The sequence below is a fragment of the Ictalurus furcatus genome, chromosome 21 (assembly GCF_023375685.1).
Source record: "Ictalurus furcatus strain D&B chromosome 21, Billie_1.0, whole genome shotgun sequence".
NCBI lineage: Eukaryota > Metazoa > Chordata > Actinopteri > Siluriformes > Ictaluridae > Ictalurus > Ictalurus furcatus.
The window spans coordinates 17,841,178-17,913,266 of NC_071275.1; the positions used below are offsets into that span (position 1 = coordinate 17,841,178).

General features: G+C 42.7%; 2 protein-coding genes and 1 pseudogene across 3 annotated transcripts in view; 1 reads left to right on the top strand and 2 right to left on the bottom strand.

Moving 5' to 3' along the window:
- LOC128624709 (26S proteasome non-ATPase regulatory subunit 6-like) overlaps positions 1-3,785 on the bottom strand; it is a 5,180-nt pseudogene extending 1,395 nt beyond the window's left edge. Inside the window, exons 1-4 of the transcript XR_008388844.1 lie at positions 3,758-3,785; positions 1,419-1,520; positions 411-615; positions 80-225 (exon numbers count right to left, since the gene is read on the bottom strand). The product of XR_008388844.1 is annotated as a 26S proteasome non-ATPase regulatory subunit 6-like (transcript). The remainder of the gene's footprint in view (positions 1-79; positions 226-410; positions 616-1,418; positions 1,521-3,757) is intronic.
- A 906-nt stretch (positions 3,786-4,691) lies between these two features.
- Positions 4,692-20,106, top strand: LOC128624710 (solute carrier family 2, facilitated glucose transporter member 9-like; the record flags this gene model as incomplete). Its single annotated transcript, XM_053652370.1, has 9 exons — positions 4,692-4,829; positions 6,274-6,434; positions 8,980-9,128; positions 9,327-9,514; positions 15,535-15,645; positions 16,337-16,438; positions 17,927-18,002; positions 18,098-18,225; positions 19,767-20,106. Coding segments are annotated over 9 exons (1,236 nt in total), but the record flags the coding sequence as incomplete, so codon positions are not given.
- Positions 20,107-26,944: 6,838 nt separating this feature from the next.
- Positions 26,945-53,610, bottom strand: prickle2b (prickle homolog 2b). Its single transcript, XM_053652633.1, has 8 exons — positions 53,257-53,610; positions 45,670-45,853; positions 39,742-39,855; positions 39,396-39,533; positions 37,949-38,152; positions 36,844-37,030; positions 34,491-35,327; positions 26,945-34,368 (listed from the first exon to the last, which is right to left on the bottom strand). Exons 2-8 carry the CDS (start codon positions 45,799-45,801, stop codon positions 33,470-33,472), a joined length of 2,511 nt encoding a protein of 836 aa, XP_053508608.1. The 5' UTR covers positions 45,802-45,853; positions 53,257-53,610; the 3' UTR covers positions 26,945-33,469.
- Between the last annotated feature and the right edge of the window lie 18,479 nt (positions 53,611-72,089).

Sequence of the window (72,089 nt, forward strand, 5' to 3'; positions counted from 1 at the left end):
TTCAGGACGAATTAAATCGTTCACGCATAAAGAAACACTTCCATGAGCAACGGCATCAAGAAAATCTGCTGTATTTTACCTCTTGGCTTTCTCGGTGTTGCGCGTGATGAGATCGCTGTCCATGTAAAACAGCCCGATCCTCAGCAGGTAGAAGACGATGTCTAATCGGTGGCCCAGGGCTACGGTTTTGTCATAGGTTTTCCTAAAGGCAGTCAGAGCTCCTTCCTAAATCATGAGGGGGTAAAAAAAAAAAAAAAAAAAAAGATTAACGATTACCACCAGATGTCTGTCTGACCCCGATGTGGTGCAGAACACACCTGTAATCTATAAACATGAACCAAACTTCACCGTGAAGGCCGCAACGTTAAGCCAGAGGACACGCTGGACAACCACTAAACCTCTTCTCTCACCTTGTCTCCAATCCTAATCAGATACTCTGCTTTGGCCATCATGGTGTCCCGGATCTCGCTCTCGCCCTGGTTCTTCTCAGCGTCCTCCAGGACCACGTCCAGACGCTTCAGCTCGTCCTCATTGGCCTTCTTCATTTGCTCAGCAGGTCCGAGTCCACGGGCCACTCCAGCTCTTTACATAAGGTCTCGTAGTAAGGAGCCATGTCTAAAACACACACGGAACTGATCTTACAGCTGATGGACAACTTCAAGAGACACGAAGCACTTAAACAATAAAGAATTCAAAATAAAATAATACTAATACAAAAAGATTTTATTTTTAAAACATTAATCTCAATCTTTATTTTTTTTTTATTTGTATTCTTTGTTTTTTAATGTTTTATTACATACTTTTTTTTAAACCAAAACAGTGACTATGTAAGGAAATCCACACATTATATTTATATATATATATATATATATATATATATATATATATATATATATATATATATATACACACACACACACACACACACATATACACACATATATATAAAATTTCTGCCTGAGGCTTTTTATGGTGAAATATTATTATAAAGTACACAAGCAGCTAATTATGTATTTGTTTACTGACTAACGAGTATCTCTATATTAATATATAATATTAAAGCAATATTTTTAAATTGGCTAAACTGAAAATGAGCTAACATCTATTAAGCGACATTATTTCCCCATCCGCATTCCGTCAAACCCCGCCTCCTGCGCGATGATTGGTTAGTGCGGCACAGGAACTACCCCACAGATTGGACCGTTTCAGCGCCAGCACGATTCAACAGCCTATCGAATCCAGAAGGTGGGTTTTTTTTGTCGCATTACAGGTGGAAACAATAATATCGTTGGCCTTCAATTAGCAAGATTTCACGCTCGCTCACGGAGCCTTAAGGAGCAACCCGTTCAGGGCTTAATTACAGTAAAGGTGCATGTTCACATTAGATTATAGGATGTGGACCTGGTTTATTAACTCACTGTTCGTCCGGATCGCCTCCATGAGCTCGGTCTTCACTTCAGCGTCCTGTCTGTGGTCATCGAGAGTCAGCAAAAACTTCAGCTGCGCGATCCTCAGGTCAACTCAACGAGGCGGAGAAAAGAGGGCGCGCGTGAGGGTGCGCACAGCGGCGAAAAGAGCTACTGACACCTAGCGGCCGGATTTGTGAATTACAGCCAGCAGCAGTGCTGAAGTGAAGTGGCATGAAATGAAGCTTTAACGTCACTCTGTTTTCTCATGTTAGGAATGAAATAGAATTTTTAAATAAAATAAAATACTGCCAGACAAGAGGCGGTAACACAGTGACCTGGCCTGCTTATATAAATATATTATACATGGCCTGCTTATATAAATATATTATACATTGGATGTGTAACACTGTTTTAAACCATTGGACAGACATTCAATTTTTTTACACATTAATTTTGTTGTTCAGTTATTTAAAACTAATTTTCTCTAATCAATGGTAATTCTGTCAAAAAAGAAAGAAAACATATATAAAGAAATACTAATAATAATAATAATAAGAAGAAGAAGGAGAAGTAGAAGAACAACAATAATAATAATATTAAAACTTAAAAACATTTTTTAAAAAGTTTTTACACTTATTATAATTTTATTAAAAATAATAAATGATATTTTGTTTAAACTGCTTTAAATGTTAGTACTACTACAAATAATAAGAAGAAGATGAAGAAGAAGAAGAACAACAACAACAACAACAATTATTTTAAACAGTTTTTAAAGTGAAGGAAAGAAGAAAGGTTAAATAATAATAATAAATAAGATATTTTGTTAGTACTACTACTACTACAAATAATAATAATAGTAATAATAATTAGAGTAATAATAATAACAATAATATATAAAAAAAATTGAAGAAAGAAGTAAAGATTAAATTTTTTTAAAGTGTTTTGTTTAAATTGCTTTAAATGTTACTACTACAAATAATAATAATAATAATAATAATAATAATAATAATAATAAGAAGAAGAAGAAGAAGAAGAAGAAGAAGAAGAAGAAGAAGAACAACAACAACAACAACAACAACAACAACAACAACAACAACAACAACAACAACAACAACAACAACAGCATTAAAGTTTGGATCTAGTTCAGACTTATTGCCTATATATTTTAAATTGTTTACATTTCTTTATATTATGCACGGGATGTGTACCAGTAGTTAACACTAGTGGACAGACATTGACAGTTGTTGTTTATATGGCTGTTAAATTATTAATTAAATTATCTATGGACCTTTATGGACTTTTATCATGAGAAATATATATATATATATATGTGTGTGTGTGTGTGTGTGTGTGTGTGTGTGTGTGTGTGTGCTAAAATGTGTAGATATTTTCATGTTGCAGTGTATCATTACTATTTATAACTAATTATTATTAATGACAGTCTCGTGTCTCAGGTCCCGGGCTTTGCCTGTTATTACAGTTGTAGCTAGTTGAAAAGTCAGTGTTTAAAGATCCAAGTGAAGACTATAAAGCCGAGCAGGGGATTAAAGACTGTGTCTAAATCAGAGAGCGTGTGGAGACTCGCGAGTGTGAGCTCTGTAATTATGGCTGTAGTAAAGTTCTGCTCTCGTATCCATTAGACTGTTCGTTCAGGAGCGTTTGAACATCAGTGCAGTTATTCTTCAGCTGTGATAAGACTGAGGGATTAAAGACAGGAGAGCTCAGGTGATGTTCGTGTGAAGCTGCTTTTACAATGCCCTGATGTCCTTCTAGAAAAATCACTGTAATGCTATTATTATTATTTTTAAATGTAAATCACTGTGTGTGAAAACCACGTAGTAGAAGCATCTGCTGCTGCATATTTAAAAAAATTTTTGATTGAATAAATCTATGCGATATAAGTGAAAATTCAAATATGTGCCATGAAAGCGTCACTCGTGTGTTCCGGGGAAAAGGGATGCAATTTGAAGACCCTCTAAACGTAGACCTTTATGCTTTAAAGAAGCAGCGTTTCATTTTATTTCACGCCCTCTGCTGGCTGCGATGTGAAGTACACATGCACCGAAAACAGAAAAGATTTGACCTGTAAGCGGTCTGTTGAAACTACGGATGCCTTGGGAGACATTTTTGAATAAAAACAGGAGCAGGGGGCGGAGCTTATTTCTGGGCTGTGAAAATACAAATAGAAGGCTGAAATAATAATAATAATAATAATAAAAAACGAGTGAGATCCATTACGGGGTAATATTGCAGATTAGAGTTTTGCTGAGGTGTCTTTGAAATTATGCGATTTTTACGGGTCTCTGAACACTTTATATAAATAAATAAATAAATAATGGAAACTTCACCTTTAAGTGCCTCATTAAGCATCCACATGCTTTTGAAAATGCTGACATGTTTTTCAGATGTCTGAGTCCAAAATCAAATCCCCTCCCAGACATGCTTACATTGTATAACTGAATATTTAACACGCACGGATATCTAACCTCTCAGATTTATTACATTAGCAGGATGCAATCCTCTGTAAAAAATTAAACTTATTACCTCAAATGTGTAACTGAGTATTTGGTCAAAGTGAGTCAGCAGTGTTGTGTCAGTAGAGTGTAGACAAACATGGAGAGCTTCTTGAAGCAACTGGTAGGCAAAATTTTGCTTAATTCTCCAAAAAACAATCTGTTAGTCATCTCATTCTGACTTAATTGTTTAAAATGATTTGAATTTACAGTTTAAACAGTCTGCTGTAATTTAATCATAGACCGTTTTAACAAATCCAGACTTCAGAAAAGGTGAAGCTGTGACAGGAAACTTGAGTTAAATAACTTTCATATATTTTCATATATATCAAATTTTTTCACATTTAGATGTACAGTTTTTAAAAAAACTAAACTATCGTACAATAATAATGGTACGGCCCAATATCACAGCTTCCCATATGGCATATACCAATGTAGTGGTAGTCTTAAATCAAGCAAATTCTAGCAAAACTGCTAGAAATATTTATTAGAAAGGACCTTTTGGGAAGATTAACGCATTACGAATCGACATCATCTTTAAACATTGTGTTAATAGAACAGTTTGGCCAAATAAAAAAAAAGTTAAGTAAATCATTTTAAGCTAGGGAAAATTTCACATAAACATTTCCTTTAACAAGGTAACGATGAGATTTCTTTAAATATAAACTCTTAATTATTTATCATGATTACTAGGATCGTTATCGAGGGAAAAAAAAAGTAGGATATTGGAGAGGAATGAAGGAACAAATTTGAGCCGATCCTGTAACGCATTGAAAAAGATGTGGATTTGGAAAGGTTTGACTCGTTTCAGGTCCAGGGCAAGGTGTTGCTCTTCATCATCATTCTTGGTCTGGGAGGAAGTTTTCAGGTCGGATGCCACCTCACACTGATCAGCTCTCCATCTCCTGTAAGATTTGTTTATATCATCTGTGTCATTTATGGAGGGCTCTCTCTCCTCTCTGAGGAAGAGTAACATGCTTACAAAGATAAGGACGTAGAAACTTGTTAAAGATAAAGAACAGTAATAATAATAATAATAATAATAATAATAATAATAGCACTTTTTAGCTTGTAGATTCTCTGAGTTATGGATAACAGTTTTGACACACGGTACTCAAACATATAATATGTTATGATATTATACTGTAGCAGTAATCCTCTAATCAGCTCCTTGTGCTTGATATACTGTACGTAGTCATGTGACTCTGGAGCAGTGCTGTCTTTTACAATATTCGTTTCAACCTGTTCAGTCATCTAACACATGATAATATGAACAGCACTGTTCTAATCATAAGCAACTATTTTTCCTAATATACAAAGTGCAGAAGTTTTTATCCTCCACAGTTTTTCAGTGAAAAAAAAAGAAAATTGTATCTCTAGTTTAAACTACAATTAAAACTTTTACACTGAGAGGATACAAAAACATGTTGTTTTCTTCATTGTGATTCAAGGGTGTACAAACTTTCACACTCCATTGTACTTATTTTTATCTATCTATCTGTCTATCTATCTATCTATCTGTCTGTCTATTTATCTGTCTGTCTATCTGACTGTCTATCTGTCTATCTATCTATCTATCTATCTATCTATCTATCTGACTGTCTATCTGTCTGCCTGTCTATCTATCTGTCTATTTGTCTATATATCTATCTGTCTATCTGTCTGTCTGTCTGTGTATCTATCTGTCTGTCTATCTATCTATCTATCTGACTGTCTATCTGTCTATCTATCTGTCTGTCTGTCTATCTGACTGTCTATCTGTCTGTATATCTATCTGTCTGTCTATCTATCTGACTGTCTATCTGTTTATCTATCTGTCTGTTTGTCTATCTATCTGTCTATCTATCTATCTGTCATGTATCTATCTATCTATCTATCTGTCTGTCTATCTATCTGTCTGTCTGTCTATCTATCTATCTCTCTGTCATGTATCTGTCTGTCTGTTTATCTATCTATCTGCCAGTCTGTCTGACTATCTATAGTTTTTTTTTGTCTTAATGAATTTTTAAGAGGGAAAAAGAGAAGTTCTACAACATTTACACAATGTAACTGTAAAATGATAAAAAAGCATGATGCATTGTTCATTAATGAATTAAAAGTTTTCATTGCAGTGGTATAATAAGAATAAAACAGTTATTGGGAAATAATCAAATTCGGGGCCGGTGCCAGTCAATCCATTTTGGCTGGGATGCACCACTGATTATTTTACTACAACAGCAAGCCCTCAACTGAATTATTCCCTATAAATCCAGGTCAACAGCTCAATGTCCAAAAATATACCATTCCAACATCTTCAGCAGTGTATTTAAAATTGCAGTGAGCTCTTTTTATCTTACCGTCTCCATCCACAGTTCATTAGGAGGTTTATAAACAGTAGCTGGACTCTGCGGTACGGTGAAGCTCCAGGAGAAGACACGCTCACGCTCATCTGGGGTGCAGTCGTGACCTCTTACGCTATTGGTGGCCTGATCGGCGCCGTTAGTGTCGGGTTTGTCATCAGTCATGTTGGGAGGTGTGTTTTCATTTATTGTATCCTGTTTACTACTCAGGACTTAATGTCTCACAGAGTGTAACATTAGGCAATATTCTAACCAGAACACTAGCACAGAGTTTGTACACGGAGAGATCGTGCACGGAGAGTTTGTACATTAGAGAGGTCATACACTGGAGAGTATGTACACTGGAGAGTTAGTACACTGGGAGTTCGTACACTGGGAGTTCGTACACTGAGAGTTCGTACACCGAGAGTTCGTATACTAGAGAGATCTGGTTAGATTCTTGCCTAATGTCCTTAACTTCCACACACTCTGGATTGTGAATCCTTCTCACAGAAAGAAAGCAATGATCTGGAACAACGCGCTCAACATCGTCGCTTTAGCCATCATGATGATCAGCAAAGTTGTAAATTCGTTTGAGATGATCATGCTGTCTCGCTTCATATTCGGTTTAACCTCAGGTAACCCCCCACCCCCACCCCCACCCCCCTGTCTCTCTCTCTCTCTCTCTCTCTCTCTCTCTCTATCTCTCTCATAATTCAGTTGCAAATACGACAGTATACACTTCTGCAGTCGTGTGTACCATGTACAGAGCAGTCCAGAATTAATGGCACCCTTTATGAAATTGGTAAAAAATAATGTATTAGAAGAACAACACATTCAATAAGTGATATTTTGAGCTGAAACATGCGGCGGTTTTGCATAGTTTTATTAAATTGTTTTGTGTATAACACAATTTTTTTTTCTACAAAACACTGCTGTTAATCACTTTTAACTGTGAAACAATTCATATTTTTGAGAGTCCTACCATGGAGAGAATAACCGCATCACTCCGTTTTGTCTTCTCATTTATCCTGTTCATTCTTTTACATTTTAGATTACTTTTAATTTTTACTGAGTCATTCTGCTACTCTTTGAATTATTGTTGATTGATTGATATAGCACTTTGATCTATTATTATTATTATTATTATTATTATTATTATTATTATTATTAGTGGTTATCCTGTTCAGGTTATACCACAGAGTTTCAAATCCAAAGAGAGATGGCCATTAATAAATGTATTCCTCTTTTGATTTTTTTTTAAACCTCCTGAACTCTTATTCCTCTCTCTCTCTCTCTCTCTCTGTAAATAAATAAATAAATATATATATATATATATATATATATATATATATATATAAATATATATATACACACACACACACACACACACACACACACACACACATACATACATACATATATATATATATATATATATATATATATATATATATATATATATATATATATATATATATATATATATATTTAATTTTAAGGATTATGTGGGAACATTCATGTCATCTACCTCGGAGAGAGCACGCCCAAGAAAATACGAGGGACAGTGACAGTAACAGTGGGTACTTTCCTTGGCATTGGAAAGCTGACGGGGCAGACGGCAGGTCTGAGGTGAGGAAATGAGACCCTACTGAAGCGTGCAGCTCTAATCCTGCAGTTTAATTACAAATCGAATAGAACTGAGGTGACACAATTAATAATCTGCTTTAGCCTAATCTGTGTCTTAGCCTGGTCTAGTGATGTATACGAAAGAGAAAATAAGACACAGTGGTACTTATAATTAGGTGTTTAAATTGTAGGGGAGCTCAAGCGAGATGATCTCCTGCACCTTCATTTTAATAGAATGGCAGGAGAAAATGAGCTCAAAATATTTGACCCAGTAGGATGGGACTAGATTTAGCTAGAACTTCTTGTAATCACATTTCCATGACATCAGTGCTGAGACCTCTGTGTAATAACCAATTAATTGAACAGAACATGTAACTCCAGTTATTAATGGCTACTCTTATATCCATCGGAAACTCAACGGGGCAAATCGCAGGTCTGTGGGGGGGTGGTTGGGGGTAGGGGGTTAACTAATTTTGGAAAATGAGAACTTACTGAAGCGTACGATTCATTTGCAAACCAAGTCTATTAAACCCGGCATGACATTAATGAAGGTCTACAGTTAAACTGAAATGTAAAAGCTATGTAGAAGAACACGTATGGACCTCTTGGATTTTATGCTGTTACGTTCTATAAAAAACGTATGAGTGGACGTACCTTTTATGGTTCCTCTCAAAAATGTTTGATGAAATATCTTGTCAAATATCTTAGATCATGTCAACTATCTGTCTAGCGTCCGAATTGAAGCGTACAAACATTTTTGTATCTGAATTGAAAAGAAGAAATCCTGTCAGGTTAGCCTTAGACCTGAAGATTATACATGTTTTTGAATATTACTCAATGAATATAACTTAAAATCCTCTCAGACAAATGGCCAAGTTAGCCTATGTTAGCTATACGCTTAGTATTCACATTAAAACTCCTCTCAGAAATACTGTAATTTGATAATTGTGTGATTGTTTTAGCAATAGAAAGAAACATTTTTGACTTTGACTCTCAATCCTTTCAGAAAACCTTTCAGGTTAGCTTATGCTAGGTAGCTGCCTATATTAGCTGTTTTGTATATAATTGTCTCACTGCAATGTTTATTAGTCACTCTGTCTGTTGAAACAGTGAGATCCTGGGTCGAGAGGAGTTCTGGGACATCCTGCTCTGTGTTCCAGCGTTTTTCTCTTTCATTCACATAGTAACGCTGCCCTTCTTTCCTGATGCGCCAAGATATTTACTGATCGAGAAAGGGGAACTTGAGGAGTGTAAAAAAGGTGAGAATTTAGTTGCCTTGAATTTGGTAGCCTTAATAAAATGAAGAAGTTAAGTTAAGGTTAAGTAACATTTAGTATAGTTATATTTAATGTTAAGTCAGCTCCTGTTATCATTTTGTTTTCTTCTCACTCATGAAGTAAATAAGACGAAAACGTAGCTTGAAATCTGGATCAGAGTAAACCCATGTGTTGTTGCAGCGCTGCAGAGCCTGTGGGGTCCGGGTGACTATAAACCGGAGATCGAGGAGATGCAGGTGGAGATGGACGCTCTGAAAGGACAACGCAATAAGAGTCTGCTCGAGCTGTTGAGAGACTCGCATGTTCGCTGGCAGTGTCTCTCTCTGGTCACCATCTATACAGCCATCCAGTTTTGCGGTATCTCAGCAGTAAATATCCTAAAACATTACTTATCATTTTATGATACTTTATAGAGATATGTATCTGCTGCAGAACATCAGAAAGCTGGGATTCATGACTAGTTATTTAGGACAATAGTAATAAGTGAAAGAGGACAGTTTATAGTTTTCCACAAACTAATGATTGCTTTGTGTCCACTGTTTGTATCTCATCCTATTTTTATTTATTTATTTATTTGAGGGGAAATATCTGCCTCAAGACCTGGTTAAACAAAAATGGCGGATGTGCAAATCAACCTATGAGTCTGGAATGAGTGAATGTTGCATCAGTCTGTTGAACAATCCATTATTAACTGACGTCTCTGGAAGCTCCGCCCCCTTCCCATCATCTTATGTTAGTAATCTGTGGCAAAAGTCAAAGAATGGGAGTTTATCCTCACATCACCTACACACAATGACACTTGCTAATAAATAAAAATAGCTTGGCTTTTAAGTGTTGAAAGTCCATGTGATTTGAGCTTTGAACCATGATAGTCACATACACACACACATTCACCTACCTACTACGTCACCGTAACAGACTGTGAGACAGTGCAGGTCAAATCTTAAACAACAACTGGATAAAGGCAGTCAGTCGGTGACTGATAATTTAGAGACAGAAAGAAGCAGCTCATAAACAAGTCCTGCTCTGTGGCTCCATGGCAAAGTTCTTGACTTGTAATGCTGTGGTCCCTGGTTCAAGGCTCACTCTTGGGCTGCTATTGACAAGAAATGTGCTGATCAAAAGCCCTGTATTCATTCATACTGTAGGGATTTTAGCCAGCGGTGGGCGGAGCACAGACACACAGGAGGCTGTTTCAAGGTTATGGGAGATTTACTGAAGACAATCGGTGAGCAGGGGTGTGGGTTGAAAGGCAATCGGGTGGTGAGGGTCAGCCATGGTGAGGGGTGGTGAGGGGGCGGGGCGGAGCCATCACTCGCATTGGAGTCAACTGAAACCCGAAAAAACACACAAAAGTGGTTAGCAAACAGGCACGTGTCGGCAAAACTGCATAAAACACGCCAGAGATTTGTGCACATGCTCAGATATACTTCTCTCTTTCTGCGAGTGGAATATCGCCCTTTTATACTCTCCCCTTGCTTGCTTGATGGTGGAATTCTTCCATATGGTGCACCATTCACGAGCCGTGGGTGTGTCGGCGGCCCCGCCCCGCCGCCACGTGCTCTCTGGATGTCCAAAACATTTGGTTGCGCTGAAGCGGAACTGTCTCTTTTGCGCCACTGCGGCAGTCGCACGAGGAGCAATCTTTGTTTCCTGTGCGCCGGCTACCGGCCTGGCGCCACAGTACCCCCCCAGCTCAGAGCCTACTGCCGCCGCGTGTCAGGCCCACAGGGCGTCCCGTCTTGAGAGGCCATCTGCATTTCCGTGTTGGGTCCCTGCCCGGTGCTGGACCTGGAATGAGAAATCTTGTAGGGGGAGGAACCACCGAGTCACCCGGGCATTAGTGTCCTTGGCCTTGGCCATCCACTGGAGCGGGGCGTGGTCTGTCACCAGGACGAAGTTCCGCCCAGCCAGGTAGTACCGTAGTTCCTCGATGGCCCACTTTATTGCTAGGGCCTCCCTCTCTATGGCCACATACTTCCTCTCCGCTGGGGACAACTTTCGGCTAATGTAGAGGACCGGGTGCTTCTCCCCGTCGAAGGTCTGTGAGAGGACCACACCCAGCCTGGTTTCTGACGCATCTGTGTGCACGGTGAACGGGAGGGCGAAGTCCGGGTTATGTAGAACGGGGGCGCTGGTGAGGGCTTCCTTCAGGTCCTGGAATGCTCGCTTTGCGTCTGTAGACCATTTCACCCGGTCCGGCTGGCCCTTCTTTGTGAGATCTGAGAGGGGGGAGGAGTAAGGCCCGGCCAATACGGTACCCGAGGTACTGTGCCTCGGTCAGCCCCAGGTGGCACTTTTTGGGGTTGGCTGTCAGCCCGGCCTTCCAGAGCTCCTTCAGGACTTCCCTCAGGTGGAACAGGTGGTCCGACCAGGTGGAGGAGTGAATGACCACATCGTCCAGGTAGGCACAATGGGGTCACAGGACAATGTCCATCAGCCTCTGGAACGTCACGGGAGCTCCAAGTAGCCCAAAGGGGAGGACCCGGTATTGCCAGTGGCCGTTCGCCGTGCTGAAGGCCGTCTTCTGTCTCGCCTCTGGGGCCAGTGCCACCTGCCAGTACCCCACGAGCCCTCCCCAATCGCTCCACTAGGTCGTCCACCCGGGGGAGAGGATAACTGTCAAACTCCGAGACCTGGTTTAGCTTCCGAAAGTCATTGCAGAGGCGCATACTTCCATCGGGCTTTGGTACGACTACGATAGGGCTGGACCAGGGGCTGTTGGACTCCTCTATGATGTTGTCCCGCAGCATCCGGCTGACCTCCTCCTCGTTAGCCCTACGGCGGGCCTCCAGGACCCGATAGGGCCGCTGCCGCACCACCACTCCAGGCTGAGTCTTGATTTCATGCTGCACCAGCTGCGTCATGCCTGGGGAGGTAGAAAAAACATCAGTAAATTGCCCCACTAACTTCTGGGCGGGGGTGAGTTCTTCGCCCAGTTGGACTAAGGTGCCCTGGTCGTGATCTGTGTGTAGGGCCGCAAACACAGACAGTACCGGTTCTGGCTCTGTCCACCTTTTCAGCAGGTTTATGTGGTACGTTTGTGTGTCTGCTCACTTACCGGGCTGCTGCAGGCGATAATTCACGGGACCTCTCCTCTCGAGGACCGTATATGGGCCCTGCCACCGAGTTAGGAATTTGCAGGAGCTGCTGGGCACTAGCAGGAGTACCCGATCACCAGGTTGGAACTCGCGCGGTTGCGTTGGGCGGTTGTACACTCGTTTCTGTTCCTCCTGGGCGGCTCTCATATGTTCCTGGACGATCGGGGCCACTCGGTCGATCTTCTCCTGCATCTCCTGTACATACTCAATGACCAAGCGGAACGGGGAAGGCTGTTCTTCCCAGGCTTCCCGTGCCACGTCCAGCAGTCCACACGGCTGCCGTCCGAAGAGGAGCTCAAAGGGTGTGAAGATCGTGGATGCCTGGGGGCACTCTCGGACGGCGAAGAGGACGTATGGCAGGAGAAGGTCCCAGTTCCTCCCTTCCTCATCTACCACCCACCGCAACATCTGCTTTAAGGTCCGGTTGAACCGTTCGACCAGCCCATCCGTTTGTGGGTGGTAGACAGATGCCTTTAGGTGTTTCACCTGCAACAGCCGACACAGATCAGACATAAGCTTTGACACAAATGGGGTACCTTGGTCAGTTAGGATGTCTTTTGGGATCCCCACACGGCTGAACAGGAGCACCAGTTCTTTGGCGATGTTCCGGGAGGTGGCTTTACGCAGTGGTACCGCCTCGGGGTACCTGGTGGCATAGTCCACGATTACCAATATGTACTCGTGCCCTCGGGCGGATCTGGGGAGTGGCCCGACGAGGCCCATGCCGATCCTCTCAAACGGGATGCCTATGATGGGAAGCGGGATGAGTGGTGCCGGCAGGGGCTTCCTTGGGGCCGTGCGTTGGCACTGGGGGCATTGTTGGCAGAAGCGCCAGACCTCTGCGTCCATGCCTGGCCAGACAAAACGGTCCTTCAGCTTCTCCAGGGTGTTTCTCACCCCCAGGTGGCCCCCGAGCGGATGGGCATGGGCCAGGTGCATCAGGGCCCGCGTTCTGGCTTTGGGCACGACCAAGAGGTCCACGGTCTCCCCTCGGCGGTTGGTCTGGTGGTACAGTAAGCCTCCTTTGACCAGAAAGTAAGAGGAGGGGAGTCTCTGGTTCGGGTTCTGGTCGATCCCTTCAATCTGGTGCACCTGGGCCCAGCAATACTTCAGGCGGCTGTCCTCTTTCTGCTCTCGGCCAAAGTTCCCCTGCTGGTTTACCTGCTGGAACACAGACGAGAGAGGGTTAGAAGGTGTGTGCAGCTTACCTTCTGTCCCGGCGTCCACCTCGCCTCAGACCAGGTAGGCCTGCTGCACTCGTGCCTCCTTTGCTCGCTGCGGCGGTTTTGGCCGATCCAGCGTGGGGAGGACGCGTCCTGCCGGCCAGGTTTTCTGGGTCTTCTTCGGTGTCCCATGGTCTGACTCGGTCGGACTAGGCTCGTCCTGGGGTGCCCCATAGTCTGGGTGGCCTTGCTGGTGCTGTCCCTCTTTGCCGAGTGCCAGGGTGGTCAGGATGTGTTCCAGGGCAGTCAATAGTTCCCTGGATATCCCGGGGGCTCGCATCCCCACAGCCTGGCGTTCTGTGGGTGGAAAGGTCCTCAGGAACCGGTCCACGGCCACCTTCTCTACAACCTCGGTGGCAGAGTGCATGTCAGGCTGGAGCCACCTCTTGGTGAGGCGCAGGAGGGTATCCATCTCTCCACGTGGCTTGGCTTCCGGCCTGTAGCGCCACCGGTGGAACTCCGCCGCTGCCTGGAGCGGGTTTCGCCCACACCATGCCAGGATCTCTCTCTTTACCTCTCCATAGTCGGCTGCTTCCTCCAGAGAGAGGGAGTAATAGGCCGTGCGCGCCTCCCCGGAAAGCAGCGGGCCGAGAATGCGTGGCCACTCATCGCGGTCCCACTCTTCGCGGCGGGCGACGCCCTCAAAGGTCTCGAGGTAGGCCTCGATGTCGTCTTTGGGGTTTAGAGGGGGAAGCAGGCGTCGGACCTCACGGCCAGGATCAGGGAGGTGCGTAGCAGCTACGGGAGTTGCTCTCCTCAGGGCTACTAGCTCTTGTGTCACAGCTTGTAGGCTGTGGGCAAGCTGTTGTGCCACCATTTGCTGCTGAATACTGGCCTCCAGAAGGTGCTGCAGCATGGGATCCATGTTTATGAACAATCCCCAAGGAGGAGAGGGAAAATGGGGAAAAGAGAGGGAGAGAAAAAAAAAAGCTTTTTTTTTTTTTTAGATGGGTGGGTCTGTGCTCATGCCCACATCCTCCACCAGTGTAGGGATTTTAGCCAGCGGTGGGCGGAGCACAGACACACAGGAGGCTGTTTCAAGGTTATGGGAGATTTATTGAAGACAATCGGTGAGCGGGAGTGCGCGTGTGGGTGCGTGTGTGGCTGTGTGTGTGTGGGTTGAAGGGCGATCGGGCAGTGAGGGTCTCAGCCGTCGGTGGTTACAGCCAAGGGGGCGGGGCAGAGCCGTCACTCGCATCGGAGTCAACTGAAACCCGAAAAAACACACAACAGCGGTTAGCAAACAGGCACGCGTCGGCAAAACTGCATAAAACACGCCAGAGATTTGCGCACATGCTCGGTGATACTTCTCTCTTTCTGCGAGTGGAATATCGCCCTTTTATACTCTCCCCTCGCTTTCTGGATGGTGAAATTCTTCCGTACGGTGCACCATTCACGAGCCGTGGGTGTGTCGGCGGCCCCGCCCCGCCACCACGTGCTCTCTGGATGTCCAAAACATTTGGTGGCGCTGAAGCAGAACTGTCTCTTCTGGGCCACTGCGGCAGTCGCGCGAGGAGCGATCTTTGTTTCCTGTGCGCCGGCTACCGGCCTGGCGCCACAATACATACATTTTAGCAACTTAACAAATAGATGGTAATGTGTATAGTATAGACAACTCAGACTTCTTCCCCTCAGTATGACTCTCACTTTGGAAAATATCCAAGGTACTCTGGATTTAAGGAGCAACACCAGGAAATACTGAAAAGTATAGCAATACCTTTATGACACAATGGTGGTGCAGTGGGTAGTGCAGTGAGGTTCTGTGGTTCAAGCCTTAGTTCAGGTTACAGTGTGATCTGCCTTGTGTTCAGTGCTCTTTGGGTAGGCTCTTGATCCAGGATGGTGTGCTTAACGAAGTAGAGTGATATCACCATGAATAAGATGAAAATACAAATAAAATGTAAAATCATGTGATGAGTGTAAAAAAACAACAACTGGGCAGTTCTTGATATTGTGTCCAAAAAAATCTGTCTAAGAGATTCTTAGAGTCGCTACAATCAACAGCATGTCTGTTTCCACATCGTATATTTGTGCATTCATATTGCACGCCTACTGTTTCCACAGATCAGCGTTTATGCTTTCAGCATCTTCGAGGAGGCTGGAATTCCTGTGGATAAGATCCGGTACGTCACGCTGGGCATCGGGGCCTCTGAAATCCTCACCAGTGTCATGTGTGTAAGTTGTAGATTACATCAGAGCTTGTATAGCCATACAACCGAACGTCACGGTCTTCCATAGAACATGATGTCTACTATGAATTTTCAACAGTAAATGATGCATAACACGACATATTACATTATTACTGCAAACATTACACCATGTGGTTCGGTAAGAATGCTAGGATGTTGCCTGGTATGTTTCATGTTTTTAAAAAGTACACTTCACCTCAAACCTTGTTTTTGACATCTATTTCTATTTTCAGTAATAATAATGCTAGAGGTGGCGGTTCCATACAAACAAAACAAAACAAAAACAAAACATCATTAGACAACATAAAACAGAACAAAAGCACCTACACTTTTACCACTCAGAACAAAAGCCAAATGAATATGCAAATTAGAACCAAATCCTACTGGTGTACTAGTACAGTACGTTTGCATATTAGAACATGATTGGCTCCTAGATTTTATGATGCAATAACACTTGCCTGTAATATTTCCACGTAATTATTAAAGCACCGTTTATAAAGTTTAAGGTGTGTTTAAAAAAAACTAAACATTACGGTGCATTTCAAGTGACATGGACTTAGAAACATCATTAAATATCATTGTCATTGCATCATCAATAAACGTAAACATAACGTTAACTCCCTGCACATGATGTTGTATCGACGTGTAATACGAAGTGTTAATGTTGTCTCACACAGAGCCTGGTGATTGACCGTGTTGGAAGGCGAGTGTTGCTTTGGGCAGGTTTTGGGATCATGGCAGCCATTATGGTATTGCTCACCGTCACAGTTCAGCTAAAGGTGACTCTCTTTTATTTCACACCAACCACACCTGGACGTCCTGTGAAAGCCTGTTTCCGGAATGGAGAAAAGCATTTTTTTAAAGGTAATTGCGAGTTTACATCTCGTAATTCTGACGTTGTTTTTTTTCCCCCTCACAATTTAGAAGCCCACTTGACACAATAACTTCAGAATATAAGCGTGCGCTAACGTCTGGTTGTCTTGACTAGCCGATGAGTGTTGGTCTTACTGTATATAGCCTATTTTGATGAGAAAGATTGATGTTTGTCGGTGCATTAATTGTAACTCACTAAATGTTAAGTGAATGTCTAAATTGCGAGAAAAAAGTCAGAATTGCGAGATTTAAATTCGCAATTGCACGAAAAACCTCAGAGTTATGAGATGTTAACTCGTAATTGCTGGGGGAAAAAAATAGGATTGTGAGATGTTAACTCAACATTGCAACCAAAAAAGTCAGAATTGAGAAGTATAAACTCATAATTGTGAGGAAAATAGTTAGAATTGTGAGATTTAAACTCATAATTGCGCGAAAAACATCATAATTATGAGATGTAAACTTATAATTGCTGGAAAAAAAGGAGGATTGTGAGATGTTAAGTCAAACTCGTCTGGAAAAAAAAGTCCAAATTGTGAGCTATAAAGTCGCAATTACCTTTTAATTTTTTTCTCTCCGTGGTGGAAACAAGCTTCCATAACGTCCTGTATAGTGTGGGGTTTTTTTGATAAGAGTCCAGTTGCTAAGTCATGTTAATTCATACCTAAAAACTGTTTACTGACATTTCAACTCTTACTTTTGTTAATTAATGAAGCTCAATTGTTTTTACTGTATGAAGTAATGTTCACACACTTTTATTGTGAAGTACAACAGATTTTTTTAAAAATTTCCCCTTAAATCTTAATTATATGTATACATGTTTATATTTAATATGTACCTATAGTTCTGGTAGATATGTTTCCTGAGATTAATTTTGAATATGTAACTTAAAATACTCATCAGTCCGTACAGGATTTTGCAGCTTTTTTTTTTTTTTTTGTGATCGTCTCGGCCAAAAAATGCTTGAATTTGCTGTGGCTTTGTTTCTAAATTTGCGATGCAAATTGTGGAGTTTTTTGTGATTTTTTTTTTTGGCAGAAAATTAATTGAATTGGTGAATGTTTGTTGGTAAACGAGACCTTTTAGCTGTACTCATGTGAATCGAAGAGGGCTTTGGCTGAATGCTCGTTGTGATGACGTCACATGGCACGTCTTGGCCCAAATCTGCGGAAAATCTGCGGTAATTTTGGAAAATTGTAAGCTCCTCCAAATATTGAGGAGTTTGCTTGACTTTGTGTTAATCCTGCAAAAGACCTGCAGGGCCTGATTTATGATAACTGATGGAAAATAAGTCGAACCAAGTCTTTACTTTGTATCTGGAAATCTGTCCTGATGAAATCATGATCATTAATGGAGTGTTGTTCATTTTTATTACACCCCTCTCCTGTTATTAGGATTATGATTTTTGGATTCCATACAGCACAGTCGGCCTTGTGTTTCTGTTCGTCATCTTTTATGGAGGAGGACCAGGTAAAACCTTCAAACTTGTATACAGTGTATATATAAAAAAGCTGAGAATGAAGCTGTTCGAATGTACGATTAACTGATTTGTTCTTGATTGACAGCTGCCGTGAACACGCCACTCAGTTATGAGATGTTTGTCCAGTCAGATCGGTCTGCTGCGTTCACGTTAATGGCAGTTCTTGTATGGGGAGGCTTCATAGTCTTCAGCTTCGTTTTTCCATTTCTTCAGGTAAGTTTCTTAGGTCAGGGGTTCCCAAACTTTTCCAGGGCAAGGCCCCCCAAATGGCATTAACATTTGACCGAGGCCCCCCTTTTGCAAGATGTCTTTAAAACACATTAAAAATACAGACTTCTGAATATATCCCCCTTTTTTTTTTATTAATAATTATATCTTACATCTTTACATTACATTAGGAATTGTGTGTGTGTGTGTGTGTGTGTGTGGTTGTCTGAGATTGAGAAAGAGAAAACATACTAGCAGGAGGGATGGGCACACCAAATTGTTGTGCCCCCTGGTGGCCCCCACTTTGAAAACCACTGTCTTAGGTCACTGCAATGGTAAAGCATGGGCACTTTAGAATGATATAACTGATGATTATTGTGCATGTGGAAGGTCTTATAAATATATAAACTTCCAAGCAGACACTATTTAATATGTCAACATTAGCAATTTTTTATTTATTAAAGAACGACACATACATGTGATCCATTTGTAGTTACATTTAATGTCGTGGAACGTCCATGAAACAAGTTCCTGTTACCACTTACAGTACGTTATAGCAGCTGTGAACGCTCGTTCCTTCCGCAGCCTCTCTCTTGAAGCCATCCATCCATCTTCTATACCGCTTTATCCTTTTCAGGGTCACGGGGAACCTGGAGCCTATCCCAGGGAGCATCACGCACAAGGCGGGGAACATCCTGGACAGGGTGCCAGTCCATCGCAGGGCACACAATCCCGTACACATTCATACACCACGGACACTTTGGACATGCCAATCAGCCTACCATGCATGTCTTTGGACTGGGGGAGGAAACCGGAGTACCCGGAGGAAACCCCCGCAGCACGGGGAGAACATGCAAACTCCGCACACACAGGGCCACGGTGGGAATCAAACCCCCGACCCTGGAGGTGTGAGGTGAACGTGCTAACCACTAAGCCCCTCTCTCTTGAAGCGAATAAGACAATGAAAAGCAGCTTGTCATGTTCTTGAGAAACTACAAAGCGTAAAACGCTCTGTCCTGAACGTTTTCCCATAAACTTATAAGCCTGTTACAAACCGCTGAACCTCCTGGAGACTCCTGGAGCTGGAGACAAATAAAAATCGTCTTACAGGAAACTTCACCATGTCAACGATACAATACGGTTTTAAATGTGCAGCGTCCTCCATGCAAGTCCCCGTGTAAGTTGTTACTATAGAAACAATAACGCAGTACAAGCGGCACGTTAATATAACGCTTGCAGCTGGAATTACTGTCAGCGACGCTGGTGCAGAAAATGAAATCAATACCTTCTAACCAATAAGAAGTGTAAATATTCCGTCGGGCTGCGGTATAAAAAGAATATTAAGGATGAAGTACAATGCAACAATCCAAGTCTCATTGTGTAACGCATTATTATTCTCAAATTTAAAAAGGGGGTAATTATAGCTATTTAAAATGTCCACAGCTCCACTCTACCGTTATACGTATGAAAAGAATAACTGTGCCTGGTATTTCTGTTCTGATTGTTCAACTGTACAAAAGCTCACGTAGCTCTCTTATGTTCCTCAGGGTGCTTTGATGTCCTTCAGCTTTTTGATCTTCGCCTGTGTTGGCCTGGCTGCATCCCTCTATATATTCTTCCTTTTGCCAGAAACAAAGGGCAAAACTCCACTGGAAATCGTGGACGATTTCAGAAAAATCAGAGTGTGTGGATCTCCGACTGAAGACAAATATATGGAGACAAAGTTGTGAAAGGAAACTATTTTTTTTTCTTTCTCTCTCTCTCTCTGTCTGTAGTTTCAGAGAGAAAGAGATAGAGAGACAGAGGGACAGACAGACAAAGAGAAGAATGTGATGGGATGTGAAATTGTTCACTAATTCCATGCTGTGTATATATATATATAGACACACAGCATATTATATATCTATATATATATATATATATATATCTCACATACATACATACATATATATGTGTGTCTTTTGTGTAACTGTTAAATTATTTTTAATTGTTGTATGTTTGTGTTCAAATTTGAATTAAAAAACAATCTCAGTATCGTAAAATGACGTAGTACGGCGGTGGCTCCGTAACCGTTTTGTCATTTCCTTCTTCCTATATAAGATTTGACTCTTTTGTAGGAAGATCTTAAGATGGAACTGTTTTACAATCAAACCCTTCATCACACTCATGAGGTAAATTGCACGTGCAGAGAAATTGCAGCTCACGTAGCTCTCTAGTAAAATTAATTTACTAAAAGAACACCAATAAGCCAGTCATTTAAAGTTTAAAAGTCTATTCATTCTGGACAAGTAGTCCAATAAATTTAAAGTTGGGTGCTTGAGTGTATTTAAATTTTTCTGGAGGTTTTTTTTTTTTTTTTTGAGTGATGTATTGGCATTTCAAAACCACCATTAAAATTTTTTAATTTTTTTTTTTATATACTTGGTTTAACTATGACACCCATCTGTGTGTCATAGCACACAACAAATTTTGGATATAAACCTCAATATCTCGGCTCAAGATGGTCCTAGCTCCTTGAAACAAAAACTGATCTCTGGAGCACATTACAGGGTACATGTACATACACACTATATATTATGGGTCTATTGAAACACTGAACATATTGTTCAACATATAGTACTACTGACACATTGAAAAATGTCCACTGCAATGGAGATGGATATATATATATATATATATATATATATATATATATATATATATATATATATATATAGATAGATATAGATAGACAGACATATATGTACACACACACACACTTTTCCTATTCTCATGTGTCTTATTTATCAAAGTATTAAATGTAAGGGAAAAAACAAAAACAAAAATTATTTTTGTAGTAATAGTCTGAAGAGGTTAAAATACACTGCAAAAAATGCCTTTCTTGAAACACCAAGACACACTTAAATCTAGTTAAAGTATACTCAAATCAAGCCAAAAATAATAAAAAATCACATCTGCCAATGGGGTAAGCAAAACTGACATGGTAAGAATTCTTGAAAAAAGCATAAATATCTAGTCACTAAAAAATGCTATTGGATCTTAAAACTAGACAAACATGCCAAAATTTAAGCAAGCTGTGCTTATTTCAAGCAATGAAAACTCAGTTATTAAAGATAGATGCTGAAAATGAGTATTTTGGTCTCTTGATTGAGCTGACTAAGAATTGTATCCCTTTATCTAAGATTAATAATTAGAGAAAAGAAATCTTACAATAAGATCATTTCTTCAAACAGCATAATACAAATAAGTGACTTTGTCTTAAATTAAGGCAGCAGAAGCATTGTTATTTTTAGCATTTTTACTGAATCAGGGAAAAGAAAGAAAAAAAAACCCTCTGCAATAGTGTCAGGGATTGTAGAAGGCAGCAGATAAGGCAAGCATAGATTTTTACTTTAATAAAGTGCATATAATAAAACAACCAAAACTGTGAAAACAAGAACCATAAACGTAACAATGGATACGAGACAAAAACATGCAGACTATGAGAGCGGCTGTAGGACACAAGCTTGACAATGAGGTGCTGAAAATCCGGGTGCTTATTAGGGGTAACACAGAACAGGTGTGAGTGATCAGTGGGACATGTGACATGCTAGGGCTGATGGGTAATGTAGTTCAGTATGGATTTCAGCATAACCATGACACACAGCTGCTTCCTTGAAAAACTCAAGTGTGCGAGTGGTGTTAATGTTAAAATAAGGAATACCATCTTGTTCCTCTGCTTGTATATTATGCAAACCATTGTTGTAGCTTGTCACTGGTTAAATCTTGCTCAATATTAGCTGGACTATCGTATTAAGACAAAGTTAGATATATTTTCTTAAAATTAGATTACGTTTCTAATGTAAAACATGCTCATGCTTAAATTTATATATTATATATATAAAATATATTTTCTTGAAATTCCTTTTTTGCAGCGTAGTCCGCACCCACCAACATTGATATTTCATCTAATCAATTTCCACACACATGGGCATATAAAGAACAGGTGTAAGGATAGATAGTGTATCTATGATGTACAGAACCACTGTTGTAGTGGGAACTATACAGATATAACAGCAACTATCTACTTAGGCAGGCTAGCTATGTCGTCATGTTTTGTGCGTTTGAGAGTTCATTCATTTTATACATTTCTTATGATATACCATCAGAATGGCAAGTAAATGGTCTCAATATGGAGGAAAATACTGCAAAGACTGAAAGAGGGAATGGGGGAGGGGAAGGCGTATTCCAGATACTGTTAATCAGAAATGCGTGAGCACCACGGTGACCTGGTTTCAGACACAAAGACCCTTTTATAGTGCCTGAACTTTTCAGGTTAGTTTCTGAGGTTGTTTTTTGTTTTTAGATGTAATTAGGCTAGAAATTGCACAGAGACCTGGCATCCCTGGGGATATTAAAGTGAGCACTCGTTATGAACTCTACCTCATTGTCCAAACTGATCTTCATCTGCATTTCAATCCAACCCCCCGTGAATTTTTAGCACAGTGGGTTTAGGAGTCCACTGGGACTTCCAGTCAGGCTTCATTCTGAGGGATTCCTGCTTATCAACGCCTGCCAGGCAGCACTTTTTTTTACTCTGACCTCGTTTAGTGTTTAACTATACACAGTACATGATTGACATCATCGCGCTACTAACGGGATGTTTTGTCAGCGCTCGGCTGCCAGTCCTTATCCGTGTAAAACTGGGATTTAATCGAGTGTGTATACTCACTTCGCATTCATGTGCTAATGTCAACTGCACTCCAAAGCCACGAATTCCGATGGAGAAAATGTCGTCTTTATGATTGACGAACTATCAGGCATGTGCATGAGGTTTCAAGAGACCTCATAATGTGGTGGGACAGTTTTAACGACGTTAACATAAATAGCTAGCAGCAATCACAAAAGTGTTATATTTCACAAGTACAATCTAGGAATGAGAATTTTCTCCAAAGTTATTCCTTTGCTTGGTGATATACATTTACTGCTAGCATAGCTGGCTAGCTAATAATCGCTAATGTCATGGGATGTAATGAGTTCAAGTTAATGCGAGATAAACTTGAACTATGGGGTCTTGTAGTCTGCCATGTCAAGTTTTTCTTTCTCCTGTCCATAAAGGGACTGGCAAACATTAGTAGCTAGTAGCATGGTGGTTTGTGAGTCGTGGTGCCTGGGCAGTTGATTCTCTTCTTTCTTGAAATCCAAAAAAAAGAACAACTTTACAATAAAATCTTGTGGTTCACTGGTGGTAGGAGGCATGTCTCCAGGGTCAAAATCCAATAAGGACTCCAAGAAGGAATCAAGTGTTTGCTGGGCTAGCTGAACGCAGAAGGTCAGCGGCTTTCATTCTCTAAACAGAAATGCCAAGAGGAGTTAACTTGGATCTTAGGAAAATTGTTGTTTGTTTTTTTGAAAACCATCTATCCTTCCCCTGGAAACGAATCCATTGTATACAAGGTTGAAGGTTGGATGGCATGGATGCCCTACTATGGTATTAAATAAGCACCAACAAACAGAGAGCATCTTCATATAACTATACGATATGGGTTATTTGGGGGGGTACAGTGGTTTAATGGTTAGCATGTTTGCCTAGCACCACTGGGGCTGTGAGCTTGAATCCCACGTGTGCCTCAGAGGTTTCCACCAGGTACTCTGGTTTCCTCCACCAGTCCAAAGACGTGCTGTAGACTGATTGGCATTTCAAAATTGTCTGTAGTGTGTGAATGTGTGTGCGATGGGTTGGCATCTCATCCAGGGTATCCCCTGCCTTGTTCCCCCGAGTTCCCTAGGATAGGCTCCAGACTCCCTGTGAAGGATAAGTGGTATGGAAAATGGATGGATGGATAGAGTTATTATTTCATTCTTAAACAGGCTGACCAATTTCCAGTCTGCAATCGCAGTCCGATCGTTACAGGAAAGGCTGCTTGAAATCGCACAGTCTAAATCTGTCTAGTCTTCAAAGCTTTGCTCAGTTTTTTTTTTTATTGTTTGGCATACTCACTATATTCTTCATTTTCCTTCAGTTTTCCAAAACCTTGAGAACTTCCCAAACTGTTTCAGCAAACTGTTTTTGCAGGTGAGATCTTTGCGTCCGAGGAACAGTTTCACGAGAGTGGTTACTGAATTGCAGTACAGCTGGCTGGTCAGATGGAGGAGGTGTTTATCTTCAGAATTTGGTCTGTGGTATTACTGTTCTGGCATGAAAGTAGAGAGAGAGAGAGATAGCGAGATAGCGAGATAGAGAGAGAGAGAGAGAGAGACAGACAGAGAAGGGGGAAGGGGGAGAGGCAGAGAGAGAAGGGTGGAGGGGGGAGAGACAGAGAGAGAGACACAGACAGAAAGAGAGGGGAGAAGGGTAAGAGACAGAGAGAAAGACAGACAGAGAGAAAGAGACAGACAGAGAGAGAAGGGGGGAGGGGGGAGAGACAGAGAGAGAGAGACAGACAGAAAGAGAGACAGACAGAGAGAGAGAGGGGGGAAGGGAGAGAGACAGAGAGAAAGAGAGAGAGAAAGAGATAGAGAGACAGACAGAAATAGAGAGAAGCACATACATCCAGAAAGAAAAAGATGCAAAACCAACAAAAACAAAATGAAAAAAAGAAAAGAAAAAAGAACTCTTGCGTAACTCTTACGATTGTGTGAAAAGGCCCAAACCAAAATCAATCAAAAGCTTAAATCCAAGAATGCTACACAGTTTTGCACATATTTACGCTTGAATTAGCATCTAATACAGCACCGACTTTCAAACTTCCTTACGTACCAGGAGAGGATTCGAAAACCTTGAACCATAAAGACAATCACTTGTCGATGAGAGCCACAAAAGCCTTTTAGCTAAGTGCTTTATCAGACAGGCAAACTTTGCCCTTGTCTGCTGGAGTGGCAGGGACAATTAGATCGGTGTCGAACGGAGCTAATGAACAAATGTGGCACTAACACGTACAGAGAATGACGAGCACTCTGACAGCACGGAAGAGCAGCGTTCGTGTCATCTATCGCACGCCAGTGTCTGTCAGCGAGACAAAGCCGATAGCAGCTGTACAATGACAGTGCAATCTGTTAAGGTCTGAGGGGTCAGGCAAGGTTGCTGACGTATAATTAGGTCCATCGGCATGATTATGAATGTGCATTTGGGCTCTTCGTGACGGAAGGCAACCATTATTCATCTGGAGGATCGTGAGCGTGGGGGTAGATGGCCTTTGTTTCTCCATCATCAGGGTGACGACACAACGTTCCTGTCTTTTTCAACAAGTACAGCACACGCAATTCTTCCTCGCCTTCTGGCATCATAGAGCTCACAAACGGACCGAGAATAATGAGAAAATCATTTGTATTAACATTAGCAGCCAAATGGGCCAACATGGGATGCGCTTGCTCATTCTGATGCATTATTTATAATGCGTGATAATTAGCTATATAGGCAAGTGCACTTTCTGATATATTTACCCGTGATAAATGTGTACAAACTCTAACAAACTAGGGGAATGTGGTTGGATTTTATTCAGTTTCATACAAATTAAATAAATTTAAGAAAAGGTACAAATGACACTGATTTGAATAAAGAGTACATCTACGGTGGTAATAATTCACTTATGTAAAAGTAGTGATCTAGAAAATTACTCAAGAAAGAGGAAATAAGTCTTCTGGTCCTGGAGTATTTGAATAATTACTTTACAAATTACATTACATCTGCATTTGACACGGCTAAATCTGAAAAATGTTCCATTTCCTGTTTGTTTTTGTGTAAATTAACCACGTGAGCTATACTGGCTTGAACACCACCTCCACTATCAACAGTATATAAAGAAAGGTAATGTTATCTGCCTAGCTGTTGGGGTTTCAACAGCTTGCTAGATTCATTAGCTATCTATGCTAGGTTCTTTAGCTAGCTAATTCATACATGTTTTTAGCTACATAGCTATCTAGGAAAGATGCCCCTTGCACATTATCCTGAGAGTTACCTGTAGGTATCTTAGATATATTAAAGATATATCTTAAGAATAAACAGAGCGTTCATAGGCTACTGCAAAACATCAAAAAATCTGGCTAGCTAGTCTAGGTCACTCAGCTAGCTAATGGCATACCTGTACATGTTTCTATAGGTTGCATGTTGAGCTGTGAAATGTCCATGTCCAGGGGTTTAGGATATTGGGTTATGATTTGCAGACCATCATGCTATTTCCCATAGTGGTTTGCACCTTTAGCTCGCACCTCCAGGGTTCTGAGCATGCACGTTCTCCCGGAGCTTCGAGGGTTTCCTCCGGGTACTCCGGTTTCCTCAGACATGTGCTTTATGTTGACTGGCATTTCCAAATTGTCTCCAGGGTGTCGCCTGCCTTGTGCCTCGACTTCCCGGGGATAGGCTCCACTGGTATGGAAAATGAAAGGATGGATGGATGACCACGCCATTTCCTTAAAAGCATTTAAAACTGAAGATACCTGATTAATCTGGCTAGTTCTGCTCCTCTGTCTTCGCTGTCTCAGACACTGCTGCTGCTGACTTTTGGTAGAAAATTGCTTTTGGTTTGGTCTGGAAGTGAAATTATGTGATATTTGCACTTTATTTACTGTCAGATATTTACTGGCTTTGAATTAGCTTACAGTCTTTCTAGGTTAAATGCGTTCCTTCTTTTACTCTTGAACAGTGAGCAAAAGTTGCTTTTTTTAAAAAAAATCAAATCAAAAGCACTAGGATCTCATTGTATTTATCATAAAGTTATACAGTACGTATATACTTTCCACCCCTGGTCTCCACTGAGTGATCATGTATTGGAAGTGTGGTGTGACCTTATTAGCATCGTGTCCAAAAATGGTGGAAATCAATTATATTCACGTTATTAAACGTACATGCTCTAGCCTACAACCTCCTGTTTGTTCTTCTGAGGGAGAAAAAGATTCTCTGTGGAACACTCACAGGTTGAGATTTGTCGCCTGGGCCCACCCGTTTGACCAGGAGCCCTTAGCGAGTGCTCGGTATGTTCGCCCTTTAGCTTCACGTCAGACAACGAGCGAAGCACGCTGACGATCCAGCAGATACCGAGCATGTTTGTGCATGTAGCGTTATGATACGCGAGGGACACAGGAGCTCAGTAACACCATTAGCATGCTTGAAAGTGACTGAGACATGAGCTCTCAGGATTAGCAGTGCCGTAATCCAGAAGTTCCATGAATCTAAAACATCTCTGTGACTTTCTGAACTGTGGATTAAGAGCCAGGGACGGGCTCCATTCAACCGTGGATGTTTCTCAATTCAAACCCACATTCAGATGTGAGTGGGTGTTGCGAAGTAATTCGTCACCAGATCACACTGCAGAGAACACCTCAGGGTGGCTGACGGCAGAGAACAGAACGGAGGAAAACAATAGAAAGGAAGTGAGAAAAGTAACGACACATGACGCTGTTATAGGAAAATAAATCAACAACAGGGTGGTGAAGTCAAGCAGATTATTTTCCTATAACAGCGCATTAAAAAGTCTTTTATTCCGTTTACGCCAGAGTCATGCATTTTTGTTTATGAAAGAATGACACCATGTTTTTAAAAAATTTTATATCCTTTTACAGTTATATTTAACATTGTGGAACATCTGTGAAACAAATTTTCCGTTATCACTTATGGATTTGGAGGTATAAACTGACGCCTTCTTTAAGTTAAGACCCAAAAACAGAGCCAACAAGTTGTGCAGAGGTGTTTCCAGTGGCAGAAGACACAACCGTATGTAGCTATGCTGATACTGGAGACTCCTTCCATAAATAAATAAATACATTCCCCAACAGAAAGCTTCACCATCCATCCATCCATCCATCCATCCATCCATTTTCTGTACCCTTATCCTACACAGGGTCACGGGGACTCGGGGACACCCTAGATGGGGTGCCAGCCCATATCAGGGTACAATCATTCACACACTGGACAATGTGGAAATGCCAAACGGCCTACAGCGTATGTCCCCAAAGCATGGAGAGAGCATTCAAAGTCCACACACAACGGGCAGAGGTGGAACCCCCAACCCTGGAGGTGTGAGGCAAACGTGTTAACCACTAAGCCACCGTGACAAACATTCTATAGATGTTCCACCATACAAGTTGGTGTAGGTGAGCCGTTAGTATAAAAACATATGATAACATTACAACAAGCTATGATTTGAATTACAGCTTGAGGACCGTCAGTGCTTCTGTAATAGATAATTAATCCACAATCAGACTCAACAGCACCGTGGTATGATTCTGTTAAAACCGTAGCTCATTATGTGGAACCAACATGTGTTAATTTGCACATACAGCCCTCGAGAAAGACGTTATGGGTCTTGACATAACTAGGATACACCGCCTAATTGGAGATGTAGGGAATGGGAACGCTGATAGCTTAAAGGGCATTACTGCCAGCCTTGATCATGTGATATGAGAAACACACAAGGCTTCTCGTCGCTTCTGTGTTTCCCCCCAACGAGACCAAGCACGGTTTTAACATCGCTACAACACATCGTTAACAGTTTCAACCCACCATTTATGCTGGTGGAATCTGAACCAAGCTGGCACTCAGATCCCGACCACTAGAGAACGAAACCCAGAACTGATCTGGGGTCAGCTTTCTTTCTGCCAGCGCTAATTGAACACACATGATGAGGAGCTAGACTGGAAATCTTCGTCCGCTGCAGCCATACGATTCCCGTTCACGGGTTACCGTTGCGGCGCCGTTAGCATTCCTGCATCCTACAGTTGTGAATAATTTTTAAAAAATCAGGCTATTTTAAGGCTGGGAGTGCTAAGCGGTAATTTGGCTCAGTTTGGCTTTAAACGGCGATAATTACGGATTTCAGCAACCTTCGAAATAGACTTCACATCCTCCTTAGAGGGAATAAATAGCAGATACGGGAGCTATTCAGGAAGCTGACTCAACACAAGCCAAGACTAAAAGGCAGAAAGTTTTCAAGCAGAAAAAACAAATCCGTGCAAATACGGGATGTTAAAATGTCACGTTCGTTCATTTTTATTTAAAAAAAAAAAAACACAAAAAAAAAATTAGAGTTGTTTTTAGCTTTAAAAGAATAAATATTACAAAAGCTATACATCTCAAAAGCTCTCCTTTCCTTGTTTTTCATCATTTCAGATTCATTTTGGGGCTGGAGTTAATAAACGGATCTTGATTGACCCGGACGTACCCTCGTATACTTCCAATATGGATCTCTATGTGCTTTTTAATGGAGGTCTGTTTTGTTCATGGAGGCTGAAAACATCTGCAGGATTTTCCAGGTGCTGCAACTGCGGAATATTTTAATAATCCAAAATTAAATTGCTTTCAGATGTTGATCCCATTATCATCAAATCTTTAATGAAATCAGAATAAGGTTCCAGAGGACATGTCTTAACCAGAGAACAGCCGGTAGAACAGTCTATTATCCAGAATGCAATCATAAAAGCGGGGACAAGTTAATGCTCTGCAACAACGTAAAAAAATACTACTACTAATAAAAATTAAGCCGATCCAATCAAAAGCTCTACAGTCTTGAAATCCCTTTCGAATAACGATCCCGAGGTCCCATAACAAGATCAAGAACACGCGTCAATATCCGATTAGGGATTTTCAAGTTCTTAAGTAAATGACCAACATTTAGACGTCATCACGGTCACGGAGGGCGTTTTAGAAGGTAATACGTACATGAAGATTTCAGTTTGTTCTCTGGCTTTACGGGGCGTTTCTTCACTGACCAACTGCAATGCAGCTCTAAAACCACAAGAACTGCACGTATTAACTGCTCATAAATTGTACAAAATCTAGCGTGGCAGTTTAACATGCCACGAAGTATATCCATAAATTCATATTTACTGAAAACCTGCAGCAACGCACATAGTGTGGCAACACGATGCTTTCAAAGCGAACGAGCACTTCGCACGTCTTTTACGAGTTCGAAACAGCTTTCTTAAGGGTATTTCTAACATCAGATGTGGTACAAGTTCAGTAAAAACTCATGGTTTTCATTAGTGAATTGGACATGGTGCGTTTTCAAGGGAGATTTGTCGAGGCCAAAACATCTCTCATATTGTTACATTCCTCTACCCTTAACCCCCACGCTTAAACAGTGAACGTTGACTGTAATGTATTCCGGATTTACCCGAATAAATAGTCAACCAACAGTAGGACCAACAAGGACTCTTGCCGAAACGGCTGCATTTTTCCAAATAAAATGGGACACGGAAAACAGACACGAGATCCTGTGAAGCAGACATATCAAGGGGGAAAATGATGAGATTCGACTGCCTGTGCAGCTGTAGTCTAAAGAGACACATCTTCTAAAGCATACTTCCTTTCGTTAATCAAATTGCTTCAGATCCAAGCTAAGCATTCCCAGGACAAATAAGAAAATAAGAGCGCGCTGGAGTGTATGCAGCTCTGATGAGGTTCACATGCTGAACGAGCCCTGCTCAATATGGCCCCATCAGTGCACAAGCAAAGCCCGAGAGCTCCGTTTGCCCTGAAAACAAAAGAGCTCCTGTTTTGTTTTAAGCTCCGGAAAAAAATGTTATATTATATAATATATATATATATATCACGTCTGGCTGATTTCAGATGAACTTAGAGAACAGACCATTTTGCTGAATTTCTATGCATATAGGTGTTGTCTGATTGGCTACAAAGAGATCATTCTTCTTACATTTCCATCAATAAATCCTCAACACTGCTGCTTCTGAATATAAGAGAACCATCTCGTCTGAACTGGTGGGTGGGAACCCGAGAGAGAACGAGAGACCAGACCGACACGTCCCACCCAGTCATTCTCACAGCGCCGTTAATGTCGTTCGCATGTTTATGCAGCTGTTTCTACAATAACGTTGCCAAATTGCTTCAATTTCGATCACCACAATATACATGCTCATCTCGAGGACATGCATTCCGTGAAGATTAGCGCAAAGACTTCTAAAGCCTCGCGCCTGTCAAAGTCATTAGTGCTTCACCACCTTTAATCAAGTCAGCGGTGTAGCTAGTCAGGTCAAATTCAACATCTTTTCAAACGCTGCTACAGGATTCGATTCCCAACAGCGCATTACATTAAAGCCGATTTATACTGGGTGATAACGGTGGTCTTATAAGTTTACTACATGCCACGCTGTTCGACATGGTGTCAATGACGTTTTGGAGAAATTCTATGGCAGACTGCGTGATCTCAGTTAGGTTTAGATTCAGTTGGCTACTGGTGACATTTTAGACACTCATCATAACAGCTTTCTGACAAAATTCTGATATTTTGGACCAAAATTTCTGCTCGGACGAGCTCAAAAGATGCTAATGCTGAGTACGTCCTATTAAGCGACCACTCATTTTAACCTAGTTTTGTCCGCAACGGCATTACCATGAGAAAAATCAATCACAAGGTGGCTTTTCTAGAACTTCACCCAGCTGTTTGATGAACATGTTTTCTGTTGCCCTTAAAGTGTTAATAGGTATTTTATGAACTTTATAGAGAGACCTGATCTCTGTTCAACACTCGCCATTAGCCAAATATTGGCTCGGTAATAACAGTGTGTGATTTCTGTTCCTCACATGTGGCACCAAGATCTCAGTGCTGTACTGCCGTCCTATTAAAGAATAGTCTTATTATTAATACTAACATGATCATAAACAGTCCTGTTTATAATATTCTATCCATCCATCCATTTTCCATACCGCTTATCCTACACAGGTTCGCGGAGGGGAGCCTGGAGAAAATCTCAGGGAACTCGGGGCGAAGGTAGGGGACACCCTGGATGGGGTGCCAACCTATCGCAGGGCACAATCACACACCATTCATACATTATGGACCATTTGGAAATGCCAGTCAGCCTACAATGTATGTCTTTTGGACTGGGGGAGGAAACCGGAGCACCCGAGGATGAGACCACACCCCCTTATTAAGAATATTGAATAAGAATAATAATATTAAATAATAATTTAAATTTATCCGATTGGCAGAAGGTGCCGTTTATATCTTTAGTTATAATTATAGTTTATATACACTACACAAGGTCTTGTATGGTGGCTTTGAATGGTATCTAGTCTAATAAAAATAGCAGTGGTGAAGTTTTCTGTAAGGAGACGTTTTGTAACAGTATGTTTTTGGACACAGAAAAGCGTTCAGGACTGAGGACTTGAGAAGCGGCATTTTGCAGGGGTTTTTTTTTCGTCTTATCTTTAAACAGAGAAGAGTATAGAGGCTGGTGAGAGAATGACTGTGTATAGTTGTCAGGACATAAGTCAACAGGAACCGTTGTCTTGTTTTGCGGACGTAACGATAAGTTGATTCAAAGAAAAGTACGACATGCCATTGCTGGCAGATTGCTTTGGTTTAAGAGGGAAAAACACTCCACTGTTGATTCATTTCCTATAATAGCACGTTATCGCATGGTATTGAGTTCTATTCTTTACTTGATACACATTTTTTGACTTTACCATACATTTCAAATTCAATTTTAATTGCATTAGGATTCAATTTTTCAGACAATATTTATTTAACAAGATTAACAACACAGCTCCTACCGGCGCCAGCAGTCTAAGCCTACGTTGAATCTCAGTATGCCAAAGCAAGGGTGAAAACAAATCACTGAATTTTCATAAGCATAGCTGTGTGGAAAGGAAACGTGTGAGAAACAGTGGGCAGACGATGCCACGTCGGCGTGTTCTAATGCATTTATTCATCGAGCAGATGGCGAGCGCGTCGTTCGAAGACCACGCCGTGCTCTGACGATCTGGAACCAACACCTGTCAGTCAAACTACCTGCTGAAATGCAAGTTTTTTAAAAAAAATTTCCAATACAGGACAAAAACCAGCAAAGTAACTTGCATGCGTTCCTATGGAATCTCTACATTATACTTAATACATAAATGATTCTATTGTTACAAAATATAAAAATATGCGGTACATCATTTACATTATATTTCACTTTACAGCCTTAACTTAAGTGTATTTTATTAATTCATTTACTAATATACACATCGAATAAACTCATTTAGAAACACACAGCAAGAAGAAGTGGCGCAAAACTGTGCTGGCTATAAACGGAAAATGAAAACTACGCGCAATTGCACATTGGCTGCAGCAAGACCGGGGTTGGTTGGGGTGGGGGGTGCTGGGACCTTTCTAAGAAATGATTATTTAGGAATATCAAAGGGAAATAAGTATGCAAAAGCGTGTCTGAAGCTGACATTACTGCATATTGCTCACTGACACCCACACAATACTGAAAAGCGAATCAAGTGAACTGTTAAAACTTATAGTGGAGGTGAGTGCATTATGGGTGTATGTTAGGAGATGATACAGTTTTTGCTCTTCCTGCGCTTGCGAGTGTGTAACTGTCCTCGGGTTCCCAAGTGACCAGATCCTACGAGTCCGGTAGAACTGTACTTGTGCAGTAACTCCTCACTGGTCATATACCTTAGGTTAACCGGCTTGGGGATTGGTTCTCCCAAGAAATAGCCTTCGTCCTCGGATTCGGAAGACGAAGAACAGGTAGAGCACCAGTCGTCGTCATAATTGTACGGATCCCAGGCGTAACGACCCATGTGGCGCTGTGGCGCTGGGTTCTGAAGCGTAAGGTCTGAGGTTGTGCGAGGGCATGGCCTGAAGGGCTGCTGTCTTAATCTGGAATCTCTAATCCCACCATTATTTGGATCCCTTGGACCACGTGGAGGAGGAAACCGATCATAATCCTCACATACACGTAACTGTGATCGCTCCGGCATCGGCGGACGATGTTGGGCCACTAAATTGAGTGCGTTTTCGGAACGAGAACGACGGGAACGGCGCGAGCGGTGATGATGCCTTCGTCGTGGCTCTTCCGGCTCAAGAACACGCCGGTGAGTCCGTTCGCTCATGGGTGCCAGACGGGCATTGTGAGCACTGCTCACTAAACTCGCCCTGTCCTCGTCCTGATAGGTGAAGCCGGGGGGTAGAATGGTGATTCCGGGAGACTGCTGGGAATACGGAAGTGGATAATTCACCTGCACGGGTGGCTCCATCTCCAGGTACGGCTGCCTAGTGGTGAGGCTATGGAGAGACTCTGAGCTGTGGAACTGCACTGAAGAATTCAGAGTGCCCATGTTGCTCTTCTCCGAGACGTTCATGCCAGAGTCTTTACTCAAGTCAGGCATGGAGAAGCGGGACAAGTGCTCCTGCCTCTTACCGCCACCATCTGCCGAGGTACCTACATTTGACACAAGAAGAGGTAAAAACGATACTCGTTACAAAAAAGTACAAATATAATGTCTGATTCAGAAAACCCCTGTCTCAATAACAACAGTAAATCGAAATCGACTCAAGAGCTACCTGTAGCATTTGACAGTGCTAGTGATTCCATGGAACCGCGAGGTGTTTGTTCCAGCGGTGTGAGCTGCTCACTAAAGCTAAGTGCACTGATGGGGTTCCTACTGCGGCCCAGTTGAGCCGCAACCTCCCTCTCTCGTTCCCTCTCTCTCTCCCTCTGAAAGGCATGGATGCTGATCGAGCGCTTGTCCATGAAGCCATTAGACGGCAACTCGTTAAAGCTAGCCTGCGCTTTCAGCTCAGACGGGTAATGGTCCTCGGGATCTGGCTGGAGCCAGTTCTCATTAAATGAATGTCCTTTGACTGCAGATACAGGAGGTCTCTTGGACTGTACAGACTCTCTGGGCCTGCTGTCTTGCTGGGCATAGGACGTTCTGACGTTGCACTGACTCAGCAGTTGCAGAGGAGTTGGGGAAGATTCATTCTGACCTTCATAGCCATATCGATCGATTTGCTTTTTCCAGGATGGAGGTTCTCTGTTCAGACTTGGGGCCTGACTCGCCAGACTCAGCAAGTCCATCTGCAGAGAAAGAGGGTCCACATCAGCCGAATAGCACCCGCTAGAACCGTTTCCACCACTGTTGCTATTGCTACTGCTCTTGCTCGATTTGGAGCTGCTGTGCCTGGCCTCACGGGTTCGGCCACTTTGGAAGGCAGAGTCTGAAGAGTCCGAGCCATTGGCGTCCTCGTTCGCGCTACACGCCCTCGAGCAGAAGATCTGACCCTGTTTGGGCAGAAATGGACGACCCAGTAGGGACTTCTTGCAGCGTGCACAGCAGAAGCAGTCTTCAGTAGCGTGCCAGTGCTGCCCGTCGTACGTCATCTGGCCCTGGTCAATACCTGCGATGGAAACAGTTGAAAGATTACACACAGCTTCAAAACAGGGGCAAATATGATGACTGCTCTTGCGCAACATTAGGGCCATGCCAGAATACTTGAGGAATTGGTACAGCTATTTGCAAGAAAAGTTACAATCCATACAAATTGCTATAAACCAAAATGTTTACGCAATGTCCCAATGTTTAGGTGATATTTCACCCTAAAATAACTCTGTAACTAGAGCTTCGGGCATAAATATAAACGGTAATTTCCTTGACCAGACTCACTCAGATTTAATCAAATCATTGCCCGTGCCTCAAGTCAATGAAACGGCCACCTATATATAGGAGCTCGAGTTTCTGATTAAGAAATTGTTTTAGGGTCAAATATCACTTTAGGCGCATGTTAACAGAGCTATTATAAATATTGACGACTAAGATAAACGTAGGAAAAAACCTCCAAATATCACTAAGTCCAGTTTAATTCCCTTGAAGTGTAGAATTGTTTAGAGTAAACTGATTATGCGGCACGCCTTGCACTACACAAATATATTACATTTTAATTGCAGCTCCACTTACACACGCAAACTGGCCCCAGTCTAATGGGCAACATCTGTTTGCAAACCATTTAAAAAAAAAAAAAAAATATATAAAAAAAAATTAGTTTCACTCCCATATTTTCTGCGGCCTATACAGAAAATGATTACAGACTGAATTTGTACTGAGTGACATGCCAAAACGCAGCTGGAACCGACTCCGGGCTTGAAACCAATGAGCCGACGAGCCGAGTTAGTATGGGATGGAGTGCTGCCTTGTGACACAACGAGCGCTAACTAAGTAATGGAAACACTGGGCAATATATGAATAATGTCAATAACGTGGTACGTCTTTAGGAACGCTCTGGTCTAACTTGGACCGCTGGAATATTTTCTTATAAGAAACTAGCATTTAAATGAACAATCAACATTCCGTCACGCTGAACAATTATTCAACGACAGTTATCGACTAAATTTGGGGTTGAAGACAGAATTCTGTCATGAATACCTCCCACCAAAAAGAAAAGTGGAATGGATTTTGTTCCTCCGGTCTGGATCTAGCCAGGAACAGGAAGTACTTCCTCCAGTTTTGATACTAATGTCCTTGACCCACCAATACCGCAGGGTGATCTGCCAAAACATGGCCCCAGGACACTTCCCCTCCCTGCCAGCAGAGGCTGCGATCAGCAGAATACTACTCTGCCAAGCATTTCAGTGTTACTTTCTGGTTTAGGATTATTTAAGTAACTCAAGTTAATTGCGAAGTTTCGCCATTCCACCGTTTGTAAGTAAGTCATGGGTATTTGTTTCACGTTAACTGCCTTATTTTCATTCGTCATTAAAACGCTTTGCGTTTCATTTCTTTTGAGGGAAGAACTCGAACCGCCATCCACGCGTTATCTGAACCAGACCAGGTGTTTCGCAATTCTCTTCCGAAGAAGATTCAAGGAAGCAGACTTGCCTGGTTCAGTAGACCATAAAAGTGCTAAAATGTCCTCCTACCGATATGTTCTCCGCAGGAGTCGCAGTACTCGGCGTAGAGGGACTCGAAACAGCCGCAGCAGTACGGCCGACCCTCTTTCATGATGTAGCGCTGGCCACCCAAAACCGTCTCGCACTCGAAACAGCAGAAGTGCTTCATGTGCCAGTGCCTGCCTTCTGCTTCTGTGCACTCATCCGCGAAGATGATCTGAGGGAAAGAGGTGAAACGTGTGATGGGAAGTGATGCATGGATCCATTCATCATTGAATAGAAGCTAAAAGCCAGACTGCACCCATCCATTACATTTAATTTTAGGACAGACAGCAAGACTCGGTGGAATCGGTCCCACAGCCTTCGCCCTGGGCTATTACACTGCACCAAACACTCTCATATATTCATATATATATATAAAAAAATACTTTTACAGAGCCAAAAAAATTTTTTAAGTACAATTTTCAAATGCTGGATCATGTTTCAGGTTCCTCCACATTCAAAACGAACATGATCATAAGACAGGACAGGAGGCCAGACACTTGAATTATTCATGAACGTTATTAGTTTAATGCCTCCATTAATCCTCTGCTGTTAATCAGCGGTGTTTAAAAATGCATGTACTCGCGTGCTTGCCATCTTTCATCATACGTGCACGGCTCTGAAAACATGCCGAAAGCCTGCGATTTCGGATTCGAAACAAGACCACGTGTTACTCTTGCAAATATAGACATCTCCTAATCCGCCAAGACAGAAAAACAGCAAACACACAGCTTTCCGATCCTTAGTCAACTCATCAAGCCCCTCAGAGCAAGGATAAAAAGGAAAGTGTAAGAAAGTAGGTTAGAAGGAGCGGGATTTGAGGACACACACACACACACACACACACACACACACACACACACGTTCAATAATGTACAGCGTGTAGAATATATTAGTAAGGAATAAATTGTGATGGTGTGCTGTTATAGGAAAATAATCAAAAACAGGGTGGTGAAATTAAGCAGTGTTACTGTTACTATGTTACCTGATCAAGAATTCATCACCGTGGTAACAGCAAACTATTGTACATTGATGAGGGTGGGAGAAGTAAAACTACATTAATCCCGGGCATGATGTGACAGACTCGTCGTACCTCGTCGCATGCTGAACATCGCGGTTTCAGTCTCTCGGCGTGGTGTCGGCCGCAGTAGATTTTGCCTTCCTGGTAGAAGTAAATCAGGTCCACCAGGAGCTCGTCACATGTGCTGCACACGAAGCACCGAGGGTGCCAGCACACACCGTGACCCGCCCGAGAAGAAAAAACAGCGATGTCGCCTCCGTTAATCTGACCACCGCACTGAGGGACAGACAGAACGTAAAAATTATAAAAAGACCTCGGTTTTCTCCATCAAGCTCACACACTACGGACAATCTGGAACCGCCCATCGGCCTACGACGCATGTCTTAGGACTAGGGGAGGAAACCGGAGTACCCTCAGGAAACCCCCGAAGCACGGGGAGAACGTACAAATTCCACGCACACAGGACGGAGACAGGATTCGAGCCCCCAAACCCTACAGACGCGGGGCAAATGTGCTAACCTCTAAGCCTCCGTGCTCCTTCCACCCCCCCAAATAAAATAATTTTTTGCTAATCACGTTTATTCATGGTAGATTAGACTGCACTTTCCATTTCACGTTATAAGCCTATGTTCCTTCAATAAGACTGCTCCTTACATAAATGAATTGCGCAGTGATCTTAAAATGGGTGTAAAACTATAAACAATAATATGTCAAATCAATTAAAAAGGCAAGTTTTGCAATTATATTCTGATCAAATTTGATTACAGGGAATTATGAAAATTACGCACGGTGCGGTTATCAGTTTGGAGGGACACGTTAAAGAATTACACCCCGCTTAAATAAATTCGAATCACGTCCAGGTCAGCGTTGGGATTATGGATTAAATCAACAGAGTGAACCTTTTTATTACAGAGTCCATCTGATAACGGTGACGGGACGAAACGGCTATAAATCCAATATCGTGGCGTCTCGGTCTTCAGGCCCGCGCGCGCTTTAATTCCCATTCCTCACTTCGTCGTTCTAACAAGCCGTATGTATTTTTAATATCTGCTACACACCTGAGAGAAACTCTCTATTTATAGGAAGAGACGGCTTCTGTTCCAGCACAGCTGAAGACAAAATAAAGATCTGCACAAAATAAAGAAGTGTGTGCGTGGACCATCTGTGCGTCACGGGCAGCAGAAGGGGGAGGAAGGGCAAGCAGGTGGACTCGGGGATCCAAACACACTCACGGAAACCTTATTAACAGCATGGGTAAAGGAAGACTCGAGTTGTCCCTCTCCAATTTCAGATTTGTGGAAAAACGCGAACGGGAACGACGAGATAGCTAGCATGCTGCTGACCTCGAAAACCACGTTACACCCATCCCAAACATTTTAACAATTCCTCATTGCCCCCCCCCGTATCTTAGCTTACAGTTATAAATAAACACATGTTATTGGGGAATAAGACAGATGTTTGTGTACTCTGATGTCAAAAAGCCGAGCTCCCAGGCAAAATGCCTGATAAAGACGGTCACCTGTTCACATATGGCTCCAGTCATGGTGACTGGAAAAGGCCTGACGTTACCCCGGCCCAGGTTCTCCCTCTTCCTCTGGTTACTAAAGAGCTTCAGCTCCCTCTTCTCCTCGTCATCCAGAGCGCTACAATATCGCACCTGGAGCAGGAAAGAGGGATTGAGTGTCCGTGTAGCCAGACATACAGACCTTGACGTTATTTACATGTCAATAAGACAACAAACCTGCTTATGTGGGGGGAAAAAAAGCAGCACAGTACAGGTGTGAAGACCGGAACACAGATTTATTAGTGCAAAAAGTCTCGCACGCACGACCGCGCACACACACACAGGTGACGTGAACTCTCACCTCATTGTCGTGAGGTGGCAGCTGGTGCAGGAGCTGTTTGATGCGGTGTTTCTCTCCAGCGCTGTTCACGTACGGCACCTTCTCCTCAGGCAGAGAACTGTAATACTGATGAACCTGCAGTTTAACAGAGAGAGAGAGAGAGATCCATGACTGTTCTGTACTCAATCCATTTACCCCTTTTCCATAATGCTTATCCTACACAGGGTCACGGGAGCTTATCCCAAAGAACTCTGGGCACAAGGCGGGGGGACACCATGCACGGGGTGCCAACCCATCGCAGGGCAAAAATCACACATCACGGACAATTTGGAAATGTCAATCAGCCTATGTCTTTTGGACTCTGGGAGGAAGCTGGAGTACCCTGAGAAAACCCCCGAAACACAGGGAGCACATGCAAACGTGCTAACCACTGAGCCACCGAGCCCCCCCCCATGTATTAACCAATCAGAAGACATTTTGAGATAGCAAGACTATAACACACAAAAAATATTTTTGCCTTTTAACTATTAGATCGTATAGTATGCATAGTATGATTATTATTATTTTTTTTAACCTTGGCGGGCCAAGTAAAGGGCCAGCTTTGAACTAAAACTACAGGATGAACTGGTGGTCTGGGGTCAGCCATTCACAGAAGTGGACAGTAAATGTACTTTGCAGAGTATAACAACAACAAAAAAAACGATTACTTTTCCACTTTTTAAAATCCTTGTTACAAATCGAATACCACGACTCTCATTCTCATATCCCCCCTCCCCCCCAGCACGTCTCTCCCCACCCTCCCCCCACCTCTCTCCATATATTAAAGTGACAGTAATGGAAAAAACAAAAACAGGCTGATCTAATCGGAACCGGATTTAATCGTACTTAAATAAAGGTGTATTTTTTTATTTTTTTTTTTAAAAAGTGCAAACATTTGCATACGTTTCTAATTACAGTAAAAATCATTTACATTTAATTTTAGAATAACTCCGTATATTTAAATTGTGGACGCTGTACCTTTCACTCAAGTACATACTACCAGCATTTCTTTTTGGGTTCGATTACAGTTTAACCACTACTTGCAATTAAATACGGACAAAAATTTTACGTGTTTCATCATGTACCTAAATCAGTGTATTTAAGGACGTCTCCGTCGTCCAACGAGTGATTTATTATAAGCCGAGATTAGTCTGTAGACCATATTAGACTGTTAGTGTTGACTGTTTTCCTGTTAGATCTACAATCATTTTCTAATAATAGATGTTTGGGGGTTTTTTAAAAAGTAAATTTCTCAGTTCACTTAGACCTGTTTCCATTTTGACACAATACCCTATGTTTATTGTTGACTCATTTTTCTGCACTTTTCCACCCTTTGGTCATCAAATTTCACTTTTTTTTTTTTTTTAATTCTACTGCAAGTGTAAGTGTTTACGCAATAAATTAAACAAACTGTCTAAAATACACTTCTGGGAATGAGGTAAACATCGAGATAGGGTGTTATTCAGCCCCTACACTTGTTAACCCTTCCCCCATTCCTTGACATGTCTTCTCAAATACACACACACACACACACACACACACACACACACACACACATACAAAGAGCACAATTACAGTCAGGGTGATTTATAGCTGAGCAATGTAAAGTTAATGGAATCTGCCCTCTCACATCCCCGGCTGTGCTGACACGGAGGCTTCATCTCGAGACCCTGCATGTGTGTGTCTATTTTCGCCCACATGCTTGTGCGTATTTATCTGTAGAGCTCAGCTCTAAATTACGGTGATTAACAACGGCGCTGAGATGCGACCTTTGCACTCCACCTTTTGCGGCTAAATGGCGAGAACAGAATGAGCGGATTTGTTGTACGTAACGTACAATAAGCCTTTCAGGATACATCATCGCAGTAATGAGGGCGCAGTAATCAAGCTGGGATAAAATCATGGCAGTGTTCAAGTTGTTCGTTCGGAAGAGACGCGCGGGTAGGCGTGAGAGAATTCCAATTAACTTGATGCGATTTTGCAAAGTTTGTGTGAAAACCGTTCCAGACCCCCTTCTGGCCTTCCACCTCATTACACATGGCTAATGTTTAATGACTTATGATATGATAAAGCACCGAGCTCCATCTGCCCTTCCTTATACCGTATAAACCCGTCCCATAAAGCTGAACTAAGTGGACACTGCACGAGACGTGATTTATGACCCCGTCGTCGAGGCGATGCTGTTGTCTGAGGACAACCAGCAAGGCAGTGCATTTCTCTTTCAGTAACGGATGAAGTACAAAAACCACGGATGATGTCCTTTCCGTTTGAAACACACCAGCGGCCCGTCACGCCAGCGGAAACGGGACCGCTCGGACGCGAGGCCGTAATCCTAACACGACTCGACCGTGCAAGCCTTTCCAGAGACTCGCGTATCCCCTGAAGAAAAGCGCGCTCTCTTTAAGCGCGGACTGATGACTCTTCCGCTGCTTATCTTGGCCAGCTGGCGGTATCAAGAAGTACTGGAGAAGACGTGGTTGAGGGATTTGTTCAGCTGAAAATTTCAACGGTCGGGATCCAATAAATTACCGAGCTCCTGTCCAACAATAACAAATCAGCGCTGGTGTGGTGCGGAGATCTGACGAACACAAGCCAGCGCTCTCATGCAAACCAGCGGCTCGTGGAAATGACTGTAATCAGAGCGAAGAGATCTGGCGATCCGCCTGTCCGGGTCCGGGGGTTCTGGCAACCACCTTGCGCATCTCGGTGCGTACAGCTGGCTTTCATAACACGCAGAAGGACTCTCAGGATATGTTGATGTTTTGCAGGACAAAGAATGAAGACTTTTTACATTATTTACATATTCAACTTCTTTTGCCAGAGTATTTAATCCAAAAGGGACTCGGTCTCCAGTTACTATTGCCCTAAATAATCATAGCATCGAAGTGATACGAGTCTTATGTATGATATATTTTTTTATAATATCATATAAAAGTCCCTGCAGCAACCACAACCAAGTAAAACACCAGAACACCATTTCCCGTAAACGTCTGGCCATATTGTAAAATCGTTGTATGGCTATGAAAAAGCCGTCCTGTCCCACTGATACGTTTTCCACTTTGAGATTTTCCATCTTAAGGGACTCGTCTTGTGAGAGACATTAAAAAAACTAAAAAAAAAAAAAAAAAAAAAAAAAAAAAAAAAAAAAAAAAAACCCCGGGCTACAGACTACGTTCTGCTTCCTTTTTCCATGAAGAGCGAGAGACAACAGCCAGCCAAGTCGGACATGCATAAGTAGTGATGCTTCCCGCTGCTGCGCTGTCCAAAATTACAAAGCTGTCCCCCAAAAACAAATCCCATCCTTTTTCCCCCCTTTAACATTTCAGCAGCACACCGAATGAGCGTATTAACAGCAGTACACAGGCGAAAGAGCAATAAGAGACAGCAACGCAGCCACGTGAATCCTGTAGAGGCCGGCCTTTGGGCGATCATCACTCCTAAGCCGGCATAATTGGATCACTAAACTAATACCAGTCATGTGAGCTTTTGGAAACAGGCGGTAATCTCGAAAATCCCTGTCTTTTACATCACTGAATCATGGGAATAGTCTTAGCATGGTCTTTCCTTGCTTCTGGAGAAACGCCTGTTTGAAAAGCTAATTGGAAGGAGAAATGTGCAGGCTAGCGTTCTTCTCGGCTGTAAATCTCGTTCTTTCCGTTCTTTCCTTTCTGGAGGTGCGCCGTCTCCGGGTGAAACTGCAGACGCGAGCGTTCCGATAACGAATGACTCGCTAATAACGAGCGCACTCTGAGCTTTTGCTTTTGGGCAACTCAGTCACATTTATCTCACCCCGATGTCACGGATGCCGGCTCCCGTCGGTCAATGCTGGCGAGGAGCCCGGCAATTCCACAGCAGAGGTGCAAACCAAGGTCTCGCGGAATGCACGGCCGTCCATCAAGAGCCGATATCAGTCCTGATCCGAGGCGAACCACGACCGACCGCGGTTGTGTGCGCGTTTAATAAACGGCCATCATGACGAATCGGTCTCACGCCGTAGCAGCCAAGTCGTTTATATCCCGTCGAGAATTCCTCGTCGATTCGTACGGAGAGCCTTGAGGAAAATCGACCACAACCGTTGGCTGACCTCTGAGGACCAGAAACGGAGACAGAAGACGGGCTTTATTGGGTATTGACCTGCTATGCTGTGCTAGTAATAAGACCTCCTTTCAGTTTGGGAAGAAAATGAAACTCGTAGCCATGAATGATTTAACTGGTCTATAAAGAGAGCCAGCCACCCGCAGCGCTCTAATAAAGCCCATGTGAGAATACGCCGAAGCCAAGCGCTTCTGCAAGAGCTAATGGACTGGACATGCTGTGTGAAAAAAAAAAAGAAAAAAAAAAAAAGAACGCAAAGAAAACACGCTTTCAAGCATGTTCAAATTCGAAATAAATTTTAAAAGCGTGACAAACTCAAGCGCCCGGGCCTGTTCTGCTATTTTAAAAGCTAAAATAAGACTCACTAAGGAGGGTGTGTGTTAGTGAGAGAGAGAGAGAGAGAGAGAGAGAGAGAGAGAGAGAGCGCGCGAGCGCATGTTTGTGTGTGGTAGTGTGGAGCATGGGCATTTGGAGCTCTGGAGCTTAACGTTGTTCCCTTGAGCGGCACAGATCCCCTCGCTGCGTTTTATAACTTCCCCTCTTACAAAACGGCCAAGCAAATTAATGCCAAAGTTTAGATTTCTGTAATAACAACCATGTTCGTGGTAGCATGTTCGTAACCTACACTACATTCTACTCTATTAGTCTCAAAGTATGTGCTTTAGTGCCTGTGACAGTGTAAGGATAGATCTGTATAACTATATCTGTATGTATGTGTGTGTGTGTGTGTGTGTGTGTGTACGTCTGAGCCAAATAGTGAACGAATGTATACATTCAGCTGTGCCATGTTGTGTGAGCCTGAGGCATGTGCACGTGCCAACAAGCTGTCAGGATCTGCTTATTCGTTAGTGTAAAAGGCTTTTCTGTCTGGAGATGGTGGGTTTATTTATACGTCTGTAAGAAAGATTGATTATTTTTAACATATATTTGTAGAGATGGACTGCAGCCACGGGCAATTTGGACTGGAGCCTGCTGACCTGCTTCAAACGGCACTCGGAAAGTCAGTGCCTGTTTTTCTAATAATAATAATAATAATAATTTCATACAATTTTCCCCGATCAGCCGAGCATTGTTTGCTTGTTTATTTCTGCACAAGGCTAATATAAGTAACAAGTAACAGAAGTCCATCTCACACAAAACCTTCGACCTTCAGGTATACGGTGATGTTTTTCCTTCACGTTTATAGAGGACATTTAGTCTCACTTTGTCTCAATCCACATCAGCAAGTCACTAAACAAGTGGACATCACTAGCTATGTTTCAAGCCAAGCTGTGAACTGAACTTAATGCGGAAAAATTGGAATATCGCATAAAACATAGAAAAACTGCGAATGAAGCACCGTTTCAAGAGAACAAAACCGTCACTTCTGGGGAAACTGACGCAAAGTCGTCCATCCAAATACAGCTCTCGCTCGCCGCCATTTTCCAATTGTTGAGGCAAAGTCACATGACTTTTTTTGATACGCGTCAAGGAATTTATTCTGTAAATGTGTTTCCATCGTCGTTTACGCGCATGTCTTCTTATCGAATAACAAAAAAAAAAAAAAAAAAGAAGAATTATCCGCCTCAACTGAGCGCAGACGTTTTTTTTTTTTAATACTCATTCTGGAGATTTTACTCACATCTGGTGTTTCCATCCAGCGGTTTTTAGGCGATATTCCAAAATTCGCATAAAAATACGTGGAAGGAAACGTAGCTCCTGAAGAGCAGGAGACGGACTCCTGTTCCGCGTTCGCTAAATGAAATCTCATCGCTACGTTCTAGCTAACTGACTACATTAGGGCTGAGAGGACAGGTGTAGTTCTGGGTGTAGTACCTGTTCGGGTTTGAGGCCGGGCGGCACCCAGGCGTACTCCTCCAGAGCGCAGCCCGAATCGTCGTCCGACGTGGAGTTCCTCTGGAAGTCGTACAACAGCTTGGACACGGTCTTCTCCATCTCCAGAGGCATGGCCGTCACAGCATGATCCTCACGCGGACACTTGCAGTGCAGACAGATCTTCCTGCACGCGGAGAAACCGGAACACTGAAATGAGCGACTTCGGTTACGGATCGAGTTACTAAGTCACGAATCCTGAGAGCGAATCAGACAGTTTGAGCGGAGCTACCAAGTCACAAACGAGGAGAGTTTAACTGGATTCTGAGAGCCCCATCACCTAAGTGACCCAAATTCTATTAAACCAAAACAATCCGAGATCTTTACACAATAAGCTCAGCGTGGTGGTTTTATTTGCAGAGACCTGCCAAACAAATCAGGATTTTAAACCATTCCAGAAGGACTGATCAGCCAGTATCGCCCATCTGCTCACAATTTAACAAACGATGAGATTTCCTTTTTCTCCCAAACCGACACCACATATTCTGCTGAACTATGTTGCATTATGTCTCCTAGATAGGGGTGGGAGATGCAATTAAAAAAAAGAAATCATCGCACAATAATTTATGACGATATTGGTATTATATCCTCATATAGCCCAGCTTCACTCATGGATCACCCTTTAAATAAATAAATAAATAAATAAATAAATAAATAAAAAGCAGCTCTGTTTTTGGCTGTGGGACAATTTCAGGGCCAGAAAAAAATGCAAACAGAAACCCGAAACAAATAGACTGCAAGATCTGTTGATCTGCCTGTAAAAGCATCACGAGATTACCGGATTTCTCTTTTCAAATCTGTGATTGTTACAGGTCTAGACGCACTTTTAAAAACCACAGACTGCACCTTTAATGCTGACTCAGACTCATGACTCAGGTTTCTTCCAGTAATTCATCACAAAAGCCCGGCTTTCTGAAAGCACGGGTTATTAAAACCGCACACAGAGACAAAATCAGTGTCCTGTTCTTCAGAGTGAGAAAAGCATGCATCAGGTTACAGCAGCACTTCACACACAAATACACACAACATCTGCTGGCCAACAACTCCTCCTCACACTCTAGTAACCTGGCCACATTTGCTTACAACAAGAGGAAGCCTCCAGTCACTGAAACGCCGTCTCACACACACACTCACACACTCACCAGTCAAACGCTTCACATCTGGTTAGTCTCCAGCAGTGCAGACGTAACCGTGCCAAACCTCACTCCCTGGCTCCGGAGGCTGCTGGTCAGATCTCTTAACCTCATCTGCCTCAAAGGCATGGACAGAACACAGACCAAATCCCGTTAGCACCTCGGGCACCCCGTAGGCATTGCAGCATCAGGGAAATAAAAAGGAAAAATAAATAACTCCCCACATAACCACAGTCCTGAAGAGACTACAAAGTGCAGCCATTCTGTACATGGGGGCGGAGTCATCCTGGAAGAGACCACGCCCTTCATCGTAAGATAAAGGTGATCAGACAGAGGAACTTTGCATTGATTTGCAGTGACGCTTTCTTCTAAGGGCACGAGTAGACCCAGGTCACGCCAGTAAAATAAATAAATGCCCCCCCCTACCTCCCACAGCATACCAGAGACCCCCCCCTCCCTTTGTCACCAGCCTTTATCTGTAATATGGAAATGAATGCTTTGCATTTGAACATGTCTGCACTCTTCAGGAAAGGACACAGGGCCGGATATACAAAATACTTCTCTGATGCCGTGCTTGTGCGGTGAGACACTTTGCAAGTCAACGGACGTGTCTTCTGTACTGGGGAGCAAAGACCACTTATATGTACTGTATATGTAGTACACTTTATATGCGGTATATGTACTGTATATGTGGTATATTTTCATCTCTCGTAGGGGTGTCAATATTTTTGAATATTTGAGAAGGTCTCGAAAGGAAGGAAGGACGCAATGCAAAAATACACTTATAAAAGAAACGGAGAAAGATATTCATACTGAATTTCAGAAAGAAAGACAAAGTTCCGAAACGAAATTCAGAAACAATATCATTTGAGTATTATTCTAATAAAGCGTCGGACAATCCAATCCCTTCCTCCCTCAAATCACAAGCTTCTTATTAGTCTCCTGGTAGAATGCACAGCTTTTTTTTTTTCTTCCCCTCGTTCGAGTACTTCAGTCCTGCAGCTGCTACAGCAAGGACAAGGACATTGCTTCACTTTAGTGTGTGCTGAGATTGAAGGAACATTCCACCCAAACAGTCCACTATCAGTAATGATGGATGAGAGGAAGCAGGAGCAATAATGAGATCATGCTAAGTGCGCCCCATTAGCTTTAACTGTGTATTGGTCATGACTGCAGTTTTATTTTTTGCAACCGCAGCATTCCTGTCATACTGAATGAGGCAGTGACGTGTCGCCAGAGTAATTAATAAAGCCAGACAGGTGCTTAGTTCCAATTTTTCCATTCAATAATACGCTTCAGGGTTTTATGACATCACAACATTGGCTATGTTTTACTGCCTTTGTCAAAAAATAGTCATTTTTTGAGCTTGAAATACACAGACTCGGCATGGCTAGTTAGCGACGTACGAGAAGACGAGTGGTATTAGCATGAAAGCTGTTTGAACAGAGCGCACAGGTGAGCTGGACAGACTGAAGGACTACAGCGCCGCTGCGTCGCTCTCTTTTGGTAGCAACGAAGCGAGGGTAAAATCCCACTGCGCCACTACCAGAAGGTCGAAAGGCATTGTGGGTAATGTATAGGAAACCATTAACCAAAGTGAAAATAGTCCAACACGTCAACACATGAAAGATGTTTAAATGGATAGCGAGTACAAATATTGGTACACGTTGTTCAAAGTGGATTTTTGCTTGAGCCTTTTGACATTATACAGATGGACCTCTAGCTCTGCTTGTGTGTGTGTCGGATCTGGAACGATGGGTCATGACCTGGCTTTAGGAAACTGCAGCCATGCTCTCTTATCACATCCTCATGACTCACTGCATACATGATTACCAGGACAAGACACCGAGCTAAAGATCGTGTCTGGATGGAGTCACTGATGAAATGTACTTTCATCTCGATCATGTGACTCTGCTTCGCTAAACGCGGGTTAGGAACGAACTTAAAAACACAGCTACGTTGCTACAAATCCAAAACCAAGATGAAGAGCTTTGGAAAAACGTGGGCAGGATTCCCAGACAGTCTCTGATAGACTTTTTTTTTTGCGATATAAACATGTTCACAAGGGAAATTCTTTCCTAAGACGAAAAAAAAGAAAAAAAAGTGTCATCACTCCCTAGTCCACGATTGATCGTAGAAGCCCCAACAAATTGGTTTTCCTTTAGCGAACACATTTCCCCAGGCTAAACTTCCAGATTTAAAGCCCTCAACGCTCGACAGACAGATAAGCAAAAGCTCCACACGCTGATTTCATTACAAACCCCTGCGCACACAGGAGACCTTGCACTGACAGCCTTCAAAAACACGACCCCGCCTTCAGTAGACAGACATAAAAGCCTGTCCCTGGAGCCGATCGTGAACTGCTGCCAGCCTGCGAGGCGTCCAGAGAGACAGTGAGCCATGTACTCGTGATGCGATCAGACAGACGCTCACATTCCGGCTTAATAAGCGCACTTTCACATCATTTTTAACCAGCAGATGTGATGTTGCTGCTGGACTACTCTCTGCTGTGTTTAACAATAGCTACAGGCAGAACACATGGAGCACAGTCGGGTTTATGAGTAATTCCAGGCATGAACCAGGTTTGCGAAGAGAAATTCCACATCGCCAGGATACCTGTGAGGCATGCAGGATTTCCATAGCATCAATCCAAACAGACAAGATGGTTAAACGGGCACAAGATGTGTTGCAGGAGCTGAACGCAGCTGGTTATAGCGGAGCTAGTTCTCCCCGTCGCTGAGATTGCTTTTCCTTTAAACGAGCCAACAGAGTGATCTTAAAACACAGCCCCACCCAGTTTCAGACTTAAATACAGCCAGAAATCTACTGCACTTGGAACTCTCAAACCATCAATGTCCTTGATTTGGGGGATGTGAAACAAATCTGATTTGGTGTTCTGGAAATGGGTGACCACTGGAAATGCATAGGCCACGCCTGCTTTACTGGGACTGACTGGTACACAGGCCACACCTCCTTCATTTGGTGATCATGGACATTGAAGCCACACCTCTTTCACTCACCATCACTCAATCTAACAAAGAGGCAACACTTTCACTCGGACTGAGAGAGGCCACGCCTCCTTCACTAGAGCTGACAGAGATCACACCTGACAGACTCATAGGCCACACCTCCTTCACTAGAGCTGACAATTAGACCACCCCTTCTCACAGACTCATAGGCCATGCCTCCTTCACTAGAGCTGACAATTAGACCACGCCTTCTCACAGACTCATAGGCCATGCCTCCTTCACTGAGACTGACATACACAAAGGCAGCCCCTTGCTCATCTGTATTGATAAGACACATAAACCATACCTTCTTTACACGTATTGACAGGCACATAGGCCACACCTCCTTCATCTGGGGATGACAGAAACAGAGGCCATGCCTTCTTTTCTAGGAATGACAACAAGGACCACTGACCTGACACACAGAGACCACGCCTCCTTCCATGAAACGGACAGACACACTACTCCCCATTTCCTTTAAACTGCAAAGTGCTTTATGGATGCAGTGCATTGTGGGCTTTCAGGACTGCCCAGATTATTCCTTTAGACACTAGATAATAGTGCACTAGATGCATGTTTTGGACGTGTAACAAAAGAGGCATGCACATTGGCAATTTTATCTGATCGCACCCTAATACGATTTTGGATGGACTTTACACGGATGTCAGTTTCAATCTCACCGCAACTTCCTCTTGCCTTTTGTAAGATACTCACAGTTTCGTACAAGTATCATTAGTATTGGCACCCCTGCACCAATTTAATTGGAGAATAATAAAACAAAACCACACACACACACACCAGTAAGTGTTCTCTTAATTTTCAGGCTGAACGTTTCCAATCATGCTTAACGATGGAGCATATTGTTAGCAAGCAATTATGGTGCGCTAATACAATATGTTCAAACGGACAGGGATTACCACATGCGCCCACCTGCTGTGATCCATCACGGCCGGCTGAAATTTCTCCCCAGGGCGTTCGGGCACTTGTGGCCTGGCACACATCCCACGACCAACATCAAGCAGGCGCGCTTCATGCATCACACGCCATCAGACAGCGAAGCGTCTGCATTCTTTACTTTTACTACAGATCCGCTTTTATTTCACGCCTCCAAATCGCCATTCATGTATACTAAAATGCGTCGTGGTGTGGATGAGAAACAAAACCAATTCTGTCCAGGGAGACAGCTGCTGATTTATGCCGATTTGTCCTTGGGAACATGCTTTCGAGTATAAATCTGCTCTCAGGTTGCCCCCGCTACCTACTCACGGGTGTCTGCTTATGGTTTTCTGCTAACGGAAGACTTACAGCCTGCTGGAGGAGGAAAAAAAGAAGAAGAAAAAAAAGGCAGAAGGGCTTACGCAGAGGAAACAAGGAAGCAACCTTCAGAGATTTACGTTACATTTCCCATCTGTCCAAACCATCAGAAACCGCTCTAAAGCACACCGTGACACCGGGGAGTCCGGCTCAGCAGCAGAACGCTGGAGACTCGGGTCTTCAAAGGATTGTGTGTGATCTGAATAAATCAAATCTGATAAATATGAACAACAACAACGGCATAAATAAATCAATTAGTCTGTTGAGGAGAAAAACTGAACTCTTGAAGGGATAAATCGAATGCTAAACAAAACATCGATGATACATTTTCACACACGGTCTTCTCTGTATGCAGGTCAGTCTGTAGCTCCAGAGGGTCTCCGTTTAGTTGAGCATTCCTCATTTAACACACCCGAATCAACGCATCTGAAGCGCTTTATTTGCATAGCCGATGTCTGAAACATCCTGTTACTCAGAAACTGCGTAGTATATATATATATATATATATGTAAATAAATTTCTGGAGAAGAATCTGGGAACTGTAGCGTACTGCACAAACCCTACCTACTAACACTTACAGTTTTGTCTTCACACCAATCTCTGGGATCTCTACAGATATCCGTGTGGTTTTATATTCATTCCGAACACCAAGTTCACTTTCGAAGGCCTCGGCAATTAGCCGAAGAGTTGACTCAGGTGTGTGAAAAGAGGAATGTTAAACCAAACTAAACTCGGTGACCCTGTGGAACTACACCCTTGACACAATGCAGTGCAGGCAAGGCTTCTCAGCTCTGGTTCTGTACACTTCAGTGTTTTTCCCCAACTTTAACACACTCACGTCGACCCAGAACGCGCCTGCTAACGGGCTGCCATGTTGGCTCAGGTGTGTTAGATCAGTAAATCCGACGAGGTCCGAGTCAGTCCGGCGGTAATCTGATACCGAGTGTCATCTAGGGGACGATACCAGGTTGTAATTTTAAAACACAACGCAACACAGGACACAACTCGTCTTGCATGACTCTCATCACATGCCGCCAGGATCGGTGTTGTAGACCACACTCAGACCTCCAAGTATCAAAAAAAAAAGGGGGGGGGGAGGTTGGGGTGTCAAATGCAATCCGGAAATTCATTCGTTTTCAGTACCTGCTTTATTCTGGTCAGGGTCGCAATGGATCTGAGCATATCCCAGGGGAAAACGCACAAGATGGGACCGCAGTATCTCAGGAAATCCGGACATCCTGAGCATTAACACATCTCATTCAAGTTATCATGTAGTGATTAGGTTCAATTAGTGTAGGATGTTTAAATAAATAAATAAATAAATAAATAAATTAACATTTAAAGGTTAACACAAAAGGTGTTCATCCGAAAGAGGTTTAAACGAGATAACCCGGTGTTGTATATTAAGTCGTGTTTGATTTATTATCACTAATAAAATGTAGTGACGTAACAAGGTCAGATTGGGGGTGGTGATATTGCGGTCACTGGTGCGTGCGTGCGTGCGTGCATGAGAGAGAGAGATCTCGGTCATCTCGCATTCACATGTTAATGTTCACTGACCGATCCTGACTCGCTCGATCGATCCTTCGGAGGGCAACAAAGCCAAACAAACCGAAAACAAAAGCGTTAATCCGGCTTACAGGAGACGGGTCAACACCAGTGGACCCGCGGGAGAACAGAACAGAAAATAAAAGCGACTACAAATGGTGCAAAGTGTTATTTCTAACAGTAGAAGACGAGAAAGTGCGCGTGCTGCTGCTGCTGCTGTAATAATAAGGCAGGTCAGGATCCGTGGAAAAAGCGCGTGCATTTTTTTACGCAGCGGTGGATATGCATTTCTCTAAGAAAATATGAAGAAAAACATTTCTCTTTTTTTTTTTTTTTTTTGCAAAAATGATAAAGTAAGAAAATATGCATACATATAGAAAAGACATCATATGCGCATGCAACATTATGCAAAACCAGCTGTGCATTACATTAAAAATTCCTAGAAGTAGTTTAAAAGTTCATAGCCTATTTCCTCGAAATAATAATAATAAAAATTAGAAATGCGCTGCTCTGGGTTTGATGCCTACCGTTTTCCGTCAGAGCTAGGAATAATATCTCAGATTTCGTGCAGGATTCCCATATTCCCAGCAACTAAAAGACCAGCTTTCCGACTTAAGGCATGTCTCAACTTCTTCTCAAATGGCATCCGCACGCGCTGGACAGGACAGTCTTCACCATTAAATAATTAAAAAAAGCACCGAGATGTGGTCAATCCGAATTAGATCCTCCTTCAAGACGATTTCCTCCAGGTATAATCACGAAACCAGGCCTTTTATTTTTTATTTTTTTTTTTTTATAAATCTTCCTCCACGACCTCCTCCAACCTAAATTCCCTTTAATGAATTAAAGCGCGCTGAGCCGCGTAGCTCAAAGCTCGACTGCCTTCTACTTACTGCTCGAGCAGAGACTGAGCTGAGCGAGCGCCTGTCTCTGACCAATCAGCTCTCAGTATGCAAATACGATAAGACTTCTGCAAGCCTGCTCCCTCCAGACTAACCAATCACTTCTGAGTATGCTAATGAAGTCAAACGTTGGCCGCTCAGCGTTCTGTTGGCGCTAAACCTATCACCGGTGAGTATGCTAATATTTCGGCGTCGTTTGGGCGGGGTCAGCGAGTCAAGCGCCCTGCGTTTAGTTATAATTAGGAACTCAATGGCCGCTGTTTTGGTGTCATTTACATGTAAATGAGTCAATTTCCCCCCCGGGCTTCATCGCCCCAGGGGCAGTTAAAGCGCCATTCAGAGGCGCAGAATAGCAGTAAATAATGTAACAACACTAAGAGGTCTTGACACTTTCAGTTACAAATATAATATTACCAAGAGGCAGCTGATGACCCGGTTAAGAGTGTGCAGTTTATTAAAGAGACACATTATCTATCACACAAGCCTGAGATCATATTTACATAACCTGTGATAGATAGTCATTTAAACCCTGCTTCCTCAATACTGACACCGGATATGTTCCTCTTTAATCCATAGACTATGTCTAGGTGCAAAATAACTGAAGGACCGCCTACTTGCTGAGAGTGTTCCTGATTGGTTAACGAGTAATTTTAAATGTTCAAGTAGTAGCTTTATCCTGGTCAGGTGCACCTGGGAAAGTTGGGTGAGGGTTGGGATCTGAACTGTTAAAGTAAATCGATTTCAGGACCAAACTCCCGGATCCTGGAGCTGTAAAGTGGCAAGGCTACACGCTGTACCACTATACCGCCAATATCAGACTTACACTTAACTGAACATATGCTGCAAAGCAAGAACTATTGCTTCTTTCTGATTTAAAGACTCCCTTTGAAATATGTGGGCCTTGTGTGCACTAAATATATGACAGGTAAAACGAACCGCCCACTCTCATACAAGGTTCCTGATTGGTTAATCCAGTCAAACCTGGCTTGATGTGTAGCGTCTGATTACAGAGCCCAGGACGCAACAGTGGCGAAATCAGTGATCTCACAACCTCATGCTAGTGTGTGAACTATGAATGAGTATTTAAACAATTCATAAAGACCTTTTGCACAACACTAATTATCTCTAAACCCGATCGCTAGTATCCTGGCTACAGTGACTTCAATTATGTAATTTTTAACAGGAACGAGGCATTTATTTGGACTGAACTTGAAGGTTTAGCTGTGTATTTCCACCAAGCTTGTGGGAAATAATGATTTAGCAGACATCACTCCCTCCAGCATTTTAACGAGCATAGAGCAATAAAATAATCCCAGAGGAATTACACAATTTCATGCATTCTTAATCAGGTCTTACCATAGGATGGGAATAATGGCACAGTGTTGGAGAATATTGTGTAACCGAATTAGAGGTGTATTAGAGTTTCTAAAAGCAATTTTGCAGCCCCGATTTATGCTCTGTGGATTCCTTTTTTTCGAGGTGATAATTACACTGGGTCTTACTTTAGAAGCACACATCTCTCACAGAAAAATGCAAGCCTGTGGGAGTAATTGTTGAGAACCAAATTTTAACGAATGCGAAGGTCAGTTCCCATAAACTTTGTCTCTCTCTCTCTCTCTCTCTCTCTCTTTTCATTCTGTTGCCATCAGTGTTATCGGTGCATGCATTTTCCAGTGCTAGTTTTGGACTCATCCCCAAACACAGTTAAGTTGCATGTTTCCAAAATGCTCAAATTAGAGGGCAATCAGTGCATGCACAGAAAAATGTGGAGAAAAGTGGAACTGATGACCCAGGCCCCCTAAGCGGAGGGGGCGCTTATAAAGCCTGGACTCAAGAGTGTGACTTGATTTGCAGCCAGAAGAGCTAGAAATGTGCAATCCCATGGCACATAAATGCATACATGTTACATAAATATGTACATATGGTCCCTTCTGAAACTATTGCTACCATCATGAGTTACACCAATAAAGATTAGTGAGTTCCAGAAGCTGCCATGCAAGCCCATGCCATAACACCACCTCCACCATGCTTGACGTTTTGGATCATCGGCAGATCCTTTCTTTCTCCACACTTTCACCTTCATATCACTTTGTTAGAGGTTAATCTTGGTTCCAGAACTGTTGTGGCTCGTCTCTCTATTTCTTTGCGATTTCCATTCTGGCCTTCCGATTCTTGCTGCTCATGAGTGGCATCTTGTGGTATGGCATCTATATTTCTGCTCTCAAAGTCTTCTTCGAAAGGTGGGTTGTGATATCTTCGCCCCTGCCCGGTGAACGTTGTCAGTGATGTCACTGACTCTTGTTTTTGGGGTTTTCTTCACAGCTCTGGGAAACAATGTTTCCGTCACCAGCTGTTGCTTTCCTTGGCCGACCCGTTCGGTCTCTGTTGCTCAGTACACCAGTGGTTTCTTTCTATTTCAGGACATTCCAAATTGTTGGATTGGCTACGCTCGTTACTTGTGCGATGGCTGATAGATTTTCCCTAATATTCTAATATTCTCAGCTTAAAAATGCCTTGCTTTTTTCCCCTAGACGGCTCTTTGATCGTCATGTTTGTTTATCCTTTTTAACAACGAAGGCAGTCTTCACAGGCGAAACCGAAGGCGAAAACTGAGCGTAGACGTTCAGAGCTATTTATTGATTAAACAAAACAATCGATCGAACGGGACACACCTGGGTAACAAGAAACACCTGTCAGTCGCATGTTCCAATATTTTTGATCGCCTACAAATTGGGTGGTCTGATACAAAACATGCTATGCTGTTTAACACATCTACATATAAATACCAGGAAATAAAAGCTGAAATTCTAAACGCTCGTCTCATATCTCTTCTCATCAGTTTGATCCATACTAAACATCACATGCTCGCTGCTGATTGGCTAGTGCATGCGTCAGACTGAGAGAGCCGGAAGATGTTTACAATCAATCTACTGATGCTTTTATTCATGCTTGTTTTTATCAAGGGGACCGACAAAGAGCCTCATTCATCCATTTTTGAGTGTGCCACTGTACACATTACACATCACAAGACCCGGCAATCTCAACCAAACAATTCTTCTACAGTGGCTGAGTTTTTATCTGCGACAGCAACAGTGTAAATCCGGTTTAAATCCTGATCAGCCCTTCCCGAGTAGTAACACAGTTATAACCAGCCTGTCATAAGCACCTTATTTATATTTGCCCTGATATATTAGCTAAAGCATTACAAATAGCCTAGTGAGGGGAAAAGTCGGAGTTTTATGTAAATCGATATGCTCTGCGTGCGTTATGAAACACATTTAATGCTTGTTCTTTATAAAAATAAATACATACAGACCTTGAAAAAAAATCAGACCTTGACTCTTTTGCAATACGAAACTAAAACGTGTAAAAGTGCAAAACTGACCAACCTAAATGATCCATTAAACCTTTGTGTAAATCCTGCGTAAACCAATCCGGCTCCATCTATACACAGGCTGCTCTGTGTGGCCTAACTCAGACCACGTGACCGAGCGCAGCTAACCTCTTATCGACCGGCACACACGCCAAAACCGATGTGTATACACACTCACGGCTATCAGATACCCAGCATCGGTGCGTGGGGCCAAGCAGAGGAACCACACACGCTCTCGGCTCCAACCAAACCACAGCCTGTAAAACGGCCCGAGCCGCTGCCTGCTAACATGCACGTGCATGTGTACGTCCACACGCGCGTGTCCAGATGTGCTGAAACAACATTATTTCTGATAATTTTTCTATTACAGCTCGCCAGTTCTGCATGCAGTGTGTATTTACATGAACAGGAAACTGATGCTAAAGTGGTCTATTAAAGTAATTCAGTCTCAAGGGGCTACACTGCCTCTCGAAAGTTTGTACACCCCTGCTTGTAGAGGGGTTTTCTTCATTTTGCCCATTTCAGAACAACGATGATGATATTAACATTACAAGGTACAACAACATGTCGAATTGTGCAGTGACCTAAAGGGGGGGGGGGTGGGGTGTTAGGGTTGGGTGTTAAGCAAATCAAAACGATTTTAGATTTTGAATTCTTAACAGTATTTCTCCTGAAGCTTTGAACACTCTCAGTATTTTCTCAACCTGATTCATGAGGAGCTTCACTCTGCATGGTGATGCCGAAATTCATAGTGGGGGGGGGGGGGGGGGTGCTTCAGAAGAAGAAAGAATAACAGCTAATACCATTTCAGTGAGGTAAACTTAAGCTGGATCCAAGGCAGTAAAGGACCAGCTGACTTTCCAGTCGACAGCTGAGCTTTGTTTCCATTCGACCGAGATCACCACAACATAAATCCTTTTTTAGAGTTGCGTAATACAGTACATCATTTGTCTTTAGTGTTATCATAGGCCGCATGTTTACACAGCGCAGATATCTTTACGTGTGTCATCGAGGGTTCTGGAATTACGTTTTGAATACGCTACGAGGCATTGCACAATCACAACATAATATTTCATCCTTATCATCCGGCCCTAGTTCTGAGATTAACTTCGGAGTTCAAATCCGAAGCGGGAAAACTTCCAAGCAATATGGATAATCCGTCTGTTTCAAAGGACTCTGCAAATATCCACAGGGCTAAGCGTGGGATCTGGTAACGGAGGGGGAAAAACATTAATTTCCACTCCGGATTATGCATTAAGTGGATTCACTGAGCGCAGCCAGAAGGATAAAATTACATTTTAAGTGCTAGGCACAATAACGAAGCTCAGGATTCAATTTGCTGAATATGGTTAATGAAAGCGAGAGAGAAAGAGGGAGAGAGAGAAGACAGAAGAAGAGAGATGGGGCCTGTGTAATCCATTAGGCTGCAGAGAGGAACGGTTTTTGTTTTTTTTGCACAGTGGAGAGGCTCTGAGCTCCAGGATGACCTTCGAGAGAGGCTCTTAAGGGACACTGCTATTTCTGCTCTCCACGTCCCTCTTAGACCAGAACTGTCCATCGTTAGGAAGTGCTGCAAGGCCTCGTCTACTTCCATCACGACGGTCCTCCTGAAAGCCTCATGGGAAGACGGGAAACTGTTTGTGCTCGGTTTTTTTCCCCCCACTTAACAGCTACATCAAGAACTTTGAGACACAAAATGGGTCAAAGCAAAAGGCAAAGCAGTGCAGTCGTTAGAATTAAAGTTTGAAGAAAAACACGAAGGAATAGAACGAGAACATGGATTTACGTCAAAAGGTAGCATTTTCGCAGTGCACTATTAGATTTGACATTTGATGAAAAGCAGCGGTTATTTTAAGAAAGAACAATAAACCAGGAGTGATGAGTCATCTAATGCATTCTGTCTTTCTCTCGCTCGCTCTCTCTAGTTCTAGTTCCTCTCCGCCTTTGTCTTTCTATCAGTCTCTCGCTCATCCCGTCTTAAGCCGGTTTTAGATTGTGCGGTCTTTTAAGATTATTACTTGTCACACTGTACGAGATGATCCCGATAAAATCTTGGCCGACCGTGCGATAACGTGTGTTCTCCGTGTCAGATTATACGATTAAGATCCTCTAACGATAGACCTGTGATTAAAGATAATTACTGTGCTCTGCTTAAGTCATCAATCAGCGCGATCTTGCCTCACATAAAAAAAAAAAAAAACAGAGCTCGTGGTAATCACGATTTTTTCCCCTCAGTCCATTAGCAAGGCCATTAAATGTTTACATTCCGCCATTGACGCTACCGTCCCGTGAGTATCGGCGAATCTTATTGGTGGCTTTCAGATAAGGGTTGCAGCACATACTCGGAGATTTTAATCAAAACTTGAGTGGTGAGAACACTAATCTCAAGTCACAGCAAGAATCTTTGCGATTTTTCCACACTAGCAAGCGAGGAGTTGTGCTTGTGTCACCAGTAGCTTCTCTCTTGTCCCTACCGTTATAACAGTTAGAACCGTTTTCCAATGAGAATCACCAGTAGAAAAAAACGTATAGCCGATAGCCCACTATACAATTCGATAAACATCACCTTGAATTAAAATGTATTATGTTATGCTCCCGGATAAGTACAAGCTTTTTGGCAGATTAGCAAAACAAGCTAACTGTACTATCTACGTACACTCAGCAGAGGCAGCAAAGATCTCAACTTCCTTCCAAACTTTATTTTTCTTTTATGTCATGTCTCTATAAATATTTAATGAGATCGCATACGACAGAAGAGGTCTGACGTTTTCTTCCACAAAGTGATTTACACTCCAGACAGACAGGAAGCTAATTCAGGATCAGCGCTCGCATTCTACGCCTCTTTATAAAATGCCCGCCTGCCAGCAGGACAATGTGTGGAGGCTGATTTTACAGAACAGTGCTCTCACGTCCCTCCTACATCCACCATCCCACGGCTCACTCTACAAGTCTACATTCATTCCCCGATTCAGAAAAGCCATTGAGCGCTAAGCTGTGGGTGTCAAGACACGCTTCCCGACGCTCCTAATTGGCCTTGTGGCAAGACTTCTCTTGTTTTTCCTAAAGACACACAGCGTTAAGCTTTTGTTCGTCAATATTTACCTTTTTCACCTTTCCTGGTTTGGAACAGGAATGCTTTAAAAAAAAAGAAACAAATAATGCAGCAAGCAAGCTGAGGCTAGATACCATAGAGTAGCAAATGCTAGCATACACATAGCAATCCTATTTACTCAAACAAGAAAATGTAATGTCCAAATCTTTACAGAGAACTTTGATTAACAGTGCACATGTCAAATTTATGTGAAATGAGGAGAGAGAAGTATTAACAATGCTTGTAGACTTTCAAAATTTTTCCCACGGAGAGCACTATAATCTCTAGATGCCGAGATTTTAGCAAAAACGCTTGCCTCTGTTAATAACTAGCTAGGTAGCTAGATATTCATTCATTTCAGTAATTAGCAAGCTATCTAGATATTCATTCATTTAGCTAGTTAGCATGCTAGATAAATATTTATACATTTAACTAATGAGCTAGCTAGCTAAATATTCATTCAGGCAACGAATTAGCAAGCTAGCTAGATATCCATTCATTCGACTAGTTAGCCACCTAGCTAGATATTTATTAATTTCAGTAATTAGCAAGCTATCTAGATAGTCATTCATTTATCTAGATAGCATGCTAGATAAATATTCATTCATTTAACTCGTTAGCAAGCTAGCTAGATATTCATTCTTTTAACTAGTTAGCAAGCTAGTCAGATAGCCATTCAACCATTAGCTGTTGAACAACTCTGTAAATGTGTCTAACAAAGACGTGAATAATTAGTTGTTGGGTTTTTTGTTTGGTTTTGTTTTGTTTTAATTGCTAGCTAGCTAGATGCTCATATTTAGACATATAACAGTGTCTAAACAGCTGTTTCAAAAGGAGATCTATTTAGAAGAGAATGAGTTTCAATTAACCCCTTTTTGGATCTGTGAAAAAATAAATACTACTACAAAATAAATAGATTAATAATAATAATAATAATAATAATAATAATAGATCTATAATTTCTTGAACACTTTAAAAAGTAAATGGAAGTATATCTTGGGTGGTTCTGCAAATGCTGCAGATGTTTTAATGGTTTTAAAAGCAGCAATCCAAACTTGAAGTTAAATAAACTGCTACACAAGTATGCCCTGTTTAAATATTTAGCTTTATCCGGAAAGCATTCCGGCACACAGAGCTGGGACCGAGATATGACTGACCAACTGTGTGTACATTTGAGAAAAAGAGAGAGAGAGAGAGAGAGAGAGAGAGAGAGAGAGAGAGAGAGCAAGCGAAAGTTAACCGAAGTTAACTGAAGTAACACCTTTAATCATCACTACTCTGGTAAATGTATTATCAGTAAGGGGTGTGACCTCAGCCAGAAATGAACTACATACACTTCCTGCTAGAGTTCAGTCCTGGCCAGGACGGCTTCTATCCGGCCATTTACATGGAGAAATATTAACTTTGGACCTGCCTCTGCATGCTTCAGGGATTTACGATGGCCAGCACCGGAAAGTCAGGCGACTCAAAAGGCCACCAGCCAAGAGAGTGCGGGCGCTTCGCAACCAGTCACAAGCCGTTACAAGCTGGAGAAGTCATTGAGTGGAGCTTCTGAAAGGAGCAAACGAACTCATAAATCTGGAAGATCATTTGATCCTGAGCTACACAGGATGAGACGTTCCAGAGGACTCGCGTTCAAATTGTTGCATTTTCCCTTACCGATTACGTAACACGAATCAAAATGGAATTAAATGCTGTACGGAATAAAACCCATGAAGTTGCACATGAACGGAGTCGACTACTCACGATTAGGCTTGTATTCCAATAACCTTCTAATGTCTTCAGGAGAACCTGTTTAGAAGGTTAGACCCATTACTCATGCCAAGAACTCTTAGGCAAACTTTGATAGCAAGATAACAAAAAAAGATCAAGCTAGATAACTAACTAATGCTGGAAATCACACAAACCGAGTGCATAAGACTTCATAAATCACATAATTTGCAATTGGGACCATGATGAGGATGTAAAAGAAGCATTATTTACATTACTTGGACTTGGACACACCCTTCAGCTTCCTGTTTACTGAAAAAAATAATAATAATTGGACAAATAAGGCTTTGTCAAAAATGAACCAATTAAGTAAAAGTCTTTTCACTTCACCCCATGAAGCCACAAGCTTCTGCAAAGCAGGTAGGAGAATTAATCTCATGGACTGGGGTGGCATCGAAAGCCTGTGGGTTAAGGGAGGGAGGGAGGGAGGGAGAGGGGGGGATAAAACATAAAAGAGATTAAAGTTCAATCCGAATTTTCTGCGGCGCTGAACAAAAAGGCGAGACCTGCCTGATAAATGGATGCGTATATAAAAAGAAAGGACTAACACCAGAGACAAAGGAGGTCAACGGGAGAAAGGGAGGAAGAGACAGATTCATCCATCAGAGCGCCTCTTAGCCTGAAGAAAACAAATTTACCTCAGGAACAATATTCCTAAGCGCTCACGGTCCAGTGAACTCAGTTGAGCGACGACGTCGATGCGAGGCTAAAAGCATTTTAAAAGAAACGGGTTACAGATAGCCATCGCTGACATTTTCAAAAGATTTGGGACTAAAATTGAGCGATCTAGCCACGACAGGATCGGAAGCAGGCCACCTGGCCTAAATTGGGGGACAAATAGAGGGACCTTTCAGGGTTAATTGAGACTCATGATGTCTGTGTTGTGGAGATGATCGGGCCGTTCAGGAAGTGAATTAAGCATCAGCATCAAGGACATTTCGATATCCGCCAGAAACGCGCCCCTTGAGGTGAACCTGGCAGAATACACCGGGGTTTTTTTTGTGTGTGTGTGTAAACACTTAGAGATTCAGTCATTTATTCAAGTAATTCTAACCCTAGCGGATTTATTTTAATAATGTTATTGTTTCTATAACAACAACACGGATTGTATGCTAGACGCGCCACACAAACGCATAAAAATGTTGCTGAATTTCTGTCAGGAAATGTTTACTTAAGGTTTATGGAAGGAGTCTCCGGTGTCAGTGCTTTATTACAGTCGGACGTCTTATTTGTCTCAACAACAAGGAAGAGGAATAAAAAGACGCCCATGAAGGAACTACTGTTTGTAGCTGCTATAGCACAACTGATAATAGGAACTGACTTGTTTTACGGACAAAACGTTACTATAAATGGATAAAAAGTATGAAATTTCATCGCTAATGAATAAAAAATGGAACCGTTGGCAATTTGCTGGGGTATAAGAATAAAAAACGCTTCAAGATACCGCTGTTATGGGAAAATAATCAACTTCCGAGTGAGAACAGGGCTGCATCACACCTCCATGGTGTTGAATATTTTCCTATAACAACATTTTATACATGTTTTGTTGGCTGTCTCAGGTGCGTCAGAAATTTTGAACATAAATATCTGGAGGACAACTGAGCGTTTGTATTTCTGGATATTTCTATGCATGTTTCACCAACACGACAAAATGAGCTCGTGAAAGCACTGATCTGATTTGGGATCAGTTTCCCGTGACCTTTTTTTGATGCGACTCGATGGAAGCTGATCCTGAATCAGCAGGCGTTTTCCAAGACAGTGTGATTAAACCTGTGCGGTTTACAACCATTCAAACTGAGGAGATCGAGACAAATCGTCTCGGCCTTAAAATGCCGTCTCGTGTCTATATCTCTAAACGTCGACACTTCAACTGGTAAAAACAGACCAGTTACTGTTCGGGGGAAAAAAGAGAAAGAATAAAAAAAGGAGGGCATGAAAGAGGTCGAGGAGCTCGTATGGTTACATATGGCTGCTTCTTGGTTTGGAAAGAAGTGTGACCTTGTCCTTAATGATGGTGTGGATACACAGCCAAGCTCATGTGGTTTTTGGTAGATCTCTCTCTCACACACACACACACACACACACACACACACACACACACACACACACACACAGGCTAGAAAACAACTCTTTACTCCTTCCTCGTGCCTCAACACACCCTCTCTGGTTTATTTGATCTGAATCTTCCTCCTTTGTCTTTGTTTATTTCTCTTTCATTCATTCGAGCCCCATTACTCTCTGAGGCTTTAATGGGCCATTCGAGCACCAGGCAACATGAACACACACACACACACACACACACACACAGTAGCAGTAAATTTGTGCTGCAGATGATAGAGGGATGGATAGATAGATAGACCGATAGAGAGGGAGGGAATGGAGGAGAGTTCAGGGGTAAAGAGCTTATGCTGTGCCTCTTTCACACGTTTTCAGCCTTGGCAGCGAGCTTTTCACAGCACGCTTGTGTCCCGTCATCACACGCACAGACGCTCCTCTGTTTGACTCAGCCAGGGGCAGAACAGGGCACAAAGCTCTCTCACACACACACACATACACACACCCCGCACACGTACGCATGGCCGAGCCTGCATCCCATTTGGCCTGTTCGCAGGAGGGAGAGCAGGGCATAAAGCTCAAACGGAGTCATCACACACACACACACACACACACACACACACACACACACACACACGAATTTATAGATTTACCTCAGTAATAGGTTTTAAAGTATATGCATTTATAATTGGGTCACAATTGAAAAAGTAAAAATTAAAGTAAAAATTGCCCAAGTTCTCTAAATAGGAGGGGCATACTCTGTCTCCCTTGTCAATCACAGCAGCACCAGCCAATCATTACCGCCTGTGTGCTTACTATATGTAAGCATTAGGGCGGATCGAGCTTCCCTCTTCGTGCGACGCATTACTCCGTCCTGTGACGCAGCACGTGCAGCGGTTCGAAACGATGCGGTCGGCTGGCTTCACGCGTGTCTGAGAAAGCACATGTTTACCCTCCCTGGTTGGTAGTTGTTCTGTGACTGGGGAGAGCTGGTTGGTGGGTGGGAACTGGCAGGTGACCCGACTGGGGAGAACACGGAGGGCGGAGAAGCAGGGAAACGACGTTGAAACAACTGTTACTATTTACTATCTAAATAGAATATGTGCAGAGTTGCATTTAGCACGCCGATGTTTTGGATAGCTAAATTCAAGCCGGCTAGCTAGCTTGCGAGCCAAAAGAGTTCATCTCGAGCCTTGTCCTGACCCATATACGGAGAACAACCATCGGCAGAACGCACTGGAAGCTCTCCAGCCGTTCCTCCGTGACTCCGTGCCAGTGATTATACATGGAGATTATTCCGAGCGCGAGGCAGCTTTAGCGCACACACGTGAGGGAGGGACTGGGCTGCTAACACACACCACCCCAGGCTGGGAGTACAGAGACAGTGTGTATCCATAATGAGGCCTTCTGTTCCTACCTTACTATCGAAAATACAACAAAGCAGAGTCAGAGGCATGGCTTCTAACACACCCAAAACATGTGGACATGTGGTGTATGGTCACTAACACACACACACACACACACACACACACACACACACACACACACACACACACACACAAACACAGCAGTACACCTGCGTCTTCAGAGCTATTTTCTGATCCTGCTAATTGCTGGGTGAATGTCACTGAAATAACACACATTTGCGTCCATGGCGCTTTCAAAGGTTCTAGTCTGTAATTCAGCAGTGACGAGTCCCTACTGTTATTTTATCCCCTACTGCGTGGGCGTGGGACGAACTGAAATAGCAGGCAGACGCTTCCTTTCTCTCTCTCTCACACACACACACAACACATCACTAGTGTAAATAAATTAACTATACATTTGTAGGCATAACCATATTAGCAAGTTTAAATCAACTATACATGCATTACATTGCGCTCAAGTTTCAATATGTCTGATATATACTGTGTGTACATATGTATATATATATATATATATATATATATATATATTTAAAAAATAATAATAAACCAGCCAACAATGGCAGAATGAGTCTCGATCCAGTTTGGCAGTCTCTCAGCAGGAAGCCTCGAACCCCCCGATTAAAACGTTGAGTGTGTGTCGCCTGCGGTCTTCAGCAGCTGTTGTTCGGAGGCCACGCCAGCGTGCCGCCAGCCATACCAGCAAGCGCATGGCTGCTCCAGTCACTCGTACATACGCTGATGCAAATCAGACCGCGATAATCTCATTAACCATCTCATTAATACGACCGGCTTATTCGTTCACACCTCGGACGGACACGAGGGTCGGCTGCGGCTTTAGCGAACGCGCCGATTTGCTGGTGACCCGAAAGGTTGCGAGGTCAAATCCCAGGATTGACAAAGCCAACGGTGAAGCCCCGAGCCATGATTCAGGATGTAGGGGGGGCTCTGATTGTCTCGGGGGTATGGAGTTGGGACAGTATGGTTCGATTTATATGATAATGTATGAATTTCTTAAGAAATGTCTTTTCCTCCTTTTATCCATTTCTGTCCAGACTTACTCACGCTCGCTCACGTTTTAGGCTATGCAAAGCAGGCTAGCACGCGACGTATACACCTAGCTTATATACACGATAGAGCATGCTATGTACAAATCGTACATTCTTACAAGAAACGCTTCTAAGGAAAAGGATTCCTTGGATGGTTCAGGAGGTCTACTAGAAATGTTTCCTCTAAAGAAACACTCTGTTGCACAGTCCTACACTGAACGTTTACAGGATCCTGCAGGGGTGCAAATCAAGAACCTTTAAAAGCTGCTTTCAGACTTCTTTAGATACATTAAGAGCTGTGGGGGGGTGTGTAAACTTTTGAACAGGATGATCGGTGTAAATCTCTCATGTAGCATCTGAAGGGCAGTACTAAATGGAAAAAAAAATAAGATAAGATCGTTAAACAATATAAGTAGTTACACCGAGCATCCTGTTCAAAAGTTTACACCCCCCCCGTTCTTAATGTATCGTGTCGCCTTCTTGAGCATCAGTGAACGTTTGCACCGTATGTAATAGTCGTGTACGAGTCCCTCAGTCGTCCTCAGAGTGAAAAGATGGATCTCAGCATCATATAGACGCTGTTGGAAAGGGCTCAAATATGCAGAGGATGCTGGAAAAGTAAAGAATGTGCAGGATCTGGAGGATTTTTCTGAAGAACAGTGGGCAGTTTAACTGCTCAGGAGAAACAACGGACTCTCACAAAACATTAACACAGTCATTGATTATAAAGGTAATGACACGCAGTATTAATAATCAAGCGTGTGTAAACTTTTGAACTGGTTCATTTGTGTAAATTGAGTTACTGTTGTATCTCATGGACTATGATTCTTCTTATTTTTAGGTATTTATTTATTTATTTATTGCAGGTTCTGCAAGGCACATGTAAACGCACGACCTGAACTCTGTTAAGAACATTTACGGTTATATGTTCATTTCATACGCTTTGTAAGAATTGCGTAGCTTCCGTTTCAATGCTGTTTCGTTAGCAGACCTCAGAAACGCAAAATATTTTGGGATACGCATGTTGTATTGTAGAAAAGGTCACCGAGGGCGAAAAGAATTTGAATTCGTTACCGCGACTGTTCCGCGCTTTACATTTTTAAACACCCCAAGAGGAAAGTACACTATAATGACGTAATTAGTCACAATATCAGCATCGTATCACATCATCATCATACCGTCCATTTCATCCCTACCCTTAATCCTCACATGCTAAACTGAAACGTTTGACATCTGCCAAAGGAATAAATGTAATGCAACACGAGAGCTACTACTCGAGGCCAAGAGATCATCTGAACGACAGACTGTAATAAAACAAAAAGGTTCGAAAAGAAGAGCTGTAATCGGACTCCAAGCTGAGACGCTTTGAAACGACTTTAATGAAAAAGAACGAAGAAAAACGTTTAAAAGTAGTGACCTTATTAAAAGCGTTCAAAGTGACTTTTAAAAGTGAGTTCAAAGTGACCAGACTGGGATAAAACTGCAGGAGAGAAGAAGAGAACGAGTGCGAAGAGGTGAAAACGGCAGCACAGAGCTTCGACCTGCAAGTGTGTCTGCGTGTGTGTGCGAGAGCGGCGTCACACTCAGCATCATGCCACCAGCCTGATGACACACTTAGAGGACATAAAACGACAGCGAGCAGCGCGCCTGGCTCCTGGACAAACTATACATTTTTAATGATGACTCGGCACTGAAAACCTGCGTCTCGTTCCCGAGCCCTCGATCTACGGCTCCATGGAGCAAAACACGCGTTTCTCAGACTCGAAGACAAACAAAAACGTGGAATTTCATCGCATCGACGAGACGGCTGGACTGACAGGGTTTAAAAAAAAAATATATATATATATATATATCCTCGTTTGTGGGGAAACATTGTGTGACGTATATCGTGAAAATAAAACGAACAAATGAATGAAACGAAAATAAAATGTAAACAAACGTGACACGGATTCATTTAAACGGCGTTATACTTTATACACTGAGAAGAAGAATGTCAAAAAGAATCCGTTTTAACTTCACATTCAGTCCGTTATAATGCGATAAAAATGTGACTCGGTTAAAGTGTAATGGTCTTAAAAATCTCTCATGGATTTATTTTTTTTTTAAGTAGCAGAACACAAATTAAACACAAATTAACAGAGCCCATTTTTCCTTCTTCCAACACGTCAGCTTTGAGAACTGACTGTTCACTTGCTGCCGAATATAATATAGAATATATAATATATCCCTCCCTGTCACAGGTGCCAGTGTAACCAGATAATAAAATGTTATTCACGTCACCGGTCAGTGGTTTTAATGTTCTGGCTGATCGGTGCATGTCATTATTTATATTATGTATATATTTAAATGTGTAATTGCTTTCATTTAAATAGTTTTATGCTAATATGTAAACACTATTAACTGCTGTTATTTTATATGATAGTAGAATAACATCATTTATGTACCATATGTACTAAATTTGTGGGAAATAAACCAAGAGGGCATCTGATTGATCGAAGTGTTAAATGCGTGCAAGTTGTACAATTGCCAAGGTCGTTAATAGGGACTTGAATTGAATCTTTTAAAATCTGGCTCTGTGTGTGTGTGTGTGTGTGTGTGTGTGTGTGTGTGTGCTCCTGTCTTATGATACACAAGTGTACCATAGTGAAATGCTAGAGTAATTATGCGGGCCTGTTTTTTGCTTTGTCTCCCGTCAGCAGTCAATATTCCGCCTGATGGACCGTCAGATTCCCTGAACCCTCCCCCGACCGCCAACAAAGACGTGCGCACACACACACACACACACCTGATCCGTTTATTGATCCGATCGACATTTGCATTTAAGCTGCCGAGTCTGCATGCATCCAGAGGGACAACTCAAACAATGTGAGCCTGAAATTCAGAGACAGAGGATGAAACAGCTGCGAATAAAAACATAGGGTTTTAACCATCAAGTGAGTGAGAGAGAGAGTGAGAGAGAGAGGAAGACAGAGAGAGCGTGAGAGAGAGAGGAAGAGAGTGAGAGAGAGAGAAAGAGAGTGAGAGAGAGGAAGAGAGTGAGAGAGAGATAGAGAGAGTGAGAGAGAGAGAGGGAGAGAGAGAGAGGAAGAGAGTGAGAGAGTGAGAGAGAGAGGGAGAGAGAGAGGGGGGAAGAGAGTGAGAGAGAGATAGAGAGTGTGAGAGAGAGAGAGGGAGAGAGGGAGAGAGTGAGAGGAAGAGTGAGAGAGAGGGAGAGAGAGAGGGGGGAAGAGAGTGAGAGAGAAAGAGAGAGAGCGTGAGAGAGGGAGAAAGAGTGAGAGAGAGAGAGAGGAAGAGAGTGAGAGAGTGAGAGGAAGAGTGAGAGAGAGAGGGGGAGAGAGAGAGGGGAAGAGAGTGAGAGAGAAAGAGAGAGAGAGAGAGGAAGAGAATGAGAGAGTGAGAGGAAGAGTGAGAGAGAGAGGGAGAGAGAGAGGGGGAAGAGAGTGAGAGAGAAAGAGAGAGAGAGTGAGAAAGAGAGTGAGAGAGAGGAAGAGAGTGAGAGAGTGAGAGGAAGAGTGAGAGAGAGAGGGAGAGAGAGAGGGGAAGAGAGTGAGAGAGAAAGAGAGAGAGCGAGAGAGGAAGAGAGTGAGAGAGTGAGAGGAAGAGTGAGAGAGAGAGGGAGAGAGAGAGGGGAAGAGAGTGAGAGAGAAAGAGAGAGAGAGAGAGGAAGAGAGTGAGAGAGTGAGAGGAAGAGTGAGAGAGAGAGGGAGAGGGAGAGAGAGAGAGAGAGAGAGAGAGAGAGGAAGAGTGAGAGAGAGAGGGAGAGAGAGAGAGAGAGAGAGAGAGAGAGAGAGAGAGAGGGAGGAAGAGAGTGATCTACTGATATTAAACTCAGAGCTCCAGATGTGTCATGGGCACTGAATAACTGCATGACCTCTGATGAATTTCTCTAATGAAGGAATAAAACAATTCGGGCTGCGCCGTTACAGGAAAATCAAATCAACAACAAGCAGGTGTGATGGAAGCAGAGTCGCCTTTATTTATCCGTTTCTAGTTACATTTCATGTGATGGAATGCCCATGAGAATGCCCAATCACTTACGTTACAGCAGCTGTAAACAGTCGTGCCCGTTTTACCAGACTCTCTTTCCTCTCTCATGGGAGTTAACGAGACACAGAAACGCAGCTCGGTTTGAAGACCACGACGTGGAGGAAAAAAGCGACTGTTTGTGAGTAAATGCTGAAACTGGAGACTCCTTCCGTAAATATTCAATACATAAAAGCTTACAGAAAACGTCATACAAGATGCTGTGAATTAGCTGTTACTATAGAAACGATGACGTATTCGAACGAATGCATTAATATAAACCTGGAGTTTGGTGCAAAGCAGAAAATGTCAAAGCTGCTGTTGTTTAAAAATCAATCAATCAATCAATCAACACCACCTGACCAATCAGAGTCTTGACTTGTGGGATTTTCCCCGAGCGTGGGATTGCAGCGAGCTGCTCCAACAATAACCGTGCACGAAGGCGACCATCTGCTAGTTTACATTCGGCAGTTTGCTTTTTGTGCAATAAAGTTTATTTATTTATTCGAGTGTCTTTCGCTCCACCCGGAATCTGAAAATGTTATTGTAAGCACGAGCCGGACTGCAGCGGCACGACTAAACAGCCCCGGGTTCGTGACTAGGCTGTTCACACTCAGACATCACTTCACCTCACTCACACTCACACACACACACGCACACGCACACACACACACACACACATACACACACACATACATACACACATACATACACACACACACACTGAAAGGCACTATTTTAGACCCCAGCTGAGGAATGCGACACATCTCAGCCAGCTGCCTGGGCAAATTTTGGAGATCCTGTGTCGGCTCGCAAAGATAGATACACACACACACACACACACACACACACACCCCTTAGGAAAAGCCTGCCTATATACAAATGCCACCCAAACATCTCACTATAACAGGATTGGTGGTTTTTATGGAATTTTTTCTCTTAGTACAAAACACCACCGTGATTGACACAGCTTCAACAGACAGACGGATAGACAGACAGACAGATAGAGAAAATAGTGAGAATCAAAAGATATAGAATGGTTATTGGATGGTAGGCATATACAGTACATGGAGAGAGCCTGATAGACCGATGGAGAGAGACCCATAGAGAGACAAAAAGATTAGGGTTGGACAGGCGGACAAAGACACATTTCACTCTTAACAGTCTCAGTACAGATACAGAAAGATATTGATAGACTGATAAGCAGGCAGACAGACAGATAGCTACATAGCTAGACAGATAGGCAGACAGATAACTAAATATCCAGACAGACAGACAGACAAATAGCTAGACAGACAGATAGCTACATGGCTAGACAGATAACTAAATATCCAGACAGACAGACAGACATATAGCTAGACAGACAGACAGACAGATAGCTACATAGCTAGACAGATAGGCAGACGCTAAACTAAATATCCAGACAGACAGACAGACAAATAGCTAGGCAGACAGACAGACAGACAGATAGCTACATAGCTAGACAGATAGGCAGACGCTAAACTAAATATCCAGACAGACAGACAGACAGCTAGCTAGCTAAATAGCCAGCCAGCCAGCCGCATACATGACAGGCTGATAGACAGACATATTGCTAAATAGCTAGATAGACAGACAGACCTCTTCAGATTGAAACAATTTAAATAAATGAATGCACCTGAAAGAAAAACAAT

Excerpts from the sequence above, each read along its gene's own strand:
- prickle2b (XM_053652633.1), bottom strand. The coding sequence starts at position 45,801 with ATGCCTCTGGAGATGGAGAAGACCGTGTCCAAGCTGTTGTACGACTTC. Across the intron at positions 37,031-37,948 it reads GATGTTCAGCATGCGACGAG|ATCATCTTCGCGGATGAGTG; the intron begins GTACGACGAGTC and ends TCTTTCCCTCAG. Across the intron at positions 34,369-34,490 it reads AGCACTGTCAAATGCTACAG|GTACCTCGGCAGATGGTGGC; the intron begins GTAGCTCTTGAG and ends TGTCAAATGTAG.